This window comes from Gossypium hirsutum, chromosome D09 (genome assembly GCF_007990345.1).
Source record: "Gossypium hirsutum isolate 1008001.06 chromosome D09, Gossypium_hirsutum_v2.1, whole genome shotgun sequence".
Lineage (NCBI taxonomy): Eukaryota > Viridiplantae > Streptophyta > Magnoliopsida > Malvales > Malvaceae > Gossypium > Gossypium hirsutum.
Window position 1 is genome coordinate 39,987,400 of NC_053445.1, and position 72,089 is coordinate 40,059,488.

At 33.7% G+C, this 72,089-nt stretch overlaps 5 protein-coding genes and 1 long non-coding RNA gene across 12 annotated transcripts; 3 read left to right on the forward strand and 3 right to left on the reverse strand.

Moving 5' to 3' along the window:
* Positions 1-26,169: 26,169 nt before the first annotated feature.
* On the forward strand, positions 26,170-31,141 carry LOC107891432 (BTB/POZ domain-containing protein At1g30440-like). Its single transcript, XM_041100634.1, is given in 6 exon segments — positions 26,170-26,666; positions 26,804-26,947; positions 28,320-28,389; positions 28,660-29,889; positions 30,410-30,912; positions 30,914-31,141. Coding segments are annotated over 5 exon segments (1,899 nt in total). The 5' UTR covers positions 26,170-26,666; positions 26,804-26,888; the 3' UTR covers positions 30,951-31,141.
* A 230-nt stretch (positions 31,142-31,371) lies between these two features.
* Positions 31,372-35,890, reverse strand: LOC107891433 (THUMP domain-containing protein 1). The gene is made up of 7 exons (XM_016816237.2): positions 35,683-35,890; positions 35,456-35,575; positions 33,893-34,348; positions 33,180-33,319; positions 32,954-33,074; positions 31,857-31,997; positions 31,372-31,727 (listed from the first exon to the last, which is right to left on the reverse strand). The coding sequence occupies exons 1-7, from the start codon at positions 35,758-35,760 to the stop codon at positions 31,644-31,646; spliced, it is 1,140 nt and encodes a 379-aa protein (XP_016671726.1). The 5' UTR covers positions 35,761-35,890; the 3' UTR covers positions 31,372-31,643.
* Positions 35,891-37,276: 1,386 nt separating this feature from the next.
* Positions 37,277-42,552, reverse strand: LOC107891431 (uncharacterized). 4 transcript variants are annotated; one of them, XR_001682218.2, is made up of 5 exons: positions 42,339-42,552; positions 41,711-42,089; positions 41,270-41,628; positions 41,054-41,166; positions 37,277-37,542 (listed from the first exon to the last, which is right to left on the reverse strand). It is a non-coding gene; the product is annotated as an uncharacterized lncRNA (long non-coding RNA). The 4 variants fall into 4 exon arrangements; XR_001682219.2 differs by having other exon boundaries at positions 41,044-41,166; XR_001682220.2 differs by lacking the exon at positions 37,277-37,542 and adding an exon at positions 38,936-39,147.
* Positions 42,553-43,544: 992 nt separating this feature from the next.
* LOC107892552 (putative F-box protein At1g67623) lies at positions 43,545-44,249 on the forward strand. The gene has a single exon (XM_016817622.1). It carries the CDS (start codon positions 43,545-43,547, stop codon positions 44,247-44,249), a length of 705 nt encoding a protein of 234 aa, XP_016673111.1.
* Positions 44,250-46,983: 2,734 nt separating this feature from the next.
* On the forward strand, positions 46,984-47,688 carry LOC107892551 (putative F-box protein At1g67623). Its single transcript, XM_016817621.2, has one exon. It carries the CDS (start codon positions 46,984-46,986, stop codon positions 47,686-47,688), a length of 705 nt encoding a protein of 234 aa, XP_016673110.2.
* Positions 47,689-50,228: 2,540 nt separating this feature from the next.
* On the reverse strand, positions 50,229-56,379 carry LOC107891430 (zinc finger CCCH domain-containing protein 55). 4 transcript variants are annotated; one of them, XM_041100636.1, is made up of 10 exons: positions 55,146-56,356; positions 54,484-54,660; positions 52,727-52,906; positions 52,541-52,638; positions 52,183-52,398; positions 51,835-51,961; positions 51,441-51,662; positions 51,310-51,349; positions 51,004-51,217; positions 50,229-50,568 (listed from the first exon to the last, which is right to left on the reverse strand). In XM_041100636.1, exons 1-7 carry the CDS (start codon positions 56,039-56,041, stop codon positions 51,464-51,466), a joined length of 1,893 nt encoding a protein of 630 aa, XP_040956570.1. In that variant the 5' UTR covers positions 56,042-56,356; the 3' UTR covers positions 50,229-50,568; positions 51,004-51,217; positions 51,310-51,349; positions 51,441-51,463. The 4 variants fall into 4 exon arrangements, with proteins under 4 accessions (XP_040956570.1, XP_040956569.1, XP_016671722.1 ...); XM_041100635.1 differs by having other exon boundaries at positions 50,229-50,690; XM_016816233.2 differs by having other exon boundaries at positions 50,347-51,217; positions 55,146-56,379.
* Positions 56,380-72,089: the final 15,710 nt, after the last annotated feature.

A 72,089-nucleotide genomic window follows, 5' to 3' on the forward strand; every position in this document is an offset into this window, starting at 1 on the left:
TAAAATACTATTATTATATAAAAACAACTTTTTTAAACTTAAATAATGTATAGAAAGTTATATAGGGTAATTAGATTTGTTACGTGAATGGGACTTTGGACATTGAAATTTAGATTTCAAAGGACACCAACATGAGTATGGTTGGGTCAACAATTTGAATGACGAGAAAAGCACATCTGGAGGTTGTTTTTGTCTTGGAACAAATTTGGTGTTTTGGTAGAATAAAAAGCAATCTTTAATCTAATTGTCAGTAGAGTTGCTGGAAACTGTTGTGCATAGAAATTTTGGATGAAATAAATTCTTGAAGACTTTAGAGTTGCATTGTCGATTAGAAAATTCTATTGTGAAAAATTCAGTTCAATCAATGATCGTCACTAGACGTGTGGATGTCTAGACTAAAAATACTGTAGCAAAAATATATAAAATCAAGTAGTGTCTGTAAGTATACGAGTCAATTTGTAATATAGTAAAGTGTTACAACGAAACATTCTGGGAAGTATTCCGAGGATCGTTTCCTACACTAACAAGATTAAATAATAATAATCTAAAATTATATTACGAGAAACCAAAATAAAAGTAATTAATCAAAATAACATAAATGAACAAAAAATTAAAGACAACCAATTAACAATCAAAATTAATCCAATAAACTAGGCAGAAGATTAACTCACTTCAATGTTCCTAATTAACTTTAGAACTCGAGTTTTATCAAGTTAGCTATTATTTAACCAGTTATTATCTTTCGGCCTTTAACTAATTAACTAATCGACCAATACACGCTTATCTTTCGACCTCACTTTTTTGACCGGGATAAATTACGATTTACTTAAATTACGATTTATCCTAAATTACTTCTTAAGGTCGTCAATCCTAGAGTTTAATCGCAAATAATTAAGCTAACTAACTCAGACTCAAACCCTAATTCTTTCGTTAATTATTCCTACATCCGCTCGTTAATCTCCCTAAGGAAACTAATCACTTGTGGATCTAGATGCAATTATCCCTAATTTCATATTTAACATGCAAAGCATAAAATTAAATGAAAAAGGGAATGAGAGAATGAATCTGTTTCAATGTTGATTTGTGCGTGAAAGCCAGATTTCCTTTGACAGTCGCGAAGATAATCCCGATTGCAATTGAATACCAAAAAGAAATAAATAAAAAAAACTACTTAATTAAAGACTTGGATCGAAATCAAGTCCAAGTTAAACAAAGAACAAAATTCTGTAACATCCCAAATCTAGCCTAGACGTCATAGCCAGATGCTGAAGGTTACATTGGTTACCGAAATGGCAAAGTGAAATATTTAGATTCTTTTAAAACTCCAATTCTAAATAATATTAGAAAAACTTGTGCATTTTACTTAGTTTAAATAAAAACATCTTATCAAGTAGGCCAAGGATTATTAGACGACAAAGAACAAAATTCTGTAACACGCCAAACCTGGCCTAGACGTTATAGCCAAATGCTGAAGGTTACATTGGTCACTGAAATGGCAAAGTGAAACGTCCAAATTCTTTTAAAACTCCTATTCTAACTAATTTTAGAAAAACTTGTGCATTTTCCTTAGTTTAAATAAAACATCTTATCAAGTCGGCCAATAATTATTACGCAACGTGATATTTTTTAAAACTCAATTGATTTTTTTCTATTTTGTTGATTTATTTTTCAAAAACTCTTTCTTTATTACACAGTGGAAAAATCGTGAAATCTGTAATTTATATTTCAAATCCATATTTCTTATGAATTAAAATCAGTTTATATGTTTGATCGATTTTCAGTATAAATACCATGCATGTAAATAAAATCCCAAATAATGCAACCCAAAATCCAAAACCAAACACATGCCATAGTTAAAAAAAAAACATTACAGTCCCAAAAATAATATGATAATAACATTTTAAAAGAAATATTTTATTTATAAATGTCTGAGACGAGCCTTCCGAATGTCGTGTCCGATCCTAATCTTGAGGATTACCTGAAAAGAAAAAATTAGTGGGTGAGCTTTAAGAAGCTCAGTGTGAGTTTATGAGTAACAATTCAGACATAAAGATATTCTCAGAGAAACAATAAGCCATCCATGTAAAGCTAACAATGGAACATAGCAAATCATCAATCAGTGACATCAAAACAAAATTCTTAATAAGCATGGCTATTATCAACCAGTGCATGAGCATGAGTATGATAAACCGATGCAATGCAAAATTTCAACATAACAGATCCTACCCCCATTCGCTACATATCATCTCCGTCCACCCAACACATCAATTAGGGTAATTAGAAACCCTCCCCACCTAACACACCAAAATCGTGGTCTTTAGCCACCATAAATTATGCAGACAAGCTACCACATTTATTGCAGAAATACCGCCAGAAACAGATAATATAGTTTAACTACTAAATCAGAATTTGCGGGTAAACCACCAGAATCACAGATCGTAGTCTACCAGAACTTCCACCAAATCATACATAATCATATCCCACCCTAATGCATATACAACGTCATATTTATCGGAGTAATAGAATCAATCATGGAAAAAATAGATATAGTATGGTATAGTGGCATGTCATCACATGCAATCAACAGATACAAAACAATGGCATAATACAATTATGCCTACGGTAAATATAAAAATCAACAGCACGCTTAACATGCAATTCATAAATCAATATCGATTTGCATATTGAACATTCAAAGTATATCATATCGTGCATTCAATCAACCCATATCAGACATACAATCAGTCCACACATACATATCCAATAAACAAACCTTAGGTCTTTTAACATACAACCATGTCCTTTTAATACTTACTCAGCTCGACAATCCCTTAACATTACTAGGCCATTCGGCCAAATCCCCAAAAACTAGCAACTAACAAGCTGTATTAATAAATTATATTAACAGAATACTTTTAAACACACAACAGAATGACCCACACCTGATCTATGTAGAGGATGGGCTAGGAGTTTCAAATAAAGGTTGTTAATTGTTGAGGGAATCAGCTACGAGTCACTAAAGGGTTGCTGAAAAGTGCTACTGTTGCCATCGATTGGTGGCGCACAAGGAGTGGCAGATTGTGATGGTTGTCGATTGCATGCGATAGGATGCAATGGCTGTCGATACAGAAGATAAGACAACAAATGAAAAGAACAACGAAGTATTAATTGCGAGCTTATGGAAACGAAAGAAAAAAAGGGAAAGAAAGAATAGATGCGAAGGTGCAGAAAACAAAGAAAATTCAGCAGAAGAGAGTTACAACAATAAAAGAAAATAATGTGCAAAAAAAAATAGAGAATAAGGGGTAAGAGAGAGGGACGACACTTGAGAAATTTTAAGGGATAATCTTATTTTTTAAAAAATACTAACTAAATCCCACCACATCCTATTTTGTTGTTATCCTTATTAGATTGCTTAGAATTGAAGTTGACTCACTTTCTGACAACATGAGTGACACAACAAGAAATAAGTAAAAAAAAAAAATTCCAGTTTTGCACAGAACATGATTTGAACTTGGGACCAAAAGGAATAGGGGAATGCTGAATCATTGAACCAGCAAGCTCATTCTTATCAACAAGCGTACAAAAATTAAAGATAAGCTAGACATGTCAAGCTAGATATTGAGACAAAATTAATAAAAGTTTTCAAGGAAATGAATCAAACACAGGACCTCAAGCATCACAATTAGATCACTTAACCACTAAACCAGATCAATTAACTTGACATAATTTAGCACTTAAAATTTAAAACTTGGGATGAACAAGAGAATGAGTGACGTGTTAACCATTAAGCCAAGGCTCATTTCTTCTAACCTGAATTTTGGAATGTGACAAATTCTGTTTATAACATAAAAAAGACTAAATTGAAATAAAATAAAAATTGAAAATAAAAACCCTAAACTAAACTAAGTGGCTCACTTGACCAAGCCCCCTAAAGTGAGGCTAAACACACCTATTTATACCCAAAATTGTATGACTTAATTTGGTTAATTACAACCCTAAAAACTGATAAATGTTTATTGTATGGACTAAAACACCATTGACTTAATTATTTTTGTTCGTCGCTTGGTGTCGCGATGCTGTCGTCATCCTTCGCGTTCTCAATTCAAAATCGATGTCCTGCATTAGGTTATCACATGGCTAAAAATTGCGTAAAAATGTTTATTTTGTGAAAACTAAACATAAATTGAAAACGTAATAAAACATATAAAAGAGCTAGAAAACAAGCTCGTCAAGTGCTGAAAAGACTCTAATTTGCCACAACAAATTGTAGCAGACCAATAAACATCACAAAGCACCTTGGGCTTTACTCAATAACCAAATACATTAAAATCATACATCACTTCATCAGAGATTTAGTCGAAACTAACACGATTAAAATAAAGCATGGTGTCTATTGAAAGCCAGTTGGTTGATTTATTTACCAAGAATTTAGAAGTAACCAAGTTTGTAAAATAAGGAATGAGGTTGAAGTATATCGAGTTTAACTTGATACCATTTAAGGTACAACACAAACTCAGTCCTTTAGTTCCATTTTGTGATGTTTGTTTTTCTTTTTTTTAATTAAAATTTTGTGTCCTTATGTGTTTTTTGGGGAGAGTTAATTCGCTTCAAAATTACTTTCTTTATTTTTGGATAGAAAATTCTAAAAATATTTTTGGGTGATTAAGTTGTAAAATTGAGGTTTAATGAGAATTGAACTCTTCTCAACCAAATTTATAGTCTTAAAGAAATTAAATTATCTTTGATTCATTTAATCAAGATTCAACATTCAAGAAAACTTTACACCTAAGAAAACCTCTCTTAACTTAATTCAAGAAGTCCATTCAATATCTTGTGTAAAGCAAACTAAACCTTTCAATCATTCTACCTTTAAGAAATCCTCATCGAGGTCTCTTTCATTTGAGTCGTTAATTTGACGAAGGTCCAAGGAGAGTGGCGAAGGAACTTCTTTAGATCTACCTCAAGTTGAGAACCAAGAGCAACTTGTTCAAGAACCACTGTCAGATGTACCACTAATTGCAACTAAACAAGGCAATGAACAAAAAGCTAATCATTCTATTCCCCTAAGAACTCACCGTTGATGATTTTTTGGATCTTACTGTTATTTTTCTTTTGAGAATACTATTGCGATTAAGTACATTGAGAATGTTTAGAATGCTCAAGAAGGTGTAGAGGTTGTGTCAATTGAGAAGACAAGCTAAAGGAGTTATATTATTTACTTGAAGAGCCACCACATCTTGACCAATATAAAATTCTTGATCAATTAATTGATGCCATAATTGAGTCTCAACCATTTTAAGTTAACCTTAAGGTTAGATAGCTTGTTGATAAAATTATTGCAATGAAAGAACAAGGTAAGCCAATTATTGATGTTTATACTAAGAATGCAAAGCATGAGGTAGTTTGTACCTTAGTTGCAATTTGACCTATATCTGAAAGGTGAACTATGGTTTCTGTTACTAAGGAAATTTAGTTTGAGCATACCAAGTTTAAAACAGCTAAAAAGCAAAGAAAAATTTTATTCTTGAAGTTCCAAAGAAGAAGTGAGTAGAAACAAAGAGAAAAACCGTAGGTACAAATGATTCTGTTGATGAAATCAATGTTACATTGTCTAATTTGGCACTTTTAATTGCAAAGCACCATTCTAAAATACAAATTTTCCCTCTTCAACTAAGAAAAGAAACAAGAAGTTGGAAGCTACTGTTGTATGAGATATTCTAAAAGAAGTTATTGAGGCTTTTAAACCTGTTCCTGAACAAAGAAAGCTTTGATTTCTCACTCCGACATGTGCAGAAGGATGAAGATCATGGTAGAGAAAGGATTTATCAATGAAAGAAATGTCCAAGAAGTTAGGTTCATAGAGAATGGTATTGACATTTTTCTAGAACAAAATGATCTCATGCTCTTTATATCTTATGTTAAACCTTATTTGAAGAACCTGATGTTGTAATTCCATGTCAATCTTTAAAAATCTATGATAGACAGGGACACTGAACTCTATATGCGAACCTATGTGAAATGACATTTCTTTACCTTTAGTCTTGGAGTGATAAGTTCTTGCATCACTTAGGTGAATATGATAATAACTATGTCGTGGATTATGATGACTTGGCCTCTCAACTCATAAACAAAGTTTGATTACCTTGGCCTGAAGGACAATATTTCAAAACTTTAGAACTTAATACTACATATGTTGCTTTATAAGCCATGGCTACCAAACACACAAAATATGGTTGTTAACAAAAGAATGATAATTTTTTTTATATAAGGTAGTTTCATTTGTTCTTGTTGGTATTGGTTTGTTAATTTTCAATAAGATTATGAAACACATAGAGACTAAGAACACGGAGCACATGCTACTTTTTTCTTCACTTATCTACTAGTGTCACAGGCCGCAGTAAAGTCCTTGACCATCGCACCAAATGCATCCAATGGAGGCTTATTGCTCAGATGGAGATTATTTGGCCCACGAGAACTGGCCCGATTCAAAGAGCTATTAGAGAAGCCTGTCAGATTGAAGCATGGTTGGCCCGATAATGAAAACATGGCAACTCATGCTGATATGGTAATTAATCTTAGAAGATAGAGGGAATCATATCTTGTAAAGATTAGATTAGATTTGATATGGCATATCTTGTAAATCCCTACAATAAAGGGATATGGCTAATCTCGTCTGTCGATGTAAATGTATCTTAACTGTCAGTTTTGGGAGAGCTCAACTATAAATAGAGAGCCTCCCCCTCAGTTGTACTCACTCCATTCATTGTTTCATTATTCTTTGTGAATAAGAGAATTGAGGGCATTTACTCAAACACTTTGTGAGCGTTCTTTCTATTGTTCTTTGGTTTAGCTTCTTTCAGTATAAATCGCTTCCGCTCTTCAATTTGGTGCATTGGAGGAGTTCTTTAAGAATCCTCACTTGAGTGAAGGCTGACTTAGGCGAGTTTGGACGAACGGATCACCTAAGGCCGCACAGATCGCAAGAGAAAACTCTAGCCCCGTGACAAGTGGTATCTGAGCTGTTGGTTCGAACCAAGTGATATCTGAGTTATTGGTTCGAAGGCACCGTTGGAATGTCGAAAGAAGAGTTCGAACAAAGGTGGGCGAGGAAGTCTTTGAGGGAAACATTATAGGCAGTAAAGGAACGTGTGGGTAAACTCGAGGGATCCATGGAGGATGTGAATGAGGCACTCGATGGGGTCGAGAATCGCATAGCAAATTGGAAGGAGCAATCCAGAGACTATGTAAAGATGTCTCTCGATTCCACCACAGATAAGGTAAACGAGTTGTTTAATTCACACAGGGATAAGCTGTTGGAAAGGAATGATGCTCTCGAGGCCATGATGATGGCTTTGAAGGAGGAAACAATGGCCACGACGAGGGCTTTGAGCACAAGAATATAAGAGCTCGAGGGAGAGCTGGCCTTGTGCCGAGCAACCGTGGGGAAAGGAGTGGCAAATATAGCATTCAATAACGAGGATGTCCCGAAGCCAAAAGAGTTTGTGGGGATAAGGTCTGCATATGATGTGGACAATTTCTTGTGGAGGATAGAAAACTAATTCCGTGCCAAAGGCATCGTGGATGATGCGATTAAGGTAAACACTGCTTTAATGTTTCTTATTGACATTGCGCTTTTATGGTGGCGAGGCAGGACCACAGATAAAAGACAAGGTGAGATTAGGACGTGGCAAGAGTTCCAATGCGAATTGAAGGGATAGTTTTACCCAGAGTTTATCGAGGAAGAAGCTCAGACAGTTGCAAGGGATAACGCAGCAGGGCACAGTGGGGGAGTATGTTCGAGAGTTCAAGGAACTCATGCTCCAAGTTTCAGAGGTGACCGAGGAAGAAGCATTGCTTGCTTTTTAGAATGGTTTGAAGTCGTGGGTCAGACATGAGGTGGAACAAAGAGGTGTCCAAAAGCTGTCGGAAGCCATGACTGTAACACCCCTTACCCGAGACCGTTGCCGGAGTCGAGCACGAGGTATTACTTAACTTATCTTACTAATTCGAAGCATAAAAATTTACTTTTGAAAATTATTTTCACTATTTACAGCAAAGCTGTCCAATTGCGCAGCAGTCACTAAATTAATTATAACTTGAGCTAAGGAACTCAAAATTTAACTCTGTAAATTTTCCTTGAAACTAGACTCATATATATTCCTACCATAAAATTTTTAGAATTTTTGGTTCAGCCAATTAGTACAGTTTCTTAGTTAAAGTCTCCCCTGTTTCACCATTCAACTATTCTGACCTCTTGTTACTAAAAATAACTTTTCTTATTATAGGATTTTCATATGCTATTCCCACTTATTCCTACAGAAAATAGACTCATTAAGGAATCTAAGCATGTAAATTTCAACTCATAAAAGTTTTTTTACAATTTTTAATTATTTTATAAACTCAGAACAGGGGACTCCAAAAACAGTTCTGACCCTATCTTACTAAAATTCACATATCTTAAAATATAAATTTCCTTTTGCTACACTGTTATTTTTCCATGAAAACAGACTCAACAAGCCTTAATTACATATATCATTCATCCTCTAATTCATTTTATACCATCCTAGGTGATTTTTCAAAGTCACATCACTGTGCTGCCTGAATTCTGTTTCTTTGCAAAATTTTACCCCTTTCATGATTTACATGCATAGTTTATCACCTAAACTTTTATAACAACAAACACTTCCATACTTAACCATTTTAGCAACCATTCATCATCAAATACTTACACATCATTCTTTAGCAAGATCATAAATACAAACATTTAGAATAACTAAATCCCTATACATGCCATAACTCAAATGTGTTTCGACATAAAATACCGAGCAGTTGTGGTTGATAGTGTGGACGATCTCCGACTTCTTTAGGATCCTTGAAGTAGCCTTGTAATACTATAAGAGAAAGAGAAATAAAAGACGTAAGCATAAAGCTTAGTAAGTTTACTAGCAAATAAATAACAATATTTAACTTAAATAATTAAACTCAATGTCTATATCTCTAGTTTACTCTTTAGTTAATCTCATACTAGTTCTCTTACTTGTTTACTTAGAATACTTGTGTGCATAACTTACTCAACTCTTGCTGCATCGTTGAACATCAATTGATAGTATAATAAGTTCTTAAGTCTTACAACTTACCTGAGCTTGCCATTTATGCTTTAAACTGAACTTTCATGAACATGATTCGTTTACAAGCCCGTTGAGTTACATTGGAATAATAAGGATACTCGGGTCTCTTCTGATAATAACATGCCAAAGCCATGTCCCAGACATGGTCTTACATGGGATGTTCTCATGTCAGTGCCCATGCCATGTCCCAGACATGGTCTTCTAGGGGACCTCTCATCTCGGTGCCAACGCCATGTCCCAGACATGGTCTTACATGGGACCTCTCGTCTCGGTGCCCATGCCATGTCCCAGACATGGTCTTACAGGGGACCTCTCATGATCTTAAGGATGCCAATGCCATGTCCCAGACATGGTCTTACATGGGATCTCTTTACCCAAATGTCATGACATTCGTATCCAGTACCATCCTTATGTATCAACGGGACTTTTAAATTTTAATTCTCTATCATTTCATGCTTGGATCATCATCAAATAAATTCATAAAATAAATTCATAATTGCTGGAAATTAACAGCATTAATAATAAATATTGAAATATTACATTTATTTACCGTAAACTTACCTCGGTACCAATATAGCCCAATTCACCAACTTAGTCTTCAACTTTATTCTTTCCTTTGTCTAACCTCGAGTTTCGTTCTTCTTGATCTAAAATAGCAAATTTAACTCATTTAATACTCACATTTATCAAAACAGCCCTCGACTCTAACTTTTTCAAATTTACGATTTTGCCCCTAAACTTTTGCATAATTACATTTTTGCCCCAATACTCGGAAATTAAACTTCATCCCTTATTCTTATGTTTTATGACATGCTGAACATTTTTCCCTTCTATGGCAACATCAAATTCCCACTCTAACATGTACTTAAGAACATTAGGTATTTTTACCGATTATGTCGTTTTACTCGTTTTCACTTAAAATCGCTTAGCAAAAGTTGTTTAACATAATTTCTAGCTTCATATTCTATCATAAAACATCAAAATAAACACTTTTCACCTATGGGTATTTTTCCAAATATAAACTCTAGGTTAAATTATTGCTAGAATAAGCTAAATTAAGCTACCGGGATCTCAAAAACGTAAAGAACATTAAAAACGGGGCTTGAGATCACTTACTATGGAGCTTGGAAGCTTGAAAACCCTAACTATGTCTTCCCCCCTTGCTGATTTCGTTCATATGAAGAAGATGAGCATAATTTGCCATCTTTTTCCCTTTTAATTCATTTTAATTACTAGATTACCAAATTGCCCCTAACTTAAAAATTTTCTATTTCACTTATCTCATGTCCATTTTTGTCTACCAAGTTACCAATGGTATAATTACCATATAAGGACCTCCAATTTAAAGTTTCATAACAATTGGACACCTCTAACATGTACAACTCAACTTTTACACTTTTTACAATTTAGTCCTTTTGACTAAATTGAGTGCCCAAACGTCGAAATTTTCGAACGAAATTTTCACGAAATCATTTTGGGAAATTATAGACCATAAAAATATAAGAAAAATAAAAATTTTCTCATCGGATTTGTGGTCCCGAAACCACTGTTCCGATAATCTTAAATTTGGGCCATTACAACTCTCCCCCCTTTTTAGGATTTTCGTCCTCGAAAATCTTACCAGTAAAGAGATTCGGGTATTGCTTCCTCATTGTCTCTTCCGGTTCCCATGTTGCTTCCTCAATCCCGTGCTTTTGCCATAGCACTTTCACCAGATTTACTTTTTTTGTTTCTAAGCTCCTTTGTTTCTCGTGCTAATGCTTTAACCGGTTCTTCATTATAAGTCATATCCGGCTGAATTTCTACTTCTGTTGGAGTAATAACATGTGAAAGATCTGATCGATACCGTCATAGCATAGATACATGAAATACATTATGAAATTTGTCGAGTTCCGGTGGTAAAGCCAATCGATAAGCAACTGGTCCAATTCTTTCTATAATCTCATATGGTCCAATAAATCTTGGACTCAATTTACCCTTTCGGCGAACCGGAGAACTTTCTTCCAAGGAGACACTTTTAAGAATACTTTATCACCCACCTGAAATTCAATCTCCCTTCGTTTAAGATCGGTGTATGACTTTTGACGATCGGAAGCTGCTTTTAGACTATCTCGAATCAGCCTTACTTTTTCTTTTGTTTCCTGGATCAAATCAACCTCGTGTATCTTCTTTTCACTAAGCTCTGTCCAATATAATGGTGTTCTACATTTTCTACCATACAAAGCTTCATACGGAGCCATTTTAATACTGGACTGATAACTATTATTATAAGCAAATTCAACCAAAGGTAGATACATTTCCCAATTACCTTGAAACTCTAATACACAACATCGGAGCATATCTTCCAATACCTGAATTACACGCTCAGATTGGCCATCTGTCTGAGGATGAAATGCAGTACTGAAATACAACTGAGTACCCAAAGCTTCTTGCAATTTGTTCCAGAAACGAGACGTAAATCGGGGATCTCTGTCTGATATAATGGAAACAGGCACTCCATGTAGTCTAACAATCTCAGATATATACAATTCAGCCAATTTATCTAAAGAATAATCCATACATACTGGGATAAAGTGCGCGGACTTTGTCAATCGGTCGACAATTACCCAAATGGCATCTTTCTTCCTCGGAGATAACGGTAACCCAGATACAAAATCCATAGTGATTCTTTCCCATTTCCATTCCGGTATAGTGATTGGCTGAAGCAACCCCGAAGGTACCTGATGTTCAGCTTTAACCTGCTGACATACTAAACATCTTGATACAAACTCAGAGATATCACGTTTCATACCTGGCCACCAATACATCTTTTTCAAGTCATTATACATTTTATTACTCCCCGGATGTACAGACATAGTACCGTTATGGGCCTCGTGTAGAATCTTCTGTATAAGCTCGGAATTCTTCGGTACACATACTCTACCTCTGAATAATAAACAACTATCAGTCCCAGTCTGAAATTCTGAATCATTACCAGACTCATAATGTGCCCGTTTAGCCTGTAACTTTTCATCATTTTTCTGAGCCTCACATATTTGTTGACGAAACATCGATTTAGCCTTCATTTCAGCTATGATTGAACCATCATCAGTCAGTGACAATCGGGTATTCATAGCTCGTAAAGCAAATAGAGATTTCCGGCTCAAAGCATTAGCTACCACATTAGCCTTACCCGGATGGTAATCAATAACCAAATCATAATCCTTTATCAGTTCAAGCCACCTGCGTTGTCTCAGATTCAATTCCTTCTGAGTCATCAAATACTTCAAACTTTTATGATCAGTATAAATATGACATTTCTCACCATATCAATAATGCCGCCATATTTTCAATGTAAATACAATAGCAGCTAATTTGAGATCATGTACCGGGTAGTTTCTTTCATGTGGCTTAAGTTGTCTTGAAGCATAGGCTATTACTTTATCTTCTTGCATCAAGACACAACCCAAACCATTTAATGATACATCACTATAAATAATAAATTCCTTACCCGATTCAGGCTGTACCAACACAGGTGCTTCCGTCAACAATTTCTTCAATCGGTCAAAACTTTGCTGGCATTTTTCTGTCCATTCAAATTTAACATCTTTCTGTAATAAACGGGTCATTGGAGAAGCTATCATAGAAAACCCCTGTACAAATCTCCGATAATAACCAGCTAAACCCAAGAAACTTCTAACTTCAGATACATTCTTCGGTGGACTCCAATTGACAATAGCTGAAATTTTACTCGGATCTACCCTGATGCCTCCTACGGATACAATATGTCCGAGAAAACCTACCTCTCGAAGCCAAAATTCACATTTACTGAATTTAGCATAAAGTTTCTTTTCACGCAGAATTTGCAACACTATTCTCAAATGTTCTGCATGCTCAGTTTCATCCCAAGAATAGACTAAAATGTCATCAATGAAAACTACTACAAACCTATCTAGATACGGTCTGAATATCCGGTTCATCAAATCCATGAATACTGCAGGTGCATTAGTCAACCCAAACGGCATAACTAGAAACTCATAATGCCCATACCTGGTTCTGAAAGCTGTCTTTGGCACATCTGGCTCTTTTACCCGTAACTGGTAATAACTCGATCGGAGATCAATCTTAGAAAATACTGTGGCACCTTTCAGCTGATCAAATAAGTCATCAATTCGAGGCAACGAGTACTTATTCTTTATAGTTACCTTATTAAGCTGCCGATAGTCAATACACAATCTCAAAGACCCGTCTTTCTTTTTCACAAACAGAACCGGAGCACCCCAAGGTGAATGACTCGAACGAACAAAACCTCTGTCAACAAGTTCCTGTAACTGTGCCTTTAACTCTTTTAATTCTGTAGGAGCCATACGATACGGAGCTATGGAAATTGGGGTAGTTCCCGGAATCAGATCTATAGAAAATTCCACTTCTCTTTCTGGTGGCAACCCCGATAATTCCTCTGGAAACACATCAGAAAATTCACATACAACTGGCACTGCCTGTATCTTTGACTCAGATACTTTAGTATCCAACACATACGCCAAATAAACATCATACCCTTTTCTGACACACCTCTGAGCTGACATCACTAAAATTACATCAGATAATTCATCTGTCTGATCAGATTTAACCCGAAGTAATTCTCCATTCTGGCACTTCAGTACAACATATTTCTGTCTACAGTTTACTACTGCGTCATGCTGAGTTAACCAATCCATGCCCAATATCACATCAAACTCATCAAAAGGCAATAACACCAAGTCGACCGGGAAACAAATACCTTTTATCATCAGTGGACAATTTTTACAAACTTTATCCACCATCACAAACTGGCCCAGGGGGTTCGAGACTTTAACCACAAATTCAGTAGGTTCAACAGACAAATTTTTAACAAATACTAATTTCGTGCATATATATGAATGTGTAGAGCCAGGATCAATTAATGCAATAACATTAGTGTCATAAAGAGAAAATGTACCCGTAATTATATCAGGAAAGGACGCCTCTTCACGAGCACGAATAGCATATGTTCTCGCGGGTGCTCTAACATCTGATCTCGCTGCTGAATCTCTGGATGCACTCCTATTACTCGCTCCCACTCCTGGGTTTCTCTGCGGTCTACCTCTGGTAGGAGCATTTCCTGATCTCACACTCATTATCTCTTCTCTTTTAGCTGTTTCAGGACAATCCCGAATAAAGTGATCGGACACTCCACATCTGAAACAAACATTTTCACCTGCTCTACACTCTCCGGGGTGGCGTCTCCCACATTGAGGACATTCCGGCCTAGGAGGTCGAGTACTGCCAGTACTTGCAACTGTAGTGATTTGAGTTCTAGAACCCTCAAATCTTCTGCCCCTGCTTCGGCCAGGATATCTAGCTGGAAAATATGATCCGCTAGAGAGATCCCTAGGCCTCTTAGACATAGACTGAAATGATTTACTCATCTGCCTCTTCTTTGTATCCTGTGCTTCAGCTCCAGCTTTGCCTTTCTCTTTTTCTTTTAACAAGTCTTCTACTTTACAGGCTCTTTCTACCAGAACAACAAACTCTCTAATTTCCAATACACCCACTGATAGTCGGATGTCATCATTAAGCCCATCTTCAAATCTCTTGCACATGTTGGCTTCGGTGGATACAAATTCCCGTGCATACTTACTAAGTGTAACAGCCCGATTCTGGGCCTAGTCGGAATAGTGGTTTCGGGACCACAAATCCGACGAGGGAAAATATGGTTATTATTATATTTTTATGGTCTACAATTTCACGGAAAATTTTCGTAAAAATTTCGTTCGAAAATTTCGATGTTTGGGCACTCAATTTAGTCAAAAGGACTAAATTGTAAATAGTGCAAAAGTTGAGTTCTACATCTTAGAGGTGTCTAATTGTTATGAGATTTTAAATTGGAGGTCTTTATGTGGTAATTAGACCATTAGTTAGTTGATGGACAAAAATAGACATAAGAAATGGGTGAAATAGATTTTTTTTAAATGGGGGCATTTTAGTCATTTGGTTATTAAATAGAATTAAATGGGAAAAAGATGGCAAAATATGCTCATCTTCTTCATGGTGAACGAAATCAGCAAGGGGGAAGCCATATTTAGGGTTTTTACGCTTTCAAGCTCCATAGTAAGTGATTCCAAGCCCCGTTTTTAATGTTCTTCGTATTTTTGTAGTCCCGGTAACTTGGTTTAGCTTATTCTACCATTAATTCGTGTTAGGGTTCATATTTGGAAAAATACCCATAGGTGAAATGTGTTTATTTTGCTGTTTTATGGTGGAATATGAAGCTAGAGATTATGTTAAACAACTTTTGCTAAGGAATTTTAAGCAAAAACGGGTAAATAGACATAATCGGTAAAAATAATTAATATTCAAAAGTATGTGTTGGAGTGGGAATTTGATGTTTCCATAGAAGGGAAAAATGTTCAGCATGTTATAAAACTTAAGAATAAGTGATGAAGTTTAATTTCCGAGCTTGGGGACAAAAGTGTAATTATGCAAAAGTTTGGGGGCAAAATTGTAATTTTTCAAAAAGTTGGGTGGTGGATTATTTTAATAAATGTGAATATTAAACGAGTTAAATTTGCTATTATAGATCAAGAAAGACGTGAAGAGTATATCAAACGGGGAAAAGAAAAGATAGTGGAGTAAAGTGCAAAATTACGATATTTTGCACCGAGGTAAGTAAACACGTGACTTAATGTATTATCTTGATATTATTTGATATATGTTGAGATTTATTTGGAATTTAAAATAAATGTTTGGCAATATCCTAAAAATGTTGTTAAATCGGGAAAGGTGATAAAGGGTTGCAATATATGGTTTATGGGTTGAACACTCGGAATAAGCCAGAGTATGTTGTATATAAAAGGGGTTGTTGTGTGCTGATTCCCCGATTCATTGGTGGTGCTATGTGCGTGATCCACCATATCTTTGAAATGTGAAAGGGGGTTGCTATGTGCTGATTCCCCCGAGGGGTTGCTAAGTGCTGATTCCCCGATTTCATTGGTGGTGCTAAGTGCGATATCCACCGTATCTTTGAAATGAAAAGAGGGTTGCTATGTGCTGATTCCCCCGAGGGGTTGCTAAGTGCTGATTCCCCAATTCAGTGGTGGTGCTAAGTGCGAGATCCACCAATAACGGTTAACATTCCGAGTGTTCAACGAAAAAGCGTGGAAGGTGAATATTGCCATATGGTGGAAAATTTTATGGGGTAAATATTGAGTTGGATACTAAATTGATCCATGTATGAGATGGGAGAAAATATCAAAAACGAAAAAGGAACGATTTAATTATAAACTGTGTTGAACAACAGCAGTTGGGTAACTTTGAAAAATCACCATAAATGGTGGAAAATGAATGGGAAGCTGAATAATATATGAAATTGAAGCTGAATGTGTTTATTCTCATATGAAAGAAATAGAATAAGCAAAAGAGTTGTATTTTTGGAGATATCTGAATTTTACTGAAACAGAGCTGGATTGATTTCGAGATCCCCTGTTCTAACTTTGGAAAATTACAAAAAATTGTACAAAAATAATTATGGCATTAAATTTATATCCCTGGAATCCTTATTGAGTCTATTTTTATTAGAAACAAGCGAAACCATCTTTCAAATTTTGTACAGAGATTTAAGTGAATTTTAGTGAGGAAGGGTCAGAACCGTTGGGCAGTGAAACAGGGGAAGGTTTAATGAATAAACTGTACTAATTGGCTGGGTAAAAATTTCTGAAATTTTTATGGTGAAATAGTATATGAGTCTAGTTTCAGGAAAAATTTACGTAACTCAATTTGGATCCCTGTAGCTCCAGATAAAAATAAATTAGCGACTATGACGCAGAAAAACAGCTTGCTGGAAATTGCCTAAACAATAAAGTTATTCATGAATAAGTTTATATTTTGGTGTAGTTATGGGAGTAATTACTTATTTATCATGTGTTTACTTACTAAGCTATATGCTTACTCGATTTTATTTTTCTCTTGATTATAGTGACTTCCAACAACTCGGAAATTGGAACGAAGTCAGACAATCATCTACACTATCCTTCACATTTGGGGTATTTTACTATTAATGTTCCGAAATTTTATGGCATGTATAGACGACTTATGTAATGTGGGATCATCATGTAAATATATGTTATGGTTCCCTTTTAAATGTAGTGTTTATTAATAGTTAAACTGTATGTGTGTTTATACAAATGAAATTGGTTGGTATATTGGAATGTGTTGTAAATTTGCAGGAGGTTTAAGCAAAAATAAGTAGGAATGCTGTCGAAATTTTTTAAAAATTTAGTAATACCTCATACTCTGTTCCGGTAAGGAATACGGGTAAGGGGTGTTACATTTTAGTGGTATCAGAGCTACGGTTTAGTCGGTTCTCGGACCAATAAAATACGTGTGGAAGTTAGTCTATACATGCCATAAAATTATTGTGATAGTGTGATGATTTCTGACAATTTAAAATTTTGTTTTATATAGTAAATAGATCCTGATCGAAGTGCGGCAGATGATGTTGAAAGTAACGCGCCGGCTCCCGCGCAAGGGACCGCGCAGGAAGAGAGTAGACATGAGACACATGGACAGGATGAGGCTCGGGAAGCCTTCCTCCGGATGATGAGTGATTGGTATACAGAATATGTCCGTGTAAATCCGAATGTTCCTCCTCCACCCCCTCCTATTCCTCAACCGGTCCCCGTAGCTCCACGGAGTGCCGAATTGGTGAGATCAAGTAAGCCACCTGTTGATAGAATTTGAAAGCATGGGGCTGAAGATTTCAGGGCCAATGTTGATGATGATTCGGAAAAAGCCGAGTTTTGGCTTGAAAATACTATTCGGGTATTTGATGAATTATCTTGCACCCCTGAAGAATGTTTGAAATGTGCTGTGTCTTTATTGAAGGATTCGGCATACTGTTGGTGGAAAACATTGATATCGGTGGTTCCAAAAGAAAGAGTTACTTGGGACTTCTTTCAGGAAGAATTTAGAAAGAAATATGTAAGCCAACGATTTATTAATCAGAAGCGCAAAGAGTTTCTCGGGTTGAAACAGTTCTGACCCTATCTTACTAAAATTCACATATCTTAAAATATAAATTTCTTTTTGCTACACTGTTATTTTTCCATGAAAATAGACTCAACAAGCCTTAATTACATATATCATTCATCCTCTAATTCATTTTATACCATCCTAGGTGATTTTTCAAAGTCACGTCACTGTGCTGCCTGAATTCTGTTTCTTTGCAAAATTTTACCCCTTTCATGATTTACATGCATAGTTTATCACCTAAACTTTTATAACAACAAACACTTCCATACTTAACCATTTTAGCAACCATTCATCATCAAATACTTACACATCATTCTTTAGCAAGATCATAAATACAAACATTTAGAATAACTAAATCCCTATACATGCCATAACTCAAACGTGTTTCGACATAAAATACCGAGCAGTTGTGGTTGATAGTGTGGACGATCTCCGACTTCTTTAGGATCCTTGAAGTAGCCTTGTAATACTATAAGAGAAAGAGAAATAAAAGACGTAAGCATAAAGCTTAGTAAGTTTACTAGCAAATAAATAACAATATTTAACTTAAATAATTAAACTCAATGTCTATATCTCTAGTTTACTCTTTAGTTAATCTCATGCTAGTTCTCTTACTTGTTTACTTAGAATACTTGTGTGCATAACTTACTCAACTCTTGCTGCATCGTTGAACATCAATTGATAGTATAATAAGTTCTTAAGTCTTACAACTTACCTGAGCTTGCCATTTATGCTTTAAACTGAACTTTCATGAACATGATTCGTTTACACCCGTTGAGCTACATTGGAATAATAAGGATACTCGGGTCTCTTCTGATAATAACATGCCAAAGCCATGTCCCTGACATGGTCTTACATGGGATGTTCTCATGTCGGTGCCCATGCCATGTCCCAGACATGGTCTTATAGGGGACCTCTCATCTCGGTGCCAACGCTATGTCCCAGACATGGTCTTACATGGGACCTCTCGTCTCGGTGCCCATGCCATGTCCCAGACATGGTCTTACAGGGGACCTCTCATGATCTTAAGGATGCCAATGCCATGTCCCAGACATGGTCTTACATGGGATCTCTTTACCCAAATGTCATGACATTCGTATCCAGTACCATCCTTATGTATCAACGGGACTTTTAAATTTTAATTCTCTATCATTTCATGCTTGGAACATCATCAAATAAATTCATAAAATAAATTCATAATTGCTGGAAATTAACAGCATTAATAATAAATATTGAAATATTGCATTTATTTACCGTAAACTTACCTCGGTACCAATATAGCCCAATTCACCAACTTAGTCTTCAACTTTATTCTTTCCTTTGTCTAACCTCGAGTTTCGTTCTTCTTGATCTAAAATAGCAAATTTAACTCATTTAATACTCACATTTATCAAAACAGCCCTCGACTCTAACTTTTTCAAATTTACGATTTTGCCCCTAAACTTTTGCATAATTACATTTTTGCCCCAAGACTCGGAAATTAAACTTCATCCCTTATTCTTATGTTTTATGACATGCTGAACATTTTTCCCTTCTATGGCAACATCAAATTCCCACTCTAACATGTACTTAAGAACATTAGGTATTTTTACCGATTATGTCGTTTTACTCGTTTTCACTTAAAATCGCTTAGCAAAAGTTGTTTAACATAATTTCTAGCTTCATATTATATCATAAAACATCAAAATAAACACTTTTCACCTATGGGTATTTTTCCAAATATAAACACTAGGTTAAATTATTGCTAGAATAAGCTAAATTAAGCTACCGGGATCTCAAAAACGTAAAGAACATTAAAAACGGGGCTTGGGATCACTTACTATGGAGCTTGGAAGCTTGAAAACCCTAACTATGGCTTCCCCCCTTGCTGATTTCGTTCATATGAAGAAGATGAGCATAATTTGCCATCTTTTTCCCTTTTAATTCATTTTAATTACTAGATTACCAAATTGCCCCTAACTTAAAAATTTTCTATTTCACTTATCTCATGTCCATTTTTGTCTACCAAGTTACCAATGGTATAATTACCATATAAGGACCTCCAATTTAAAGTTTCATAACAATTGGACACCTCTAACATGTACAACTCAACTTTTGTACTTTTTACAATTTAGTCCTTTTGACTAAATTGAGTGCCCAAACGTCAAAATTTTCGAACGAAATTTTCACGAAATCATTTTGTGAAATTATAGACCATAAAAATATAAGAAAAATAAATTTTTTCTCATCGAATTTGTGGTCCCGAAACCACTGTTCCGATAATCTTAAATTTGGGCCATTACAATGACGGTAGTTGAGTCCGTGGTTAAGCTTGGTCTAGGGAAAGACAAGCTTGGGTCTTTCAAGTCCGAGGAAAGAGGCGTATGTGAAATGGATCACAAGGAAGATATTGTTGATGGCAATGGCAACGGTGACAATGGTGGTAATGAGAAACCACGAGTTTGGAAGAAGAAATCCAAGAGGAAAAGGGACAAGCTGAAATGCTTTCTCTGCGACGATCCACACATGTTGAAGAAATGTCCAAAGAAATTCTCGCTTAAGGAGAAGCAGGTGGATAAGGCCTTGGTACTTGGTTCGAGCGCAAGGGTGTCGAAGCCAATGAGGCCGAAAGCGAGAAGAAGCCAGTGGAGTGCTTCTTGTGTCATGGTCCGCATAGGTTGCGGAAGTGTCCGAGGAAGTCTGTCATCAAGGGGAACAATGGAGCAAACAAGGAGCCCAAGAAGCTTGGTTCAAGCAAGGGAAAAGCCGAAGCCAAGAGGGCAAAGAGGAGTAAAAAGAAGCGAGTAAAGTGCTTATTGTGCCGTGGTCCGCATGAGTTGCGAAATTGTCCAAAACAAGCCGGAGTCAAAAGAAAGGCAACATCTGAGCTTGGTGAGTCATCGGAGGGGCTTCCACCCAAGGAATAGGTGAGTTTGTCATCAGACTTAGAGGAAAAAGTTGCGATGAAAACAGTGAAGCTAGGACCAATAAGGCTCAAGTTGAGTGAAGCGTCGGAGTTGGCCGAGTTATCGATAAAGCTTCCACCTATGGAAGAGGTGGGTAGTGCATCGGACTTTAAGGAAAAAGAAGTGATGCATGAGGGACAGATGACCTGAGTAAATGCAAAGGTACATTCCGAACACTTTGATAGTGGATTGCATTCTAACTTGTTGACTTGGCGAGAACGTAGGGGCCCTTTTGAAGTTCTTGAGCAAAGAGGCCGAGACACTGTAGGCAAAGCGAAGCCAAGTGTGGTGAATCAAGAGGATTCTGTTCGAGTCAAGTTAGAATGTGGACAAGAGAGTGACATAACTTCTTGTCATCGAGATGTACAAACAAGTAGGACAGTTCAAGTGAAGAAGCAACGTAAGCCGAAGCAAAAGTCCCGAAGGAAGGGAAAAGCTAAAGCGTCGAAACGAGACAGAGGCGAATCAAGTCAATGCCATTCGGAAGTCGCAACGAGGACGTTGCGAGAATGGGTGGGGGAGAATGTCACGGGCCACAGTTCAAAGCCCGTGACCATCGCACCAAATGCATCCAATGAAGGTCTATTACTTAGATGGAGATCATTTGGCCACGAGAACTGGCCCGATTCAAAGAGCTATTAGAGAAGCCTATCAGATTGAAGCTTGGTTGGCCCGATAATGAAGACATGGCAACTTACGCTGATATGTAACTAATCTTAGAAGATAGAGGGAATCATATCTTGTAAAGATTAAATTAGATTTGATATGGCATATCTTGTAAATCCCTAAAATAAAGGGATATGGCTAATCTTGTCCGTCGATGTAAATGTATCTTGACCGTCGATTTTGAGAGAGCTCAACTATAAATAGAGAGCCTCCCCCTCAGTTTTACTCACTCCATTCATTGTTTCATTATTCTTTGTGAATAAGAGAATTGAGAGCATTTACTCAAACACTTTGCGACCGCTCTTTCTGTTGTTCTTTGGTTTAGCTTCTTTTGGCACAAATCGCTTTCGCTATTCAATTTGGTGCCTTGGAGGAGTTCTTTAAGAATCCTCACTTGAGTGAAGGCTGACTTAGGCGAGTTTGGACGAACGAATCGCCTAAGGCCGCACGGATCGCAAGAGAAAACTCTAGCCCCGTGACACTAGATCTTACTACGACTGAAGAATGATATAGCTTCAGAAGATAAAGTCACTAAGCCTCTAATGCCAAAACTAAGTATTCTTAAAAATAGAAGAGGGGGAAACATATAGTTGCAAATATTAATGTTGCAGTTGATTTTGAGGATGATGAGAATCATGTGCCAGTTGTTGCCTTAGTTATAACTGGATTTGTAAGCCATCCAATGCAAATATGACAAGATTGGTTGAGCACCCGGATAAACATGTAACTTACATTGATAAACAACTACAACATTTAGAAAGTCAGACCAAGATCCTAAGTAGATATGAGACATAAGTTCTCATTTATAAGGTTAATATACTTTCTCGTGAACTTTGATGCATCATTTGCATTTTTAATCAAAAGAATGGGGGAATGGAAGCCTGGAGTTAGGGGAGAGATTATGAGGGATTGGAATGAATTTTTTTAGGTGGTGATACTTTTGTTTTAATGGTTTAGTATACTAGTAATTTCTTTTCTAGGACGTGCTTAAAGTATGAATGTTGGGACGACTTGCTATGCTATGTTACTATGTTTTCCTTGTATTAAAGTTGATAGATTTCATAGATTTTTTCATAGTTGATAGATTGGATTAAGGGGCAGTGCTGTGTTGAATATCACATTTACCTTGCTTGAGATTGTAGTTATCTTTTTGGCCAAAAATGTCAAAGGAAGAGATTTTTAATGCTAGTTGCATGCCCTAGATGCAACTCGCTTTGCAATTAGATTGCTATGAACTTACCATCTTTGTTTGCATCATTTTGACAAAAAAGTCTTGGAATTTTTTTCATACATATCTTGGGAGATTTTTTGTAGCAATTTATTGGATTGGACCATTCTGAATTTAAGTCAAACAATGACTCTTTTGAAGACTTTTGACGTGATTGAGTTTCCTTAATTACAGAGATATTGTTTCAAAGATAGGTTCATTCCTAAAAGATATTTGTTATTTGATCCTATATTGAAGATCTACCTAAGCTAAATTCAAGGAGATTAAAGTTCATGATTGAAGATTTGGCAAGCCAATATATTGTACTGCAAATTGATATTATATTATCTTTTAGGTAAAACCTATCTACCAGTTGCAACCAAGAAGCACATCCAAGCAACTTTTAAATAGCACAAATCTTATTATTTTTTAATTCTTCCATATAACAATAAGTACCACCTAATTCCTCTAAGTAAACAATACATTTATGCATACCTTTTGTGCATTTATAAAGTTTAATGACGACCGTTATAATAAATGTAGATAATAGTGGTAGAACAATTGCAAAGTAATAAGAAAAGAAAAAAGAAATTCACTAATGTTGAAAAACGAATGAAACAAGAAGAGTTTCGACTATATCTATTTAAGGGTTGGAAAACCCTGTTCTAATCAAAGCCAAATAGAAGAAGAATAGTTCTATAAAGATTCAACTCGTGCTGTTTGGCCCATACCTATAACAACCCCAATCCAAATTTGTGCTTAATAGAGATTTGTGGCGGGCTATAGCCTCGGTCCTTTGTCCCCACAGATTCCTTTATTTTACCAATGTATTTTTTTCTTCAATAAGTGACTGGATTGGGTCACACAATCTCTAACAAACGACATTTTGAGAATTCTTGTTCGTGAAATCATCCATGGATAGTTAAAAAGAAAAACAATTAATTTATTATTCCTGGACTCGCAAAATCTTTTGTTTGATTTATATTGTATTTGAATTATTGAAAATGTCATAGATAATAAGTTGATATTAAATAAATTCAAATGTTTTTATGTATCATATTCATATTATTTTTTATATCAATTTACAACTACGTTTTTATATAAATAATGCCGTGTCTAAATTAGGACGTTGCAATCACAACCAAATTATATTGTAATGTAGCATTTTCTTCTTCTTTTTTTCAGGAATAAAAAGATTCTCAAAATTATTATCCATTTTTTATTTTAATTATCTTGAAAAAAATCACTTCTAAATTATGTGTGTTGACTGAATTAATAAGTGGAGTTTGCAAATAACGTTACGTTAATGTAAAAGACAAGTAAGGGATCCACATGGCCTAGCTGGACAAATCCCTAAAACAATATATTTAAACAAAAAAGTCATCATCAAAACTCACAAACTAACTTAATCTATTTTTCGATATAAAATTAAAAATTAATCTCTTATTTTTTCATATAAATTCTAGCCTGTTAGTATTTTTTTGGGGTCAAAATTTACGTAGTATCAAATATGGTCATTGAGTTATAATGATTTTCCCTTTTTAATTTGGTATGATTTTATAAATGTATTAATAATAAATTTTAACGAAATTAATGAAATAAAATAATAATAATTCAGATTAAATCTCGAGATAAAATCATGAATTTTGTTCAGGGGATTTTAAATTTTTAAAAATTAAAACTAAAACCCTTGTTTTAAAAAGGCTAAAAACATTCAAGTACATATCAAAGTTATTTTTCATTTAAAATAAATAAAATGTTAGAAATTAAAAGTATTTTTTATACAACTCACGTACCATTGATAGGAGTAAAATACTTCCACACCTAAGCAAGTAATTCTTGCAACTGAAGTCCATGTCGTGAGTATGGATGAACACCCAAACACTTGGGCTCAATTAAAAATAATTTTAATAAATATTTTTGGTAAAAAAGTTCTTTGTTCCTTGTTAATTTTAATATTGAGTAAATTGGTCCTCTCAAGAAAATCAAAGTAATTTAATTTTTTTTTAATTTTAAAAATAAACAACTCGTTATAATTAATCATAACGTTAATATTTCTCATCGATTGTAAACATTTTTCATTAGTGTAATACCAAATTTAACTTATAAATTTACATAGAATATATAAACATTAATGGTTAGATTTATTATTATACCAATAAAAAATATATATAATAAATGAAAAATATTAACGCGAAATAAACAGATATTACTCTCATTATTTTTAAAATTAATATCAAACCGAAACGATGGGACCAATATTTTAGATTGGCTCAGAGATAGAGAAAAAGAAAGAGAAAGGCAAAGGACCCACGTGGATGCATGCGGGCGTGAGCGGCCATTAATGCCCTCATATGTCGTTTTGTATGCAGACCCCCCTTGACTTTTTCACTGCGCAGTACCGTTTTTTCCAAGCTTTATTTATTTAATACTTCCTTTATAAATACTGGAACCATGGAGATTAGATTTAACAATAATCATTTCAACAATTTCATTTTAAACTCATACAATAAATTTATGTTATATATAAAATTGAAAATGTCTATTTATTATTTTTTATGGTTTGATTGCTTTTTTACGAATATATTCAATTATACATTTATAATATGAATGAATTTCTTGAATTTAAATAAATATATATAATTAAATGAATGAACATAGAAGTAAATCTAAAATTCATAGCAAAAATGAAAATATTAAGTAAAAGCAAATACTTTTCATTTTTATTAAAATTATTGATATACTCTTACAAATAATTTTAATTTTTCAACTTGAGACATTTTTTTTACTAATAAATTTATTTTCGAATTTTTTTGTAATTTATACACAAATGATGTAATTAAAAAACTACATATAGTGACTTTCTTGAAATCTAAATATAAATTTTATACAATGTAAATAATAAATTTCTTCCTAACTAATGTAACAAAATAAAAGATATCATAAATTCAGTCATTACTTTTTAACCACTAAAATTTTTATTTTAGTTTTTAAAAAGCAAAAAAAAAAAACATAAATGCTTATATATTACACAAGGATTTAAACATGGTTTTCACCTATTAAAACAAAGTGAAAATATTTACATCCACATTGATAAATTAAATGATAAAGAAAGAGTAATGTTGGGTATTCGTGTGGGATCCTCGTTACGTCCCCGTATATAGTAACATAATCATCATTATGGCTTTGAAAAGCATCAAAGGCAATGAATTATTATCATTTTCTTGGGGTATAACCGATAAAAAGAAGACACTCAAAAAACAGTAACTCACAGAGGTCCTCTTTTCTGCTTTAATGTATTCTAAAGGGCATTGAGTGATTTTTTTTTTTGTTCCTTTGTTTTCAAACTTTGGAATTTTCTTGGTGAGTGTTTTCAGGGGATTCTATTATTCATTTTGGGCTGGTGGGTTTTTGTTTCTTTTGGGAGGAGTTGACCTAAAAGGCTAACATCAAATTGGTGTCTGATTAGGGGATTCTCTGGTCTTAGGCAGGGATTTGAAGGTGTTTTTGAAGTGGGTTTGGTGGCTTTTTTTCTTCTTCTTCTCAAATGGGGTACATGTAATGAATCTGGTGATGGATTTCAAGCAATTTCTTTTTTCTGTGATTTACATGTTAAAGAAGAAGCTACATTTGGGTTAATTTTCAAGGTCTGTCCTTGTGAGAAAGAGCTGGGTTGAGCACTTCAGCTTGGTGCGTGTTTTTTGTGCAAGGGTTAAAGTAAAACAGGGGTTTTCGTTTTAGATTTAGAAAGAACCTTTGTTTTTAGGCCACTTCTGGTATATTGCCATAGACTAAGGGGTTCCCTTGAGTTTCCCATTTTGATGCAGGGTTAAAGTTTTTGTCTTTTGGATTCTGGAGTAGCCGTGTTTGGAATTCTGCTGCTGAAGCTGTTTCCATTTCCACTGCGAGAAAATGGCTTGCATGAAACTTGGATCCAAAACCGATGCGTTTCAAAGGCAAGGACAGGCTTGGTATGCACCTCATCTCTACAATTATATTACATCTCCATCTCCTTCTGCCTACATTTGTTCTGTCATTAACTATTGTAAGATGTTGCTTTGCTTTGCTTCATTTATTCTTGTGATATGTGTCAATTGTGTTTTTTTCTGTCATTTTAGCTTTTGGTTTTGGTTCAAGTTTTTGGGGATGCTTTAATGTTTGAATTTGAATGTATATGGATCAAGAGACATACAAATATGGCATGTTTTGGTTGTGGATTTGAGCGACCAAACTAGTTTTGCTTGATAAGGAAAGCTCACCCTTACTTATGTTGCTTTTGTTCCTCCGTTTTGTGTTTCATATTCCTAGTCTGAAACTCAAGTTTTCATACTACAATCAGTTAATTTCTTTGTAATTCATTCGGTTGCTGTAAAACTGTTAAAACGTTGTATACTCAGAATAAACTTTGTGAAACTAGTATTAGGTAAATAGACTTGTGTTATGTCATTGTTCTTTTCTGTTTTTTGGTTGACGTTGGAAGTAACTGCAATGATTAATGCTTCAATTTCCAGAAGGTGAGTAGCTTATTTGTCATCTACATACATGTAACCCATGAACAATATCTTTTCGACTCTTTTACATATATAACCTAGTTGACCAGTCTTGTCTTTTTTATACACTCTTTGGAAGAAAGCTAGCTACGCTTTGAATCTTAAGCACTTTAACGTATAGAAGCTATGATTGAGGTTGTGATGTGAAAGTACTAGTTAAACAATCAACAGAAAGGGAGATGCCCATGTGATAGGAGATTTTGATACCTACATTAAACCTTTATCTTATCCTTTTTGTTTATATTTCTTATGCTTACTTGTAGAATGTTACATTATGCATTTTGCGAACTATGATAGAATAAGTGACTGCCGACTGGGGATGACTACTTGGTTAGGCGATTTTAATATCATGTTTAGGTTAATAGTACTAAGGTAAAATAACATAATTCACTTTCTTTTTCCTTCATAAAAACCCAGTTTAATATCATGTCTGTTTTCAATATCTTAATTCCTTTTTCCTTCATGAAAGCTCATTGAGAATGCGATATTCTTTCTTATCTTCGGGTTTGCATATGCAGTATCCTAATATTTGGATGAGAAAGATATGGCTTGAAAGTTGATGCAGCAGTGCCCATTAAGATTGGTTATTAGTGTCTCGTGTATAATAGATGGAACCATTTTGTATTATTATATGATTTTATTTAGGATGTATGACAACTTTTTTATAACAAAAATATTTTATATTATGTAACCGAGTTTCTTTAGTTTGATCCTAAGCATCCTCCATCTCTCTGAGCATGTATTATTATATTTCTCTCTGCATTGAGCTTAGCGTGCATGTTATATCGTGTAGGTTCTGCACAACTGGACTTCCCAGTGATGTTGTTGTTGAAGTTGGAGAAATGTCCTTTCATCTTCACAAGGTATTTTTTCTTCATCTTATATAGAATTCATTCTGATTAGCCCCTTGTTGAAATTCACTGAATTTATATGTTTATACCGGTTTCTGCAAAGTGCTACTTTCCCATGCCTCATACATCTTTCTAAGACCTCTATTGGTTTTCATGAGATGAGCAGCAATGTCCCTTGCATGAAATTGTACCTATTGTGCATGCTTGGTAAAATGAAGTGTCTATTAGCAAATAACTGTACATCGTTAAGTTCTTACTCTTCTTAATCATCATTTGGTGCAGTTCCCTTTACTCTCTAGAAGTGGGGTTATGGAAAGACTAATCGCAGAAGCATCTGACGAAGAAGAAAAATGTTCCATATGCCTCCCTGACATTCCTGGAGGGGCCAAAACTTTTGAACTTGTCGCAAAGTTCTGCTATGGAGTGAAACTTGAACTCACTGCCTCAAATGTTGTGTACCTTCGATGTGCTGCTGAGCATCTAGAAATGACTGAGGAATATGGGGAAAGCAATCTTATTGTGCAGACTGAAACCTTTCTTAATCAAGTAGTCCTCCGGAATTGGAAAGACTCTCTAAGAGCACTTCAAACCTGCGATGATATTATCTCTTATGCTGATGAACTGAATATTACAAAAAGGTGCATCGAATCATTAGCCATGAAGGCGTCTACTGACCCCAACCTATTTGGATGGCCCATGATGGAACATGGTGGTCCTATGCAGAGTCCTGGTGGAAGTGTGTTGTGGAATGGAATAAGTACAGGGGCTAAACCGAAAAATACTAGTTCAGATTGGTGGTATGAGGATGCATCGAATTTAAGTTTACCTCTCTATAAGAGATTGATTTCAGTAATGGAGTCTCGTGGTATCAGACAGGAGATAATTGCTGGCTCGCTTACCTTTTATGCAAAAAGGTACCTACCTGGTTTGTACCGTCGTCAGGGTGCCAATGATTCTAACTCTAGTACCTGTCTTGCACCTGTGGCCTCAGGGGCTCCTCTATCTGAAGAAGATCAGAAGATTTTGCTAGAGGAGATTGATAGGTTGCTTCCTATTCAGAAAGGTCTTGTCCCAACCAAGTTTTTGTTTGGACTGCTTCGAACAGCCATGATTCTTCGAGCAAGCCCCTCTTGTATATCAAACTTTGAGAAAAGGATTGGGTTGCAGCTTGATAAAGCAACTCTGGAAGATCTACTGATGCCTAATTTCTCTTATTCCATGGAAACACTTTACAATGTCGACTGTGTGCAGCGAATTCTTGAGCATTTTCTTGCCATGGACCAGATCACAGGTGGAGCCTCTCCATGTTCGGCTGATGATGGTCAGATCATTGGGTCACCTTCATTAACGCCAATCACGATGGTAGCCAAGCTAATTGATGGGTACCTTGCGGAGGTTGCCCCTGATGTTAATTTGAAGCTCCCCAAGTTTCAGGCTCTTGCTGCTTCAGTTCCTGACTATGCCCGGCCATTGGATGATGGTCTATATCGTGCAATAGACATTTATCTCAAGGTACCATCCTTACTGCATGTAATTGCCACTTAATGTTTTCTTCAGTTTGATATGCTACAAACATTACTCCAACTAGTTTACTAATCCAAGAACTCGGCAGTTATGCCCAATTGTGATGGTCATACGTTCTAACCTTGTCCAAGTTAACCTTAGAGTCTCTTCTAAGATGTTTTGAGAATGATTGGATAGCTTTAAATTGGGTTAGGATAGGATTTGGGATTCCCCCATTAATTCAAGAAGATATAAAGCTCTCGGTGCAAGTTGTTTTTGTTCTAAGTTGCTTCTTTATCTGCTTGAAACAAAGTTAATGGGCCAAAAAGCCAAATCTTATATGCATTGATTATTAGAGAGCTTGAAATTATTTTGTTCTTAACTTTCGACTGTTGCATCTTAGAGAAGGTAATTTGAGAAGCAAAGAAAAGAAAAGATAATGATACAAGAAATCTTGGAACTCTTCAATCTTGATTGCTACAATTTTTGTTCAAACTTGTTAATTTTCCTATGCTTATCAAACTTGCAGTCACATCCATGGCTGTCAGAATCCGACAGAGAACAACTATGCCGGCTAATGGACTGCCAGAAGCTCTCCTTGGAAGCCTGTACCCATGCTGCACAAAATGAGAGACTGCCACTAAGAATAGTTGTCCAAGTCCTGTTCTTCGAGCAGCTTCAGCTTAGGACCTCAATTGCTGGTTGCTTTTTGGTTTCTGATAATCTTGATGGATCACGACAGTTACGAAGTGGGTTCACAGGGTCTACCGAAGGAGGGTGGGCCTCAGCTGTGAGAGAAAATCAGGTTTTGAAGGTGGGCATGGATAATATGAGAATGCGGGTTTCCGAGCTTGAGAAAGAATGCTCAAACATGAGGCAAGAAATCGAGAAGCTAGGCCGGGTAAAGGGTTCTAGCACTTGGGGAAACGTATCGAAGAAATTTGGATTCAAGTTGAAGTCTCAAATGTGCAGTGCGCAGGAGGATTCTGTAAGCAACCAGAAGAATGGAAGTGGAAAGATTGAGAAACTGAAAGGGAAAGCACAAGAAAAACACAAGTCCTGATGAATAATACAAATCTCAGAACCCCTTTTTTTTTTTTCTTGTTTTTTAAATCATCTTTCTTATCTTTGTCTCATTGTTGTTGTTTAGTTTGTACGTTTAACTTTATAATAAACTATAGCTTCCCACCTTCGATCCCACTGTACCCGTGTACCATATCTCTTTATTCTCTTTATTAAAAAAAGAAATATTTGATCCCCAGATCCTGACTTATGTTTATGTAATGGATGTAGATGATGGAACAAAATGTGATTTAATGAAACCTTTGCTTCATTCATGTACTGTCTTCCTCTATAACGCATCCATCATGTCAGATTAGTAAGCAATGTGCCATAATCCTCTACCAACAGTATGCAATCATATCATGATATAATTAAAATGAAAATTATAAGACAGCAAGGCTAACTTAGACATAGATGATAATTATCATGGAATAACAATCGTACATGTATAATAAATCATAATAAAAGGACTTGTCAAATACATACACCAGGGAATTGAAATGAAAGATATCCAAACCCCACTTATTTGGAAAAATAAAAATAAAAATGTCTTAAAAAAAAAAACTCTCTAACTAATAAAACCTAGATTCCTTACCTGATGAATTCTCTTTTCAAAATTTCATAAAAGAAGAAAAGCCATCCAACAAGTGTTTTTTAAGTGCTGCTGGAAGCTCCATCAATGGAACCAGCATCTCTTTTCCCTATTGCTTAGGTGATGTAAGTTGCCTCAGGTTATATTTTGCCAACTCCTTGTACTTCTCAACAACCCCAATCAAGCAGATTGTCTGAATCAGAAAATAAATGATAAAAAAATTAGTGAAACGGAATACTGAATTAATGATCTTACAATTAGCAAATTTTCCCCCCAAAGAAGTTCCACATTCTAGTCTATAAACAAAAGTTAATGCACTCACCTTCACTATTTCAACTACAATTGTCATATCAGGATTGCTAAGATCAACTTTGTGTGGTGCAGGTACAGACTTTGCAACTGAGTTTATAATTTTCATCCTTTCAATACCAGAATTTGCACGCGCCTCGTACAGTACAGCAAACTGCACAGAATAAAAGTTAACAATCCCAGCACATGTTAATACATTTCAATTTTATTAAACCAAAAGGATGCTATCATTTATTCATGTAGGGTCCTTGACAAAACAAAACTAACCCCTATATGATATAAATGTATGTTTTCCCATAGTACATTATTTGACCACCTAAAAACCAAATTAACAGATCCACTGCGAACAAATCATCAAAAGATTGGTTCAAGTTAGCAATCTTGCAAACCAAACGAAGGCATTTCAAATATTTAGAAAGTTTCACATATATTGAAGTGGATAATGAGTCGAATGGCTTGTCAGGAATAAATTGACAGCTCCTTTTATAGATAACTTGAGGCCTAATCTTATACAGAACTTCCAACAAGCAAATAGTACAAGACATGGAGTCCAAGAACACTAATGGATCAAATACTGATTTATAGCCATGGTTGTCAATCTAACAATTTTGAAGACCATTTTAATTTCCTGTCAAATCCACACAGGTGAAAACTCATTTGGAAGCTACTACTTGCATTCAAAAGGTTTAACAGGTCCAAAGTGTTAATTCCCTCACAAAATTAAAAATATGTCCCATCTGTCATTTTGGAAAGCAGCCACATTGAGCTAAAACAGAAGTTGAGGCTTTAAATCATGTAGCTTGTGTATGAATCATGCATTTGGATTGTGTCAAGTGTAAGTTTGATTCATGTATGTCTTAATGGGATCAAGCAAAGACAAACAATAGAGATGCTTAAAGAACATTTAAAACATAATCTTTTGTACAAATACAACCATGTTTTATAGAAAGCAAGTTCAAACTTGATGCACCTTGTCCCATTCTATGAATTCAACCAACTTAATTTGAATATAGGTTCTTGTATTTTTATGGGAAACTAACAAAGCACGTAATTAAATATTTTACCACAAGCAAATCAAAATAAAAAGAATGGGATTCATCTATTTCATACCTTCCTAGGATTCTGTGTCTCCACTGGAAAATACTGCTCAATGAGAGGCTTCATTGCTCTTGTAATTTCCTCTTCTGAAGAATAGCATGCTACTTCAACAGGTAAGACTCTTAAAATGAACCTAAATAACAGAAACAGTAAGAATTTAGCTTGCTACTACCAAGATGCCATTTCCTATGTGCATGTGCTTTGTATATTTAACATAACATGCAAGTGAATAATGAACCTTGACATGTGCTTCCTTGTGGATGCAGCTGAAGTCATCATATGCTGCACGATATCTTTGGGGCTAGGAACTCCATCTCTCTTCCGCATTTGCACAAAGACAACACCATTACAGCCTGAATCAAGGTTGAAGAACAGCCTCTGTTTGAACAGGATGCAAAGGGGGGAAAAGGGTTCAAGTAAAAGAAATAACGGAAAGAAAAAGGAAAATGCAATAATGCCTTGCATCACCTATTTGTTCACAAGAGATGACAAGAGCTAATTGCATGAAAAAAGTTAGACAAATTCAGCACTAAAAATGGAAACTGAACATGGAAAAGTAAGTAATAATTCATTTCTAAACAAATAAAAGAACCAGATGAACCATGCACAAGGTTGATAGACAAAATGCAACAAGCTAGTAGGTCTTGGTTTTTATTAGCAAAATTGAATCTAAACCACAGAAGGAACAACCTCATTTGTATTACTTCCATCTTGCATCATAAGGAAATACATGAAAAATAAAACTTACAAGAAAAATACCTTATAAGCATTTTTTAGTTTACTTCTTTTTCTTTTCAACAAGTATATAATTGCCTTAGTTCTTCCACTTTCATGATGTCACCATCCAAATAAAACGCTTTTCTTTCTAAATGTATTTCTCCTCCTTCTGGCATCCATTAATGATTAAACTGCATAATCAATTACAAACTTTAGCAGTCGTAGCTTACTAACCTTACTCTTGTCTCCAAGCTCATTGAGCTCAGCTTCAATAAGCTTATCAATAGATTTCTCTTTTTCATTGGTTGCACTCTTTGATGTATCTGTTTCAAGGCATTGTTTCTTTGCTGGTGGCTCCTCCGAGTTATCTGCTTGGTTTTCAATATTTGCCCCATCCTTCTGATTATCACTGTTCTCTTCAGTTACCTTTCCATGGCACACATCATCTGAATTCGGATGATCCAAATCTTTATTTGTTAAACTCTCTTGACTAGCATCAATTTCTTTACTAGCATTTGATTTAATAACTTCCTCTTGTCCTTCCTCCTCTCCTTCACCATCACCCTTGTCGTCGTCATCATCACCCTCATCATCACTATATGAGAAAGTAATCTTTTTATTTAGAGGCTTGTTTGGTAACACTGCAGGTTCCTCTCCGAAATCCTTTCCATTAACTAGCTCTTCAAAAAACTGTGCGAAAGTAAAATAACCAGAAGTTTAATGGAAACACACAAAAGAATAGCATGGGTTGTATTAGCAATTGCCTTAACTCAAAAATAGGAACAAACACTGTTTACATGGAGATGGCATTTCAAGGCACTGTACTCATGTTGACACAGCATTGCAGAGATATTGGTTTAAAATACAATACAACTCCAATTCTGTATTTAGATTAAGAACTCAGCTACTTCACATGAGCCAATTCAAAGATGAAAGAGAAAATACGTAAAAGATCAGAGATGACGACAGGGTATTGCTGGCCAAAGGGAGAATGTTATAAAACCAAGAATCTTTGGATCTAAGAAATCCTAACTATGAATTAAGCATAAACTTACACTCAATATAATTAAGAAAGAGAAGGCAAGGAAGAATTGAATGACCATAGGATGAAGTAGAGAGACAATGTGCGAAAAGAGGAATAAATGGGTTCCAAAGCAAGCAATAAATGGGTTCTCCTATCCACTATCACCCTCTGCTATTTTGATGTACTTATTTTGTGTATAATTTGATAGAATGGAACTCCCAGAGCATTATTTCAGGTGTAAACAAGCAAATCTAAAAGCCTGGTTATAGTTACAATAGCATACACCTAACATCTATAATGGTAAGAATAATTTAGTAAACCAACAATGAAGATCAGCTTTGATTCATAGTCTTAAATAATAATTCATGAACAAAAAGTCACAACTTTTATCACATATCAATTCTGTAATAAATATATATATTAACAGAAGCTTATGTGATTCTAAGATTCAACTTCACATTAATAATTCAAAAATCAAATCTTTAATGATTTTTTTCTGACATAAAAAATTAAAAATGCCCATCAAATATACAGTTTGCATATAGAGAAAGAATAAGCAAGACCACAACTTTGGAACATTAATTAGAAACCCAGAAAATAAACCCAGCAACCATTTAGTATATAGAAAAAGGTAAAACTTAACCAAGGAAATTGAATTACAAACGAATACCCAGATGGAAAACCATCAATTTAATAATCAGAAATTAAGTTTAATAAAAAAAGGGGTTCAATAATAAGCTTAAAAATATGAAATATGAAGAGAAAATGCATACAGAATCAATAACATCGAGAGCTTCATGAGCAGCTTGACGTTCTCTGCCACCATCACAAGTGATAAAGAAACCTTGAACTCCAGGCCTTAATGGGTATGCGCCTTTCTTTTTAACTGCTTTCTGTTCCCAAAAAAGAAGAAAAAAAAAGAGTTACAAGAAACACGAAGAAAAAATGAAAACATAAGGTGCAGAGTAAAAGAGAGAGACTGGGTGTGGTGGAAGACAACATTGTGGGGAAGATACTGCTTCCTCTTCTTGCCTTTGTTGGTGACAGTGCTGGGCTTTGCTTTGTTTTCAGTAGCCATTGGAGAGTTCGGTTGTAGTCAAATTGCTTCTCTTCTACTTCTAAACACCAGTTCGACGGGCGCACGATTTTATACAAGGTACGAGGGTTTTGATAAAATATTAAAATTTTGAAAATTTATTTCAAGTTCTGTCTCTAAATAAATTAGGGAAAGTTGGATTTTAAGATAGTGCACTTGAAAAAAAATATAATTTTTTAAACGATGATGTGACATAATATTAGAATGTAGTGTCATGACATGAATTAAAATTAAGAATAATTATTAATTTTCAGAATATTGTGAGAAAAATATTAAGTTTAAAGATTAATTTAGATTAAAAAAATTTAAAAACTACATTAATAAAAATTATTGATTAAATATTATTTTATTCCTTTTTGTTATGGTTACTCTTATTTTGAGATTTTAATATTTAGGCTCAAAAGTAGTTAATGTATTTTAGCATTTAGGTTATATTGGAGTTTAATTGGAATGCTTTTGTGCAGGAAAATAATTGTCCTAATAAGCTTAAGATGGTGGTTCACGTTGCAACTTCTCTAAGGCTAAGTCGCAACATGGCTGGAGACGATGAGCTAAGAAGTGGTAACTCATCAGCAGAAGTTGTAACGTTGTGATGGGTGTAGCCAAGGATGAGCAACTTAAGAGCCAACATTGCGATGTTCGTTTGATGTTGTGATGTGTTGAAGTTAACTACTTAATCCTGATGGTTACTCAAGGTTAAAAGAGGAAATTACAAGCCAAGGCTTGACTTCATGATGATGAAGTTGCAACATTGTGAGCATATGAGCATTTTAATAAAGACACTTCAATTTTTCCACGCATTCAAACTCCAAGCTATAAATACCTACATTTTGCATAATTAGGGGAGATTAGACTTTTTAGAATAGTTTGCTTATGCTGGATTTAAATTTGGATTTGGATAAATTAGTTGGAATTCAATGTAATATATTATAAAATATGGATTTATCAAATCTAAAATAAGAATTTCAAACTCATTACTAAATAGCAAGTAGGTATCTTAACAAATTCATAGATTTGAGTTAAATTGATAAGCTTACATGTTTTAGCTTCACAATCTAAAGCATGCATTTAGGCTAGAAAAATTGGAGATCGACCTTAGAAGGGATTAAACCAATTTAATGTTACTGAGTCGATTGAGTTGAGAGACTTAACATATGTCGAATTTATAGGTGGGAGACATGATTTAATGACAAACCTTAAGATCTAAGGTGAGTTAAAGGTCAAGAGGACCTAGGGTCAGTAATTATTCATCAAATCAATTTAGCACTCCGTTTCATAATCATTAGATTGATTAATTGAGCATCATCGAAGCTTGTTAGGGAAAGTTTAATTAGCGTTAAAGTTGTCTAAATGTCTCGTTTAGCCATTAATGAAAATATTTTGCAATCCTGTCAACAATTTTAAACTCGATTAGATTGTTGTTTACTTTGTTTGTGCTAGAGTCTTCAAATTAGTAAAGATTTTACCATCACCCTCCCTTAAGGTATAATCCTCAATATTTTCAAAGAGTATTTTATTGTAACAAAAATTACATTGTTACTTGACTTCGTATACTTGGGAATATGTCATAATTTTAAATTTTTATATATTTCTGACAAACAAAAAGGATGAATCATTTATTAAGATAAATAATTACCAAAATAAAAAAAAGTGAAACTTTGAATAGTCTGCTACCCTAGCACGCTTGTGTCTGCCGCCTCTAGCAAGTTTTTAGGTTTTCTTGTTTCGTCTGTCTTTTCTTCTCGATTTCTTGCGTTTTTGCCCCTGGAAAAAGTATGGAGAATGAATTAGCCCAATTAACAATTAATGAAGAGGAGGATGATGTTATTCAAATTCAAGAAAATCTTGGAACTGAAAGAAGATAGCAGTTTCTTCAATTGGTGGGGTGTTTTCTTACAGCAAGTATAACTCATTTTCCAGCCATGAAAAGTACTATGGAAAATCTGTGGCATCCCGTTCGAGGAGTTCGAATTCGAGATCTGGTGGAAAAAAGGTTTTTATTTCAATTCTTTCATCATATGGATATGGAGAGGGTTTTGAAAGGTTCCCCATGGACATTCAATAATCACTTGTTGATACTTTATAAATTGAGGTGGAAGGAGGATCCTATGCAGGTCCCTTTAGTGTTATCCCCTTTCTGAGTTCAGATTCATGACGTTTCTATTGGTTTGTTTTCTGAAAACTTAGCAGTTAATCTAGAGAATTTTTTGGGGAATTTTATGGAATATGATATGTCAAATTTAGGGAAAGAAAACAGGAATTTTTTGAGGATTAGGGTCCAAGTTGATATCAGACGTCTTTTGAAAAGAAAGAAGTTAATCGAATTTCGGGGGAAAAAGTCATATGTTCGTTTTAAATATGAAACATTGACACTTTTTTGTTTCTTTTGTGGAAAACTGGGTCACAATGATTCTTTTTGTGAGGCAAAAATGTTGATTGGAATGGAAATTATAGAAATATCAATAAGAGCACAATCCCGAAGAGCCCTGACTATGAATAGTGTCTGACTACGTGAAGATGGGGAGGGGTTATAGATGGAATTCATGAGGGAAATAGGGGATTTGCAAGTGGACCACAGAGAATGGAGCATAAGAAGAGTTATGGGAAAACAGTTGATGAGACAAGGAAACTTGGTAGAATGGCATAGAGGTGGTTTCGTTTTAAATACGAAACTTGGTAGAATTCAAATGGAAAGAGTTCGATGGAGATGTGGTTTTGTGAATGGCATAGAGGTGGATCCAGAGGGAACTAGAGGAGGGCTATGTTTGGCTTGGAGGAATGACGTCAATATTTCTTTGAAAAGATTCTCTAAAAGACATATTGATGTGATAGTGCATGATAATGAGAGGGAGGTTATGTGGCGACTTACAGGCTTTTATGGGACTCCGTACGTACGAGACAAGGAAGATTCATGGGCTGTCTTGTAAAATACCTATAATGGAGAGAATATCCCATGATTTGTTTGTGGAGATTTTAATGAAATCATGTATGGCTTTGAGAAAAAAGGAGGTATGCCCCGTGATGAGAGAATGATGGAAATGTTTCGAAAAACTTTGGAATTATGTCAATTGAACGATATGGGATTCGCGGATAGATGGTTCACATGAGAGCGAGGCAATCTCCCAAAAACAAATATACAAGAACGTTTGGACAGAGGTTGCAAATAAGGAGTGGATTTCTTTGTTCGCTGAAGTAAAAGTTCAGCATTTGGTGCATTCTTTTTCTGATCATTGTCCTCTTCTAATTGATACAAAGAAGGAAATAAGACAGCAGAATGAAAATAGTTTCAAAATTGAAAACTGGTGGTTTTCGGAGGATTCCTTTGTTGCTGAAGCTGAACACTTATGCATGATGTCAACAGGTAATTTCCTGCATAATATGGAATTATTAAAAAAGGGGCTAGAAAATTGGGCAGGAAAAATTCTAAAGAATAAAAAAGGGAAAAAGAAATATTTAACAGCAAAGTTATCCGAGTTGCTTGAAGCTGAAAGGGATGATAGTATCATGGCGGAGATGATAGATACGAGGATTCAGCTAAACTTGGAGATTGAGAAGGATGAAAGATATTGGGAGCATAGGGCTAGACTGAACTGGCTCAAACTAGGGGATAAAAATACAGCTTTTTTCCATAGTTAAGCAACTCAGACGCGAAGGAAAAACACGATCAAGAGTTTACAAAACGGACAAGGTGGGGATACGAAAAATCTACAGGAAATGAGAGAACTAGCAATGTCCTACTTTCAGAATTTATTTGCATCAGAGAATCAAGAAAATTTCGACTACTTGCTCTCGGGTATTAATCGATGTATTCATGAAGAGGATAATAAAAGGCTTACTGCATATTATACAGGAGAAGAAATTCGTGAGGCTTTATTTGAAATGGGACCCACTAAGGCGCCAGGTGAAGATGGATTCCCAGCTATCTTTTATCAGTAGTGCTGGCATTTTATTGGAGAGGAAATAGTTTCATTTTGTCTACAACTCTTTAACAGAGATATAGAGGTCAGTTCAATTAATACAACTCATTGTACTCATTCCAAAAATTAATAACCCAACAAATATGTCACAGTTTAGGCCCATTAGTTTATGCAATGTTATTTATAAAGTAATGGTGAAAGCTATAGCGAACAGATTTAGAGGGGTGATAGATAAATGCATTGATAGTGCTCAAAGTGCCTTTGTGCCAGGAATATTAATTTCAGATAATGTTTTGCTAGCTTACGAGATATTGCATTCTTTAAAGAAAAAAAGAAAGAAGAAAAAGGGTTATATGGCAGTAAAACTGGACATGAGTAAGGCTTATGATAGGATTGAATGGGTTTTTATCAAAGAGTTAATGTCTCGAATGGGATTCGCTCAAAGATGGATTGATAATATTATGAAATGCATGACTATTGTTTCATACAAGGTTGTGATTAATGGAAATGTTGGGTTGACATTCTCTCCATCAAGGGGACTTCGATAGGGGTACCCTTTGAGTCCGTTTATTTTCCTAATATGTGGAGAAGGCCTTTCCAGTCTCATGAGACAAGCAACATATGAAGGACTATTGAAGGGTGTCAAAATAAGTAGAAGAGACCAGATAACGCACTTATTGTTTGCAGACGACTGCATACTTTTTGAAGAGGCAACATGCAGAGGGGCTAATGCACTCAAGGCAATATTAAGCGAGTATAGAAGATTCTCGGGGCAATGTGTGAACTTTGAGAAATCAACCATCTTTTTCAGCAAAAACACAATTGAGGAAGAGAGACAACGGATTGTCAAACTTGCTTGGAGTTCGAAGCTCAATGGAACCAGAACGTTACCTTGGCTTGCAGAACATGGTGGGACGGAAGAAGGTTTCCTTTCAGGCTTTGAAAGACAGACTAAAACAGCATATTGACAACTGGAGTACGAGTTTTTTATCACAGGGTAAAAAAGAAGTTTTTATCAAGGCTGTTTTGCAAGCAATTCCGACTTATTCAATGGCTTGCTTCTTACTCCCGAAACCCTTATGTGACGAAATGGAAGCAATTATTGTGAAATTTTGGTAGGGAAAGGGTCATGGAAAAAGGGGAATTCATTGGAGCTCTTGGAAAAATATTTGCAGTTTAAAAGAAAATGGAGGTTTAGGTTTTCATAATCTTAGCCAGTTTAATATTGCATTGCTTGCCAAGCAGGGGTGGCGTCTTTTTAATTATCCGAATTCACTTTTAGCCAGGGTTGTTAAAGCAAAGTATTATCCACAAACTGATTTTTTAAGTGCAGAGTTGGGGAATTTACCTACTCTTACCTGGAAGAGTATCTGGGCTGCAAAGGGACTTCTCATTCAAGGGATATGTTGAAGAGTTGAGAAAGGTAACAACATATCTATTTGGACTGATTGGTGGATTCCAAGGATCGAACCTAGCACATGGCAGAGCAGTTATCAAAATGGAGAGCTGGAAACTGTATTCGATCTAATTGATGGAATAAATAAGACGTGAAAAATGGAGGTCGTTATTCGTACCTTTCAAATGGACATTGCGCAAAAAATTTTACAGATCCCACTTGCCAAAACAGACAGTGAAGACATGCTCGTTTGGAAGGGATAACCGTCCGGAGAATTCTCAGTAAGGAGCACTTATAAACTATTACAATAAGCTAATTCGGATCCTAGTAATTTATTACAGACAGATTTCAAAGATTTCTACAGAAAATTATGGAGCTTACAAATACCATCAAAAATTCTAATTTTGGCCTGGAGAATATCCTGAAACTATATTCCTACACTAGTCAATCTTCGATGCAAACTATTAACCACAAATGTGAGATGCCCTCGTTGTGGCTCCGGGGAAGAGAACAGTCTCCATGTCTTCCAGCAATACCCTATAAGTAATGAAGTTTGGCAGAATATTAATATGTCTTGGGTTACATCATATCAAGATCAAAATACAATGACATGGCTTACTTGGGTCTTCGAAAAAGGAACCAAGGAACAATGTCAGGTGTTTTGCTGTGCCTTATGGGTGATGTGGAACTCGCGAAATCAAATGGTGCATGAAAGAAAGTTTGTATCAGAAAGGGATCTAGTACAGAAAATACAGACTTATTTAGCTGAACTTAAAGAAGTGGGAAAGGAAAAACATACCTGGAAGACTGTCAAAATACAGAGACAAATGAATGAGAGAATGCAGGACATAATACTTTTTGATGCATCTTTTGATGCAAACAGGTACAAATCGGCATCGAAAATTATTGTACGAGACCGGAGGGGAGAGATAAGAGCCTTAAAAATAACCCTTCATTCCAACATATCATCTTCGTTTCTTGTAGAAGCTTCAGCATGCCTACAGGCAATCAAGTTAGGCATAGCTATGGGTCTCCGATCAGTTACAGTCATGGGAGATTCAAAGACAGTCATCAAAAAATGTCAAGCGACAGATATGGATAAGTCGATTATTAGAGCGGTTATCAGAGATATTCAGAGTCATATTTCTCGATTTCAAGAAATTATTTTCCAGTTTATTCAAAAATCAGAAAATTATCAAGCCCATAAACTAGCGAAAGAAGCATTAACAAAAGGGGAAGAGAGGAACCTGGTTGGAAATGAGTTGATCTGCAATGAAGGATGTCTGCAGGAGGAATGGGCAAAGAACCCGGACTAAAGAGTTTTCCAAAAGAAAGAGATTTGAAAATGATAACAGACTGAAGAAAAATCTTTTTGATAACTGTTATCCTCTAAACAGCTGTGACAATTCAGCATGAAAAGATGGGGTTTTAATTGCGTCTAGCTGTTAGATTTGACTGGGTATTAATTACTGTTCTTGATTTTTCATCTTCCGATTTGCTTTTTAGGGTCAGTTTCCATGGGGCAAACTTTGTAGCCCATTTTTTGTTTTGTTTTTGTTTTATGTTTGTTGACAGTTAGAACTAAGCCCAAACTTCTTAGGCATTTTATTGGTTTGACTCTTTATTTATAATAGCCCAGTCATATTATTCAAAAAAAAAAAAAGATGAATCATTTACCATTCCAACTTCTTTTATAAATATAATATTATTTATTTTTAATATATTTTATTAATTGATATATATATAATTTATATAATATTTTAATAGAAATATAAGAACTTTTAACTATATTTAACTTTATATAATTTTAATTTATATTTGCATGATTTTAATATATTTTATTGTATATATATTTATTGTTCTTATTCTTTTTTTATTATCACCACTACTATTTGAATCTAAACATATTTCTCACAATTAATATTAATTAATATCACCACTACAATATTTAATCTTACTACTATAATAATTAAGCACTGCTATTTTTATTTTCATTAAAATTAATTTCATTATCCATTCAAATAGAGGCTAACTATCTGAAGCATTCCAATTAAAATCTAAATTAAATAGCTAAACTGATCAACTTAAACTAAGCATCTTCTTATAAGTTTGATAAAGTGATGTTGAAAGTAAAAATCGCAAATTTGTAGAGTAAAGACTAAAGGTAAGTTTCTTCAAAAAAGAATAAAGGTAAGTAGGCACTCCACACCAAAGAAAAGGTAAACAAGGTTACCACGCTACTTTCAGATTTTAGAATCTTTATTATTGAGTATAACAGTCGCCAATATTAACCAAGAAACTAAAATTTGTATGAAATCCTACCGATTCTAGGATTTTGTTTTCCTAACTTTACACGGTCTCTAATTCCCTTCTTATATAGCTTTTCCTTTTATTCCCTTATCCTTGTATTGCAGGCTTTGATTTGAGACCAGCTTCTTAATAATCTCAAAACTATGACGACAAACATCACGAGCGACATTGTGACATCTCTTCCAGAACACATGCTGTCCGAAATTCTCAAGCATGCGGCGTCCAATTCCATCGCTGATTTCATCAACGTCAAGTTATGTTGTAAAGCTTTTGAACGGGCATCAAACTACGAAAACGTTTCATTGGATAGAGTTAGCTTAGTTCCGTGGCGTAAATGCGAGAAAGGCTTTCAAAAAAGATGTAAAGCTGCCAACAATGCTGAAGCTTTATACAGGAAAGGAATGATCAATTGTTTTAGTCGAAGGAAATCGGAGTCCGGCCTTCGTTATTTGAAGAAAGCAACCGAGAAAGGTCATGTGGAAGCCGTATATACTTACGGCATTATCTTGATTTGTTTGGATGGTGAGCTAAGGAAACAAGGACTTCGAGTTCTATCATCCCTTCATCTTCCCAAACCTAACGAAGGTAGTTCCAGGATGATTGCGAGCTGTCGTTCAAAAACGGAGAAGTTTTTGAGGTGCATGTGGGTGCATGTTGCATTGACAGGACCCAAAGGGATTTGCTGCAATTGTGATTGTGACATTGAGGAAAAACCCAACCATTCAACTTCTAAGGAATGCCAAACTTGGGACGCAAGCAACGACGTCGGCCATTGTTGTGATTATTGCTTTTGGGACCGTGAAGCAAATGTGTTTTGTAGTTTGCTTAGGAAATATTTAGTTAATTGAAGTCTAGTCCCCGGTTGGCCTAGTGCATGTAATCTAAGCTCTTTCTCAATATATTCTTTTAACACACCATGAAAATTCAACCAATCAAACTATACATGATGACATGTCATCAATTTTTTTCTTTTTATTGCATATTGTGGATTTGGAAGATGAAAATTCAAGTAGATATGCTTAAAAGTAAGCTTAAAAATATGAAATATGAAAAGAAAAAGCATACAGAATCAATAACATCGACAGCTTCATGAGCAGCTTGACGTTCTCTGCCACCATCACAAGTGATAAAGAAACCTTGAGCTCCAGGCCTTAATGGGTATGCGCCTTTCTTTTTAACTGCTTTCTGTGCCCAAAAAAGAAAAAAAAGAAGAGTTACAAGAAATACAAAGAAAAAATGAAAACATAAGGTGCAGAGTAAAAGAGAGAGACTGGGTGTGGTGGAAGCCAACACTGTGGAAGATACTGCTTCCTCTTCTTGCCGTTGTTGGTGACAGTGCTGGGCTTTGCTTTGTTTTCAGTAGCCATTGGAGAGTTCGGTTGTAGTCAAATTGCTTCTCTTCTACTTCTAAACACCAGTTCGACGGTCGCACGATTTTAAACAAGGTACGAGGGTTTTGATAAATTATTAAAATTTTGAAAATTTATTTCAACTTCTCTCTCTAAAGAAATTAGGGAAAGTTGGATTTGGAAGATATAAATTTTTATACTATGATATGGCACAATATTAAAGTATGGTGTCATTACATGAATTAAAATTAAGAAAAATTGTTAATTTTTAGGATTAATGTGAGAAAAGTTGTTAAGTTTAAAGATTAATGTAGATTAAAAAAATTCAAAAACTATGTTGAGAAAAATTATCAGGTTTAGGGACTAAATATCATTTTATCCCTTTTTATTATGGTCAGCTCAAAAGCAGTTAATGTAACTATTTTGTTTTAATTTATAGTATTTTAGCATTTAGGTTATAATGGAGTTTAATTGGAATGTTTTTGTGCAGAAAAATAATTGTCCTAAAAAGCTTAAGATGGTGGTTCACTTTGCAACTTCTCTAAGGCTAAGTTGCAAAGCGGCTGGAAGAGATAAACTAAGAAGTGGTGACTCAGCAGCAGAAGTTGTGACGTCGTGATGGGTGTAGCCAAGGATGAACAACTCAAGAGCCAACGTTGCAATGGGGCACGTTTGAAGTTGTGATGTGTTGAAGTTAATTGCTCGATCTCTAATGGTTACTTGAGGTTAAAAGACGAAATTACAAGCCAAGTCGTGACGGTGAAGTTGTAATATTGCGAGCATCTGAGCATTTTAATAAAGACACTTTAATCTTTTTACGCATTCAAGCTCCAAGCTATAAATACCTACATTTTACATAATTAGAGGAGATTAGATTTTTTTAGTATAGTTTGCTTATGTTAGATTTAAATTTGGATTTGGATAAATTAATTGGGATTGAATGTAATATATTATAAAATATGAATTTGTCAAATTTAAAAATATTTTAAGAATTTCAAATTCATTACTAAATGGTAAATAGGCAACTAACAAATTTGTGGATTTGAGAAATCATCATGAATGTTATTTCTAACTATTTTACTATTTAAGTGTTATTTGATAAACTAAAAAATAGAGTGTTACAAAAATTAAGCATTGAAAAAATAAGTACTAAATTCAAGTTATAAAATCTATTCGATATACTTTTTTAAAATTAAGTATGAAACATGATTAGACTTTTTGATAAATATTACTTTTTTAAAAAATTTTAAAGGTAAAACATTTAAAAGATTATGTGAAAAGAAATAAAATAAAAAAAATTGAAAAAAAAATCTACATTAAGTGATAATTAGCTCCTTGTCCATTTATTACTTTTCACACTTGTCATTAAAAAGATTCTATCATTTTCTTTTTATTATGGATTATCAAACATAATTAAAAATTAAATTGTTGAAAACAATAATTTTCAGTATTTTGTGTTAAAGCAAGATTTAAGTTAAGAAAATTAGAGATTGAATGTTATTGAGTCGATTGAGTTGAGAGAGTTGTCATATGTTAAATATATAGGTGAGAGATACGATTTAACAGATCTAATGTGAGTTGAAGGCCAAGAGAATCTAAAGTCAACAGCTGTCTATCAAATCAATCTAACACTCCATTTCATGATCATTAGATGGATTGATTGAGCATTATTAAAGGTTGTTGGGAAAAGTTAAACTAAAAGAGTGTTTTGTTAAGGTTAAAGTTGCCTAAGAGCCTAGTTTAGCATTAAAATGTTTTTCATAATTCTATACTCGATCAAAATTATATGACTCTGTATATTTACAAATATGACAAACAAAAAGGAAGAATTATTTACCCTTCCTAACTTTTTTATTTATTTTTTAATATATTTTATTAATCAATATGTATAATATTTTAATACAAATATAATTTTAAGAACTTTTAACACTTGATATAATTTTAGAATATTGATGATAGAATATATATAGCAGTCAGAATTTTGGGAATGTCCGAAATAGTAAGTGGGCCAATAATAATTAATAAATGAATTATAGGATATCGTTTTCCACCGCCAATATTAACCAAGAAATTAAAATTTGTATGAAATCCTACCGATTCTAAGATTTTGTTTTCCTAATTCTACACGGTCTCTAATTCCCTTCTTATTTAGCTTTTCCTTTATTCCCTTATCAATTATACCCTTGTATTGCAGCCTTTGATTTGAGACCAGCTTCTTAATCATCTCAAAACCATGACGACAAACTTCACAAGCGACATTGTGACATCTCTTCCAGAACACATGTTGTCCGAAATTCTCAAGCATGCGGCGTCCAATTCCATCGCTGATTTCATCAACGTCAAGTTGTGTTGTAAAGCTTTTGATCGGGCATCAAACTACGAAAACGTTTCAATGGAGAAAGTTAGCTTAGTTCCGTGGCATAAATGCGAGAAAGGCTTTCAAAAAAGATGTAAAGCTGCCAACAATGCTGAAGCTTTATACAGGAAAGGAATGATCAATTGTTTTAGTCGAAGGAAATCGGAGTCCGGCCTCCGTTGTTTGAAGAAAGCAACCGAGAAAGGTCATGTGGAAGCCGTGTATACTTACGGCATTATCTTGATTTGTTTGGATGGGGAGCTAAGGAAACAAGGACTTCGAGTTCTATCATCCCTTCATCTTCCAAAGCCTAACCAAGGCAATTCAAGGATGATTGCGAGCTGTCGTTCAAAAACGGAGAAGTTTTTGAGCTGCATGTGGGTGCATGTTGCATTGACAGGACCCAAAGGGATTTGCTGCAATTGTGATTGTGACATTGAGGAAAAACCCAACCATTCAACTCCTTCGGAATGCCAAGCTTGGGACGCAAGCAACGACGTCAGCCATTGTTGTGATTATTGCTTTTGGGACCGTGAAGCAAATTTGTTTTGTAGTTTGCTTAGGAAATATTTAATTAATTAAAGTCAAGTCCCCGGTTGGCCTAGTGCATGTAATCTAAGCTCTTTCTCAATATATTCTTTTAACACACCATGAAAATTCAACCAACCAAACGATAGATGATGACATGTCAATCAATTTTTATCTTTTTTCTATTTGCATATTGTGGATTTGGAAGATGAAAATTCAAGTCGATATGCCCTAATTCAGGATCCCTTGAAGTTGTTTCTGCAGTATTTCCAACTCTGATGCTGGTTTGCCTAAAGCTTGTTGAACAACGTTAATAATATGCATGATTTTGCGGACAAAAGAGACAAGGGCGGCCGGGAAGTGCTTTGAATATGTAGCAGATAAGCTTCCATCAACTTGATGAGTCTGGATTTTGTGCAAACTCTGAATTTATAGTTTGATATATGTCTGTAAATGTGTGTGTGTGTGGGGGGGGGGGTTAATAATTAAAAAGTGGTAAGATTTTAGTACCTGCTGGAAGATTATAATGAATATATATTGTTAATTAGTAGATATCGTGAAGAATAGGATAATCAACCTGTTTTTCACTTGCATATCCTCCATGCAAATATCTCATTATTCAGTTTGATGACATTGATTTAAACCTATCATTTCATAGTTGAGTGACAAGGAAAAAAAAAGAATTTAACTAAAGTTGGGTGACTGTTTTTGTAAATTACGCAATCTTTTAATTTCTTTGTTGGTGGCCAAAAAGCAGTTGGTGTAAGTAACAAAGGAAGAACTTAAACAACATTCATAGACAAAGATGAAAGTATGAGATTTATCATCCAAAATCAGAAGCGAGCCCTTTGTTTGTGGAAGTCACTGTATCTGCTCCTCACATGCACTTCCTCAACCACTTTTCAAAATCAATCAGGTCCATGTTCCCAAAAACAAAACCAAGCTGATGACGACTTCATGCAAACAAGGAGCAATGAGTATCCTTTTCTTCTTCAACTTAGACATATGCTTTTGAGCTCAGTAATTGGAAATCGATCATGGCTTTATGGTATCGGCATTTTTTGGCATATATTGTACGTCTTCAAAGTAATATAAATTTTGTATATGTGTTACACATTAATATTTCTTTTTCACATAACGCATGTTATGCTAATGTTGCTTTACATGTCTGGTTTTGTGTATGTTCTTTTTCTTTTTGCTGAAAACATAGAGTTGATTCGTTCTTCAAAACTTACACAACCCCGTGGGCTGGAGCGATAGAGACAAAAAGAAAAGAAAGAACAGCCAACAAGACAATAATAAACTTGTAGAAAGCACGAAAAGAGGACACCAACCATTGCTGGAAGAGACTCCACAATACAAGAATCACACTGACCAGAGAAGATTCGCCACACTTATGGTGTAATTTGTAATTGAATTGATATATGTTTTTGATGATTTGTTTATTTTTAATTCTGTTTATTTAAAATTAAAAAATAAATAAATTTAGTCATCAACATTAACAAACGTGTTGATATATAATAAACAAATATATATATATATTTTTAGACAAAATAATTAAATATAATACATATTGCCAATGAATAAAATAAAGAACCAACCTATAATATTATTAATTATATATAAACATTATTTAAATGATATATTAAATAAGTTTTTTTAACGAATATAAACAAACTTATTTATAAACATAAACAAGATTTATTTGTATTTAATTTGTTTAATAAATAAACCTCAAAATTTTGTTCATATGTTTTAATAATTCATTATAAACTTTGTTCATTTAGAACCTCATGTGATGGCCTGATGATCAAAGGTGTTCACCGCCCCAGATGCGGCCTGAGTTTGAGTCACGCTGGTTGTTCAGACTATGCCCTGTTATTGTAATTCATAAAAAAAAATGACAAGCCACCCAAAAATTAGAGCACACGAAATGTTTTAATTTTTCTCTTCTTTTACATAATTTGTCATAAACTCTTACTAATCAATTTGACATTTAATTCATTTCTTACAAATTGAGCTTTGCCCTGATGGTCAAGGGTATTTACTGCCCCAGGTATACTGCCCTGATGGTCAAATCTCACTAGTCACATTAGTTGTTCGAGCTTTGCCCTATTATTGTAATTCACAAAACACAAAATGTTTTATTTTTTCTCTTCTTTTACATAATTTGTCATAAACTCTTACTAATCAATTTAACCTTTAATTTATTTACTTACAAAATAATTTTACCCTAGTAGTCAAACGTATTCACTGCTCCAAGTGTAGCTTGGGTTCAAGTCACACTAGTCTTGATTGTTCAAACTTTGCCCTGTTATTATAATTCACAAAACACGAAATGTTTTAATTTTTCTCTTCTTTTACATAATTTGTCATAAACTCTTACAAATCAAATTATAACATTTACCTAATTAATATATATAAAATTTAAACTTTTTTGAATAATAATTTTTAAAATTCTAATCTTTCTTTATAGAATGTACTGAAATGGATAAACAAAACAATTCAAATTCGATTACATTGTGTTTTCTTAGTACACAGTGATTTATATTTAATAACCCATGAAAATGGATGAGGAATATTATGGAGTCCCCTTTTAACCAATTGAATCTTTAACTGGACAATATTACTATTACAATAACCAAAAGAATGTAAGCTCCAATACACTAACATATACTTTTTCAGAATTAAAGGTTTGAAAAAAAATGGAGTAAAAAAAAAACCCCTTCAAAATAGAGTTTTATACATATTGTTTCATTACATTAAATTGATTTTTCTTAAATAGAAACTGGCTTAAAGCTATTGAGTATTAACTCATTAAATTAAAGCCCTTTTCTTTTAATTTCTCTCATCATAATGTCAGTTCCCATGTGATAAGAGCAAGAAGATGCCCTAAGCCTTCAAAATCTTCTTATCTTTCATGTTCATGTGGACCTAAGAGACATATGGACACACATCATAAAACTCAGACAAAGTGGCATTAGCAAAAAGAAGCCTTTTTACCAGCTTTCCTATGGCTATACCAAACATTCTTCACTTTAATGGCAGCCAGGAACCTGAAAATATATGATGTTACTTATAATTATACCAACCACCAAACCCCATCATCTCCAGAACATCTGATCTTTTCAATGCATTTCCCTATTGAAGTTCCAAAATTAATGCCAAGACATTTCACTAACTTCCAAAACAAGTGCTACTTTAAATTAAATGTTACACATTTAAGGCATCAATGTCTCTGCTCATATGCTTCAGCTTTAGATAATGTTTTTTTTAAATCAGATAAGGTGAAAGAAGATGGCATAGAGTGATAATACAGTAAGTTAACTACCTTTGGTTTTTTCTGATTTTGTCTGTTGGAATACATACCTAGAAAAGATTATCGAAAGGAGAAAAGAGAAAAGCCCTACGCTCGAAACTCAGTTCTTCTGCCATTAGGCGTCCAATATGCATTCACTGTTAGTGGTATTGTATTGAAGAAGATGATGATATTGTGGAGATATTCTCTAGGATCTACTCTTCAGTATACGAATCTGACTATACACATCTAAGGGATTCTTCTAGTATATGCTTCTCTACTTTTCTGCATTAGTAAGAATGCCATTTGATTCAAATTCAAGAAACATTAGCTCACAAGTTAATAGATATTCCTTTACGAGTTCTGACCGTGCTTACCTTTATTTCCTACATTTGCTTTCAATGCCCATGATAAAACCTGAGAAAAGGTTAAGTAATTCTCAATTACGAAAAAAATACTGAAACCAGAAGACTTCAAGTTACAAAATGTGCAAACAGTGTGATAGTACCTTGGCATTACAAAGAGGATATATTAAACAGAGGCCATTTTGCTAGTGGAAGTGATGGGCGGTAATGGATCATTTTCAGAGGATGAAGCAGCAGCACATAAAGCAGAACTTTCATTTGATTCCACCAAAGCTGGACGCTCAGGGAGGTTATTTTCAGTAGGTTTCTTAGGGGAAGCAAAAGGGCTATCAGGAAGTGCATGCTCTACACTGCTCTCATGACATCTACAAGAAACGGAGATGAAAAATATGAGAACTAGAAGACAATGAAATTTAGGAAAGCCCGGAAGACAGCAGTAAACAATAAGATTCCATTAAAAGATCCAAAATACAGCATCTTTCCTTGTTGGAAATTCTATCGATATTTCAGAATTAAGTTCCATGTTGGACATCATACCCTTTGGGGCTGGAAGACTCTTGGCTCTTTCCAACCCTGGCTTTCTGAACACATGCTGACTTTACTTCTTCCAGCTCAGCAGCATTCATGATCAACGGAACAGCAACAGCTGTATTATCACCACCGACTGCCACAATGAATAATATTAAACTTCACTAGCGCAAAGTCTTCTCAACCATTCCTTGATTTGTCAAACTCGGTATTGAACAACTCATTTGACTTTATTTCCTTCTTTTTAACAAGAGAGAAACTTATCCACACAATTTACCAACACAATCACTACAGTGGGATTCCCAAATCCAACAAAAAGATAATAATCTGATATAGACCTGAGGCTGATTAACAAACCTTCCGAGACTTCTTGTTTCATGCTGTCGGATGAGGGAACAGAAGCACCGACTGACAGGCTGCAGTGGTGATGATGAATACCATCATTCTTAAAGTCTGGAAGTTGCAAGTTCATGAATCTTCTCCTTTGCAATTCAATGGCTTGCTGGAGATCAGCTTGCTCTTCCAGTTCTCTTCTCAACATCATCTCCTGTGCATTGTAGAACATCTTTGTCCCTATATGTAAACAGAAATTAAGGGCCCCAAAATCTAAAGTAAGAACAACATAAAACAGGAAAAGCCATTGTAGGCATTTTATTTCTCCTATCATTTGTTGCCAAAAAACCCCACAAACACCCATGCTTGTTTGTTTTCTTACCAACATGAAGGTCATATGACTCTCTAGAATCAAGCCCTGAAGGGCTTGAACATGGAGAGAAGTTACCCCTCTCAAATTGCTGTTGCAGATGTTGCCTCCTGCAATTGTTCCATTAACAGTTACAAAATCAACACACAATGAGGACAAGTTGCAAGATAAAAAAGCAAACAAGAGAAGATGCCATACTTATCAGAAACTTTTCCTTTTTCCTTGTAGGGCTTAACAAGCACACGCGAATCACAAATGAAATGGGGATTTCCTCTGGACAAAATGAGTTTCACAGTCTCCGGATGGACAAAAGTAACAAAACCAAACATTCGCTTCTGCTGGTATGGGATCCTCACATCTTGCACTGGTCCAAACATGCTTTAAAAGATACAGGAGCACTATGTAAATTGACAAACTTAAAATTTAAGAAATTCACAAAGCTTAGTTCATAAAAAAGGAAACACTTTGGTAAGTCCTTTCTAGAATTTTGCATGCAACCAAATCAAGTAAAAGACACAACATGCATTTAATGGAAGCCTCAGCTAAAGAAAGGGGGATATATAAGGAGGGTTCCTTTTGCTCAAAACTGTATTCTCTTGTAATAAACACAATATTCTCAATGCCCTAGGAGTGTCAATCATGTATTTATGGTATAGCAATAAAACCTTTGTATTCAAATTACAGCAATTGGACTCTCATATAAACTGTCAACTCAGCTTCTTCTGCAAACATGCATATCCAGCAATAATCCATCTCCAGTCCACGAAAAAATCAATTTTGCCCATTCAACATCATCGGGCTTATCATACAATATACTTGCAGGTTTCACGTAGTCCACAAACAACCCAGAAGCGCTTTCCTGGGATATTGACAAAGGTAATATTTGCAAGCTGCTCCTTTACTCATTATTTAAAATTAACTTTGCTGAATAATCAATCACTCCCTGAAGTAAGAGGACAGATTCTCCATGAATAAAAAACCCTGAAACCCATCTTTCAGCTCTCAATTAAAAATGACAAAACTACTCAAGTCTCTATTTCCCATATATCCTCAAGCACTAAATGAAAACAAAGCCAATTAAATACTGCCTAAACTAAAATGAGTGGTTTTAAGTGGTCTCCTGATGAAGATTTGTTATCTACCAGTAAATATTAAAATAGGAACATGTATAGAATAAAAAAAGTGAATCCCATTGAAATATGCCTCCAGTCATTTGTAAAGTCCTTTTACCGTTACAAGCACTATCGACAATTTGTCCTTTATATGATCATTTGCTTCTAGATGGATCATATTTAATTGATTATCCCCTCCTCACCTGAAGAGTTCAACAGCAATCAAATTGCATTTAGGATAGTTGTCCTAATGTATTTCAAATATTATACACTGTTTGACGGGATAAACACTTAACTAGAGATGAACAATCGTTGGCAAATTATGTATAATACGATGCAGATCTATAGAAAACAGTGTATTGCAAAACAGATTGTACGCTTTTGGAAGATAAAACAGATATATATAGGAAACATAGCTCATTGCAAATAGATTTTTGAAAGATGAAACAGATGACTCAATCAAAGTCAATGCTACAGCTGGACAAGGTAGCAGGATTCAAGGCTAGATGTAACAAAACATGGATTTTCATACATAGAAATCATAGATTGTTGAAATGAATGATGAAAACTACCATAACAGTAGATTCTACCACAAACAGAAATCATGGCTCCAATAAACACCAGGGAATCATAACAGTATGTCAAACTACATTCTACCATAAGCAGTACCATATCATGGTTATAACCTAAATTGCAACACCAAAACTAATTATATGCCAGGCAAGCAAATAATTCAAAATGCAGCTCCCCACTCAACAATATGGATAGAAATAATGATAAAACATAAACTGCATATATAATCAGAGGAAAAAATGCCAGACCATTCAGAAGTGCAATAGATACCTGAAGTAGTTTGAAACATCTTCATCCTTAAAGGTACTATCAGCTGGAAAAGTAAGGTAAATCTGTTTAGAAGCTGAGTTAGCCTTCTCTTCCAATCCCATTGCGAAATAATCATTCCTCTCAGCTCGGCCCTGGGAAAACTTGCAAGTTTCTTCACCATACATCAATGCAGCAGCTCTGCAACATCAAAATGTGCCAAATTGAAATAAATATATACATAGTTAATAGACAGTATTCCAATGCCATGCTATGGTCTTTTTAATTAACCAATACTCCCCACCAAAATAAGACAAACAATTATCTTATAAAAGAAACCCCACTGTGAGCTAAACTCTAGTTAATGAACTTTGTGAATTACAGCATCAGAAGCGAAGACCACTTTTCAACCAGTAAATGTGTAAACCATAAAGAATAAAGAAAAACGGACTAAAAGAAACAACCCATTGCATCAAAACTACGAAAGAAAGGCCAAATATAATATCTAATTTATTTCTGGGTAAATTAATCTAAACCAAAACAAATCCTAATGTGGATTCCGTAACCACCTGATAAGCCCGATATGAGGACAAAATTTAAACTTTAAGAGCCTTACAGATAAAGTAGCCCAGAAAACTAGCAAACGATTGGAAACAAAAAAAAAAGAGAGGAAATATTCAACATGCCTCTGAGCATCAGTTTGGTGTTGCAGAAGAACATTCATGTTTTTTTCATAAGGCAAGGGAGAAGAAGCACCACCCATCAACTGAGCAGCAGCCAGTCTTTGATGAGCAGCAGCAGCCCTCATTCTCATAATTTCCTCATGTTGATGATAAAGGAAGTCCATTTTACTAGGTGAACCAACAACAGCACCATTAACGTCAACATTATCAGTTAAACCACCAAGACCATGTGAAAACTTACAATTATCACCATTCTTACAAAACCCTCTAGCAAAATAAAGACAAGGCTTATAACCACCCATAAAACCACCAAATCCACCAGCTTCTTCAGCAGTCCCAAAACATGCATCACTTGCAGAAAAGCTCCTTCTATGACCAACAAAGTCCTCGTTCTTAGAAGAGGAAGAATCGTTCAAGAAAGAAAAGTAATCACTCATTTGAGTCTCGTCAATAAAATCAGTGTTGCTATCCCCAGACCTTTGAGGAACTGAGAGAGATCCTGAGCGGATACTTTCATAAGAAAGAAAAGGACTTGACTTGGGGCTGCTAGCAGGACACCAAGAAGGTGCTTTCTTTGAAAATTCTAAGAAGCCATTTCGGGGAATGAGGGTAGGAGATGATGGAGGAAGTGGGTTTTGAGAATTGTTGGAGTTGGAGCTGTTGGGTCTGGAGATCGGGTTCAGAGAAGGAGCAGAGAAAGTGTTTGAGGAAAGACCTAAGTAAGCTTTAGCCTTGAGCACAAGGGAGTGAAGAAGGGAGTCAGGGCCATAGGCTAAACGCAACAAATCCCTGTCAGCCAAGTCCTGGATAAGGATGTAACCCATGACTTTAGAAGCATTTTCAGGGTCTAAAACTTTGATTTTGGTGAACAAAACGTTGGTCGTGTCGTAAAGATCCATGGAGGTTTTTCAGGTTTTGCGTTACTTAGTGTTAGAGAGACACTGTGGAGTTTGGGTGTGTGTGTTTTGGTTTTAAATTGATGTGGTTGGGTTCAGTGGGAGAGGAGACAGCAGGAAAAGGAAGAAAGAGAGTGAAAAGGAAGTGGCGTTTAGAGGTGGGGGAGAGAGGAGAGGGGGAGGGGTTGGCTTTTCGATGTTTGTTTTTTTCTTTTCCAAAAAGATAAATAAAAATGAAAATCAGAGAGAGAGAGAGAGAGAGAGAGAGAGATTGGGAGTGGGATACGGGAAACTAAAAATTGGCTGTTTAGGGTTTTCAAAGAGCGGGCTTCTTCTCTCCTCCCCCTATTTCTCCCTCTCTTTTCCTTTATTTATTTTGGTATGAAGTCTTTTCACATCCTATAATCCTCTTACATCTCCATTCTATTTTTATACTAATAGTACATAAAGGCATCATCCATTCATATTTACATTAACACAATTTGAAATATAGTCAATAAATATTTGATAAAAATTTTAACCATCACCCATGCAAATCAATATTTTTACTTTACTTTCTTATAACTTGCCTTTCTAAATCTCATATCAATGTTGCTCTCTTTGATTGATTTGTTGTCTATATTATGTAATATTTAGTTTTCAAGGTAAACTTCACTCATAATTACTCAGTTATTAGTAAGTTTATAGTTTGGCTACCTAATTATGAAAAGTTATAATTTGATCACTCAGTTATTCGGAATTGATTATTTAAATCATCCCTCCATTAACTTGTTAAAAGATGTCAACATGGGCCGTTAAGTTACTATTCCTTAAATACATTGTTAGTCGCCCAATTATTAATAAGTTTTTATTTTAAGCATCCAACCATGAAAAGTTACAAAATAATTACTAATGTTATCGATTTGTAATGTTTCAGTCACTCGCCTATTAACTCAATATTGGACCAATGACATGACACATTAACCCCTAAGCTTAATATTTAATTTGGTCCATGAATTATAATTAAATAACAATTTGATACTTTTAATTTTTTTTAAAACGGTAAATTTAAATCAAAAATTTAAAAATATCAAAAAAAAATTTAACTTTTTTGAAAATTCATAATCTATTCTCTAAAATTATATAGATATTTTTTTTGAAATTTGTAATAATATGAAAAATACTTGAAATTTTAAAATATTCATATTTTTTAAAAAGTTAACATTGCCTAAAATTCAAAAAATATATAATTAATTATTTTTTTATTAACTACAACAAGTTACTCCACAAATTTATCTGCATTTGAGAATTGTTTGCAAATATCATTTCACAATTTAACCATTGGGGTCATTGTTTCCCTTTCAATGCGCTTTGCATTGTTAATTTGTGAAGACATTTATTTGATGCTTTACTGTAGTAAATGAATAATATGAAATCAGTTCAGCAAAAACATTTTTTTTTAAATCATTAGAAATATAAATTGTTTTTTTTTCCTGGGCAAATAATTTCTTTAGCAAAATGTTAAAATGTTTTGAATTGTGCTTCTTTAGTATGACACTAATAATAACATATGAAAAAACTATAAAAATATATGACATATATTTATGTTATTATCATGTTGACTATTTTCAACTTACTATAAGGACCATAAAGAAAAGCAAAAAAAGACAATAGAATTACTTTGTTCATCATCAAGTGAAGAGAAAGAAATGAACATAGAATGGAAAGTCACAATGGGATTTTAAGCTTTTTTTTTTTTAAGATAAAGAAGTTTTTAGAGTTTTATGAATTTTATGATTTTTTTAAATTTTACTAATATGTGTAATTAATTTTGAAATGAATATTTTTATAATTTCAAAAAATATACATGAAGTTTCAAAAAAATTTAGAATTTTCTAATAATTTTAGATTTTCTTGAACTCGCCATTAAAATATTCTAATAATTAATGTATTAATGTATCATGCCATCAATACGTTAGTGATTATTTTGTATCTTTTCGTAGTTAAGTAATCAAAACGAAAATTTATTAATAATTGGATGACTAATGATATAACTTACCCAAATATATTTGATGAATAGTGACTTAACAACCCATGTTGACGTTCGTTAGCAAGTTAATAGAAGGGTGACTTAAATGGTCAATTTCAAATAATTGGATGATTAAATTGTTATTTTTCATAATAAATTTATCAAAATATAAACTTGCTTATAATTGAGTGACTATAGATATAGCTTATCATTATTTTTATAAAATTTATATAAAAATATTAAAAGAAATGTTCATGTATTTTTTTAAAATAATAAAATTGTTTAATTATTTCTTAACATAATTAATATTTAATTAACTAATAACATTACATTTATTTAAAACTTAAGTTTTTTCTTTTCTTAGGCAAAATAATCGTAGAATGAAAGTCACCCTTAAGAAACTCCCTTAAAGAGGGTGGAAACTCCTTAAATATATGAATCTCATCATAATTCCCTTTGTCAACATTGGCCATCCAATCAACTGCTTTATTGTGATCTCTGGGGATTTATTAAAACTAAACTGATCAATCGCAAAATATGAGTTATTTGATCAAACGTAACTCAAATAACATAGTAGATCTCACACCCTAAGCTAAAATGGTTTCAATTGCTAAAGCATTATCACATTCCAAGATTAGTTTAGTATATAGACAAACTATGATCATAATATTAGGATGAACTGTAATTCAAAACACATCTGAAATACTAATAAAACTTTGACTCAATGATTATTAAAATTTATTTTATTGTTTGTAAATGTGTAAAATCTTACCCAAAATTTTTAATAGCTAGTTATTAGTGGTAACTTAAAAAAAACACATATCGAATTATTACTTTTTTTTCTTAAAATACTGCATTAAACTATTCCTAAAAATATAAAATAGTAATTTTCAGACTAGATTACCAAAATCTTCTTGTCTTGTATTATTTTTACTTGGTTACAGTCTCATGGTTTTTCTTTCTTCCTTTTTGAGATGATGTTGAAATGACAAGATATTTAATGGAGCTTTACCATTGTCAATGGTAATATTTCTCTATCTAGGATTTAGGGTTAGGTTAATTGTATGACTTAAACTTTCGTTAGAATATTTTAGAAAAAAATAAGTATAAAATATGGAAAATCAGATTATAAGAAACTTTGCATTAATTTTGGAGATTTTTTTATGAAATTAGATGTTTTACTCATAATATATTTAAAAAATTATATACAAATATTTACAAGTATTCTTTAGTATCATTTAATCAAATAAATAACAAAAAAATATTTCATCGATTTTATTATAAGGGTAAAACTACACCACATTCAGTCAATTATTAATGAGTTTTAGAGTATATTTGTTTTAAATAATAATAATTTATGACAAATATTTTTTTATATTTTTCTATATTTGTTTTGTTGAAAATAATTTAGTAACAAAAAGCAACGGATAAAAGAATTTTGGTTTAGGTCCAGTGATGCAAACACGAAGTATTTTCACCAGTCCATGAGTAAAATGGGTTGGTTAATAACGATTGGATGTTGGTTGATTTGTTGAAATTCATTGTAGAAATTAAACCATTTTCCGTACTTAAGGAGCTCGTATAAAAATAATATAGCTATGTTTTTACTTAGTTTTCATTTTTAGTTTATAAATAATAAAAAGTATAATTTGAGTTATTTATACGATCTTTGGGGCCAAAGTAGGCCTAAAGGAAAGTTAACGTATTCGGTGAGTGTGCAGGACATTATTCGGAGGCATAGGAATACGAGACTGATCGCAAATTGCAACACGGAGTGTCGATGTCGCAACATAGTGAACAAAGCACTCAAACGCAGCAGGCTGCCTTTAATTTCGCGACATAGCCAGAGGGTGTTGCGACATAGCCTTGTAATCAAGCCTTAGCTTGTAAACTACCATCAGTGTCTCGACATAGGCAAGAGGATATTGTGACACCGACTTGACAAGAAGAATTAATGAACCAATGGCGTTTTTGTTCGCACAACAAACTTTAATGCAAAACATCAGTCGAATTAGGTCAATGGACGATGGCCAACCCTAAGCCTATAAATGAACTCCTCTGAACACTTTATAAATTATTTTTTTCACGTTTTAGTTTATAGCTTTCATTTAGTTTTATTTTCAGTTTCTCTTTAATTTATTTTGTACTTAGGTTTCGTTTCTTATTCTAATTCTACTTTCGTTTTTATTTCGTTCTTTGTGGAATCTGATTTGTGGAACAATCGACCCTTCATGGATTATCGTTCGTGCAATTATTAATATAACAAGATTCTTCTTAAACTCCAAGAAAATAAAGACATTTATGTGACTGATTGGACTGATAGTACATCGAATAAGACCCAAGCAAAATAGGTCTTGAATTCGTTTATGGATTTATTCACTTGAGACGTCCATAGTGTGACATACCTAAATCCTGAGTGGATGGCGAACTATGTATGTGTGACTCATACACTTTGATGTAAGTAAAAGCTTGAGTTCAAATAGATAAGGAATTGAAAACTAGTACATTGGATGTACAAATTCTACAATGTGTAGTGTCATTCATAACAGTGGAATTCATAGCCCGAGACATGGGTAAATGATATTTTCTCATTGGCATTACATGGTTGATAAAAAGTAAACATGATCATGGGTCTTTTGTCTTTGTGATGAATGACTTAATTACTATTCGATAGTAATTGACTTTTCATTAAGGCAGATGTAGTTACCACGAGATAAAATAGGATCATATTGGGAGAACGAATATTATCCCAAAGAAATCAATGATATCCTATGAGGGTAACACACTTATGAAAAAGTCATTAGACGAGTACTAAGTAGTTGCTTTCGTAATGGTATGTCGTTGGGGAGAGCTCAATCACGATACTATAGTAGAACGATTTTGTGACTAAATGAGTTTATAATTAATAGGCTAAAAGCCAAAACTTAATTATAAACCATTTGAGCCTTAACTATATATGTCCAATCGGTCCCTCTGTTAGCTTGTTGAAACTAGAAATGAATTGCATGTTTGAATAGAAATGAACGGAATGAATAGAAAATGAGAAACATTCATGAATGATTATGATTTTCTTCAAAATGGAGAAATGGAATCATTTGGAAATGAATATAGGTTCCCAAAAATGAAAATGGAAATGATCTATTTGCAATTCTATATGGATTACTTAAAAATAATCAAAAGAATGAGTTTGTGTTTTTTAGCTCTTTTGAAGCCCGAAAATGAAAACAAATCATTCAATCACAGTGAACATGTTAATATGTGAAATATTGAACGAATTTTCTCGAATGAGAAAATTATTTAATATATATTGAAGTTTATTTTGGGAAATAGGAAAACAGAATCAGGTTGGATCAAATTACAAAGTATTGAGTCAAAAAATCTGGAAGTACTAATAATTGGGCCCGATGAGAGAGAGGCCCAAAAAGCCTACCATTTAACAAGGTGGGACAACAAATCCCTAGTATTATTAACTAGGGTTGCCGCCCTACATCCTAGTTCAACTAGGATATCATTTTTTTCTAATAAAAACAAACTTTTACAACTCTACAATGGTTTTACCTTCTCTTCCTATAAATAGATAGCACTGGTAGAGCTATGGACAGATTTTTGAGAGATTGTTATTCTATCGAAAATAGAGAGAATTTATTCTCAACTGTTACATATATTTTTTCAAAATATCAACTCTACCAGTTTCTATTAAGAAAAAAGAATTTTCGTTTTCACCACCAAAAATGAGAGAAAAATTTTCTAGTTCTTTATTTCGATTCAATTAGCTCGACCCACACTCGAAGCAGTTCGTGGTACGAGAATAACAGGGAAGATAATTTGATTAAAAGTCGAGAACAACGAATGTCTGCTAAGCTGAAAACACATGTATGAATTTGGTTAGGGTTTATTGTTATAAATATCACAAACCGGGTCAATTTTCAAAATTTTAATTTTTTGCTGTGCAAGAAAACTGTTTTCAAACCGAATATTTTCCAACAACCCGGCCTAAATGTTAAGCTCGAATTTAGAAGATTACATTAGCCATTGAAATGGTTTAGTAGATTATCGGAGTTTATAAAACAATCATATTAAAACATTTATTTGTTTTAGTAGAAAACTTAGTTTATTTTTAGAAAAACTTACGAGTTATCAAAATCGGCTTAGATTAGCTAACCTATGTAACGGTGACTCCTTTCTGAAACTTAATTAATTACCAAGTTATTTACTCAAAATTTTAATTATAATTTAGTAGTGGAAAAGTGACATTTGTTTACATTTTTAATAAAAATTGAAGTTCATGCATAACTAGGACACTTAACCACTGAACCGAATATTGAGACAAAAGTAATAAAAAATTCTAAGGGAAGGGAATCAAACACAGAACCTCAAGCACATCAATAGGACACTTAACCACTAAACCAAACTAATTTACTTGACACAATTTAGGACTAAAAATTTTAAAAAACTTGGGGCGTTACAAATATGTAACTGGACCGACTCTCTTAAGGATTTTATAAGGTTTGATGAACCTAGGACTTAACTTGCCATTTCATTTGAACTTTAGCACCTTTCACATTGTGACACTTTCAAGAAGACTTAATTTCCAACACTGTACTCAATTTCTTCTCTCTTTCAGTCCGCATATAACTTTTGCCTATCCGAAGCCATTTTTAGTGTCTCCTAAATCAATTTTATTTTTCCCTCAAATTCTTATACCACTTTTTGAGCCAAAATTTTCTTTCTCCCAATTTAGTCCAACACAGTGGTGTTCGACACTTACGCCCATACAAGAATTCATAAGGTGCCATTTGTATACTCAATTGGAAGTTGTTGTTGTAGGCAAATTTTGCTAGAGGCAAATGTTCTTCCCAAGTACCTCAGAACTCGATGATGCAACCTCTTAGCATATCTTCCAATATTTGAATGACTTGTTCAAATTTTCTGTCAGTTTGTGGATGGAAGACAGTACTAAAACCCAAATGAGTACCCGGTGCCTCATGTAGCTTTTTCCAAAATCAAGATGTAAAATAGGAATCTCGATCTGAAAGGATTGATACGAGTACCCCATGCAACCTTACAATCTCCGATATATATAACTTAGCCAGCTTTTGTAAGGAATAATCTATGCGGATAGGTAAGAAATGGGCTGACTTAGTTAATCGCTCTACTATTACTCAAATTGAATATTTCTTAGTGGGTGTTAAGGGGAACCTATTAACAAAGTCCATCATTTTTCGCTCTCACTTCCACTATAGTATTTTGATAAGTTGTAATAATCCAGAAGGGAAATGATGTTCGGCTTTTACTTGCTGACATGTTAGACACTTAGCTATGAATTCTATCACGTCTAAATTCAGTCTAAGCTACTAGTACTGTTCCTGTACATCCTAATTGTAACAACCTAAAAGTTAATAGTGTCGAAAATGGTGGTTTCAAAATTCTATTTTTCGATGATAGAGTCAGTATATATTATTTATTAATATTTAAAAGGGTTTTACAGTATTATACTGAAGTTTGGTATAATAATTTTGGTTATTTGGAAAGTTAGACAAGGTACAAGTGTATCAATTCTAAAGTTAACGGTATTATAAAATGCAGTTTCAGGACCACATTTTTGTAAACCAATACCATAAATATTTAATAAAAATATTTACAGAGTTATGTTATAGGTGAATTGAATTTTTGTTAGGCAATTTTATCAAATTAGTGTTTAATTAAAGTACAGAGACTAAATCATAAAAATATTAAAAGTTCAAATACTAATAAATTTAAAAATTAGTAATGGTTTAGGGCCCAAAATAGCAATTGCACCATTGGTTTATGACAGTGGATGGTTTCATTATTATTTTGTGTGATGTTTTATTATAAAATAATTTATAATTAAATTAAAAAAAGTATATATATTTTAGCTGGAGAGAAAAATAAACAAATTAATTATCTTCATCTTATCCAAGCTAAATCTCCATAACAAGGAGAAGAGAATTTCGACACCCAAGGGTTTGGCTTTAAAGCTCAAATTGGTGAGTTTTATTTAGTTATTTTTTTTGTAATTTTTATGTTTTTGGAACCCCATTAATACGAGTTAACTAACTGATGCGACCCAGCCCACGAACCTAACTAACATCAAATGAGATTCCCTCAAGCTCCCCATTGGACCAATTACTCGAGCTCGAGCTAAACGTTTTAAAAATCTTTATCGGCCTTAGTTGAACGAGCTTAGAAGAAAGCTACAAAAGGGCTGGACGAACCAACAAGATGCATATTCAACTTGCTGGAAGCTGAATTCAAATCAGCTAGCTCACTTAGCTAGCTAGACTTTGGACATCTTAATTATTTCAGCTCATTTAATTATGTTTAAGTTTACTACAACTTAACTACATCTATTCAATGTGTTTTAGTTTATTAAATATTTATTTGTGTGTTTTTGCTTTAAAGTTGATTTTAATATGTCTTAACAGGAATTAAAGCATTCAGCTGGACAAATACATGCACAATGCTAATTCAATGAAGCTCATTCAATGTGACGCGTGTACCTGAAAATGCATGAACGTTGGAGCTGATTATCAGCTGATCATACATGTATCTTCCAGGTTCAGCAAAGTTAGTTAATGTGAAAGCATGTATTCGACTATGCATGTACAGAGGACACTCTTCTTTCAGCTGAATATACATGCATCTAGTCGATACATTGTAGCTCATTAATGAAGAATTCATGCAACCAATTGTGCATGTACCTTGAGCTGCTAGGTGCATTCCCCCAACCAGATCATTCATGTACTATTGCCAAAGATTATGAGCTGATCAGCTACCTTTTCAAATGATCATTTGTTTCTTGCTGTTCACATTTACAAAACCGAGTGTTCACACCTTGAAGACCATTCGGCTGCAAGTAAGCACATCCATTAGCTACTTTTCATTCGGTGCACCTCTTAGACATTACTGCCATTAACAGAATCCAGCTCCATTCAGCTCACTCATCAACACCATGAACCAAGGCTGTTTCGACATCTTACTTAGTTAAATTCATTGGATTATTCTAGCTGGAAATTAAATCACTTTAGCTTCATGTACCTACATTTAAATCATGACCATTTGGCTGGTTGTCTATTAGTTTATAAATAGCCCAATTGTAAACCTTTTGAAGGTTAACTAAGAACTTTTGACATATATGAATTATAACTTTGTGAGTTATTCACTCTCATATTTCTTTAAGATTCAACTTGACTTATCTAGTTAAACTAGTGGCGTCATTCTTGTTTCTTTTCTAAACTTATCACTCGTCCGAGTGTAGTGTTCAAACTTATATCGTTGGTTCCTATATTGCTAGTGGGTCACGATCTTATCCAACTATCCATCTTTTCACATTGAAACTTATAAGATTCGGGTCTTTAATTGCTATTAAGGGTTCTTTATTGTTTTGAGTTCTTTAATCCATCTTTTTCATCAAACTATTTTTGTTTTAATAGCTGCCTATATAAACTATCTTTTTAAAATTATCCTTTTGTTAAACTAAAACGAGAACTACTTAATTTTCGATCGGGCATTCAAACGGCTCAATTACATCCCATAAACGAGTTCGTATCACTAACCCATATAGTATTTTTTGATATTTTTAAATATTTAGGATGTTGCCATTGTTAAATATTTGAATTTTGAGGTGTTATTTTGATATTTTTTAAGTTTAGAATTGTTAAAGGACTAAATTGTAAAGTCAATTCATGATTTTGTGCAATATGGACTAAAATGTAAAAAAATTGACTTTTGTGGTAAAAACGTGATATAGAGAGTTAAATTAGGCTTAAAGTGAAAATGATATAAAAATTTGAGGTTTAATTTGAAAGTTATGTTAGTTCGAATTTTAGGGACTAAATTGATTAATATGCAAAAGTTGTATGATTTAACAATTGAATGTGAATTTGGTTGTGTATTATTAATTTATTATATGTGTTTTAATCCGTAGTTAACATAGACCCGGATTCCTCAAAACAGAAAGGAAAAGATAAAGTGATCGAAAAATAGCTTGGAGTTTACGGTTTGTATTTCTATAACTCAAACTTTTTCAATTGTTGCAGTTACGAACTGCGTTGCATGGTAATAACATAAGGTAAGCTAGAAATGATTGAATAACCTGAATTGAATAGATTTAAAAATATGATAAATTGTTATAATTGTGTAATTGAATTTTAGTTGGTAATGAATTATGTTGGCACACATGTGATTTGATGATTGGTTGATGAAATTATGTTGTGGAATTGTGAAATCGGGTATAAATGAAATTGAAATAAGGGTGGATAATGGATATCAGTTTAAAAGCTCGATTAAGATATGTAAATAGATGGAATAATTAGGTAGTGTATTAGGCCTTGTAGATTGACATGTTAAAATGCATTATAAATCTTGTATTATGTTTTAATGTTTGATTATAGAAATACCACTGAGTTATACTCAACGTACAATTTTGTTTTTCGTGCGCAATTTAGGTACTTTAAGACTCGATCGTCGACTAAGCATCTAACGACAATCTCAAACTCAAGTGTTGGTGATGTTTTTATGTGAAGATTATGTATATATAATGTTTAAGTATCTGATGAGAAAGGTCATGTTGATTATGTCTTGCTAAAGAAATAAAGTTTATGAGATTCATGGTATAAATGTTGATTTAATAATATGTTAGATGATATGGTTAATTGGTATTTAGTTGAATGTGATGAATGGTATGTTATTGGTTATCTTGTATTGAATGGTAAGTTTGGTGTATGATTTGACATTGAAGTTGAGTGGTTCATTAGGTATTAAAAAGGGTATAATAACATATGTTTGGTTGAACTTATTGAGGTGTCTTGAAGGCATATTGGTTAGCTATTAGGTTGATTGTTGAAGTGATAATTTTGGCATGTTGAAAAAGAATGGGTAAGTCTGAAGTTGATTTTTATGTTTGTAATTGTGTTTAGAAGGTACCATTTGAGCTTAGATGATTTTGGCATGAAATGAACATTTTAATATGGAATTTTACCATTTCTAGGCTTAAGTATCAATAATTTGGCATTTGGCATCGATACCAAATGTCAAAATATCGATATTTAACCATATGAATGTTTTTAAGACAAACAAAATGCTAATATGGTATCGATAGTTCTATGAGTATCGGTACTATTTAATAAATATCGATACCAGGATATGAATATCAATACTCTTGTTTTTGTAAACAAACAGATTCACGATTTGATAAACTCAAACCTGCGAGCCTCCACATACCTAATGCCCACATACTTCTTTTGGAATGCCTATTGGAAGTATTCCCAGTTTATGCGTTTAGCCTGTGTACTCTTTACAACAAATTGCCACCAACGATAGGCCTCTTCCCTAAGTAATGACACAATACCCTTCAGCTTTTGTTTCGGAGTATAGTCTAAATCCACCAAAATCCTTTCCGTTTACTCCATCTAATATTTAACCTCAATGAGAGTTATTCTAACAACACCTTTGAAAGTTTTCACCCCATTTGATCGAAGTCTCTCCGCAACAGACCCACGGCTCCCTAACCCAGTTTGGGCTCCAACAACCCTTTGTAAAACCCTTAGCATCGTCTTTGTCATCACGTCGTCATCATTTTTATAGCCTCCACCGCTATTGGCGGTAGAGTTCTCAACATACTCCTCATTAGGGATTAGGTTCTCTCCCTGGCCAGTGAGTGGCTTTACAAGTGCAGCCCTATGCGGCTTATCCCTGCCACGTCTACCTTAAGTATTAATAGTTCTCTTTCGAAGTTTTTAAAATTTAAAATATATCTACAACTTTCAAGAAAAAGTTCAAGCATTAGTGATTTTCCCTAAGTGTTCACATTCTAAAGTTTACAGTTTTTTTTAGTAACAGTAACTAAACTAGGGCCGGCATTGGAGTTCTTAGATTTTAATTTCCTATAGAAAAATTATTTAAAAAAAAAACTTGTGACATGGTTTTTCCCAAAATACCCATTTTATGGTGCATGTAGACTTACTCAAATTTTCATTGTCCGAGTTTAGAGAACATGACTCTGATACCACCAAATGTAACCTCCCCAACTCAACCTAGACATTAAGCCCAAATTTGGAAGATTACATTAGCCATCAAAATGACTTAGTAGAGTTATCAGAATTTATAAAAAAATCATATTACTAAAATATTTGTTTGTTTTAGTAGAAAACTTAGCCTATTTTCAGAAAAAAACTTACGAGTTATCAAAACCAATTTAGGTTAGCTAACCTATGTAACAGTGACTCATTTTTGAAACTTAATTGATTACCAAGTTATTTATAACTCAATTTTTAATTATAAATTAGAAGCGGAAAAGTAACATCTACTTAAGTTTTTATTAAAAACTAGTGTTCACGAATAACTAATTAATATTCATAAATGAATGTCCTAAAATCAAATTAAATTCATGCAAGCTATATAAAATAAAACCCAAGTTTTGTGTCCTATGCCACAGTTTAAAAATAAATAATACAGTCTCTAGATAATTAAAATATAATATAATAAATCTAAAATATTTTAATAAATAAAATTGAGCCGAGACCCTCTAAATATCGTGTCCACATCCTAATCTGGTGGGTTATCTATAGAGACAGAAATAAAAGGGGGAGTAAGTTATGACGCTCAATGTGAGTTTAATCACAAGAAAATTAGTGCAAACGATTAAGCATACGGAAAACATGTCATATAGAATTATTTCACAATGGCAAGTTCAGAATATCGATATTTTAAATCACTCAACAATATACATAAATATATATGTCATATAAGATTTTTAGTTTTTTATGCACATATTTTGTGGATGTCATACAGTTTCGGTTTTAACAAAAAAAGATCCTACCCCCACTGCTACACACCATAGTAAGAGTTTTCCCAGAACTCGTCCATCTCTACACACTGGGTTGTGGGTAAACCATAAAATTTGCAGGTTAATATGCTGCCAGACAATTGTGAGTTCACAACATATTTGCATATAAGAACTGCCAGATAATGGGTGGATGAACCACCAGTGTTGCGGGTTAATACACTGTCGGATGGTTGTGAATACACAATTTGCGAATAAACCACCAGAGTTGCAGATTAATGCGTTGCGCATTTTCTTCTTATTTAAGAGTTGGAAATGGGTTATATGTAAAAGTAAACATTGTATAAAAAGAGTTAATCGCACCCAACATCCCCAAATTGTGATATTTATTTTAAATTAGTCCTCAAACTTTAAAACATTCTAATTACATCCTCAAACTATCAATGTTATATCAACAAGGTCTTTCTGTTACTGAAATCGTTAATTTAATCGTTAAATAAGACGTTAGATCTTATGTAACATGATTTAGAATGAAAAATTTAAAGAAAAATGAATATTGTAAAACCAAATGTTTTAAAAATATTGATTTTTATATTTTTGAAGTTTTTTTTATAGAAAATATAGTTTACTCTCTCTTTTTTCATTTTTACTTTTTTTTAGTTTTAAATTTTAAAAGTTATGCGGTAAATTTTTACTTTTTCTTTAATATTTTTATTTTAAATTATGTCTCATAAAAAAACACATTTCATTTAATGATTAAATTAATGATTTTAATAATGGAAAGACTTGATTGACATATATGGATAGTTAGGGAAGGAATTTAAAATAAGGGAAGGAATTTAAAATAAGGGATATAGTTTGGGGATATGTAGTGGAATTAACTCATAAAAGTTACCACCCAATTGTCATTATATATTGATTACTGAAAAGGGACAGTAAAGAGCAGTAAAAGAAAATGAGTCCACCCAATTGAAAGTGGAAATTACCAAAATTCTGACTCCCAGATTCAGTAATAAATATTTTAAAATCTAAAAGTACTGCAGTAACTGTGTTTATCCTTTTTAATTTTAATTTCAATTTTGTGATGTGCAATAAATAATAGAAAAACAGAGAACACGAACCCTCAATGATTTACTGTGTCAGTCAAAGGACATTTGAATAAGAAATCTTCACCGTTGATTGGGGAAGTTTAGGATCCAGCGGTTGAGTTTTTGCTTTTAAATGTGGGCACAACTTAGAAAGACTGTGTCAGAATTATTTTGAATCACATTCAATTTTGGGTCAAAACGTTTGGAGAAAAAATCTAATTATTTTTTACTTTATGATAATAAACCATGATGTTCATGTTGCTTTTCTATGATTTTAAATATATTTATGTTACTCTAACTCCAATATTATTTCAATTATTACTTTTAAAAATATAATTTTAAATGCCACAGAAATATATATAATATCAATTATTTAATAAATATATGTACCAGATAATAGCCCCATTTAAAATATAAATATATTTATTTTTTTAATTATAGACTTGATATATCATAAAACTTCTATAAAATAATTCAATACTCAACTGAGCCCTTAATTGAAAACAACACTCAATTGAGCTATTAATCGAATATAAGTAATCAATTGGCTTTTGAATCCTGTATATTAGATGCTAGTCATGCATAAATGTATTTTTAAAAAAGGTACATATGGTAATTTTTTCAGGTTGCTTGTGGAAAAAAAAAAGACTGTTAGGGAGTCGACTCGGTGTTGCAACATTCATCCCTTAATATTGTGACTCCCACGATATTAAGCTCCATGTCGATTTTTTTGTTGAAATTTTGCATCCTCAAGGTGAAAGGTCTCGGTGTTGTGACTTCCATAGCATCAGTATCGAGACACACACTCTAAATGATGTTTTCCTTAAGGTTGGGACATTATTGTCCCTCTACATCAATTCAGTCACATTGTTAGGTTCCTCATGACACCATTTGGCCAATTTGGGTTTCAAAAAGGCAAAACTAAGCAATTTTTTTTTATTAAGGCTTGAAACTAAAAACCGAAAAAAACATATAAATCATACTTAAATTGCTTAAGAATAAGCTTCTTGAACGTATTAAAGAGCTTAATTTGACATGTCAAATTACAATAAATCAAATATACAATGGATATTAATGTAATTAATAGTTATTTTATTAAATCAATTTGTTTGAAAAATACAAATACACAACAATGAAAATATTGAACTAAGGTCACTAGATCTAACCTCATTTTCTGTCCTTCCCTTTTCTTTTCTTTTCCTAACATTTTCCTCGTTCTTTTTATGTTTCTCAAGTCTAGTTGCATCTAAATAACGGTGCTCTCTGTGTGGATGAAAGTCTTGCCAGATTTAGTGTGTTTTTTTATCAATTGCCATAGGTTCTAGTCTCTTCTTGGTTGTGTTTTGGCGCTTGCACAACCTTTTAACAAGGTGGTTGAGCAACCGTGATCTATCGAGAACAACTAGTGGAAGGCCTCGTATCGAAGATGGAAGATTATTTTGATGCGGCAAATGATTCAAGGACTGTAACATTCCCATGGGAATCGAGGTTGTTACGTTCCCAAATAAGATTATATAACTTAGATTAAAATTATTCTCATCATAGTATTAGAATTTTAAAAGACATGGAATAATTTCACTACCATATATTTATTAGGTTATCTCATATTCCAATCAAAATTTTAAGTTTTGGACAAATTTACTCATCATTTTTATTATTTTAATAAGAACAAAATCTAGTGAAACAATAAATGCCATACTTTAAAATTATAATTATCATATTTATTCGAAAGATTTTTTATTAGTATATCAATTATAATTTTTAAATTATGATCAATAATACAACCACTTTTCATGAATTATTATATTTATGATTTATAAATTTATTTCAACATCATATATATATTTTATCATCAACATCATAATTTTATTTATTAATATATAAATTGTAATGAAAATAAAAAAAATTATCATCATTTTATGAAAATTAATAATAATAAAAAATCTATAACAAAAATAATTTAGTAAAATGTGCTTCTGAGTATTATTACATTTGTCAACCAAATACCAAAGCCTTACATTTTAGCTAAATGAACTAAACAAAGTAACGTAACATATCAATAATGTGTTAAAAATTTTACATCTCAATAATTCTATTACTAGAAGTAATCTTATATTTTTTAAACTAAACGTAGTTAATGTTGCATTGTTT

Excerpts from the sequence above, each read along its gene's own strand:
- LOC107891433 (XM_016816237.2), bottom strand. The coding sequence starts at position 35,760 with ATGGCTACTGAAAACAAAGCAAAGCCCAGCACTGTCACCAACAAAGGC. Across the intron at positions 33,320-33,892 it reads AGCTTGGAGACAAGAGTAAG|AGGCTGTTCTTCAACCTTGA; the intron begins GTTAGTAAGCTA and ends CTGTTCAAACAG. Across the intron at positions 31,728-31,856 it reads TTGTAGTTGAAATAGTGAAG|ACAATCTGCTTGATTGGGGT; the intron begins GTGAGTGCATTA and ends TTTCTGATTCAG.
- LOC107892552 (XM_016817622.1), top strand. The coding sequence starts at position 43,545 with ATGACGACAAACATCACGAGCGACATTGTGACATCTCTTCCAGAACAC.
- LOC107892551 (XM_016817621.2), top strand. The coding sequence starts at position 46,984 with ATGACGACAAACTTCACAAGCGACATTGTGACATCTCTTCCAGAACAC.
- LOC107891430 (XM_041100636.1), bottom strand. The coding sequence starts at position 56,041 with ATGGATCTTTACGACACGACCAACGTTTTGTTCACCAAAATCAAAGTT. Across the intron at positions 52,907-54,483 it reads GATGTTTCAAACTACTTCAG|CATGTTTGGACCAGTGCAAG; the intron begins GTATCTATTGCA and ends TATCTTTTAAAG. Across the intron at positions 51,663-51,834 it reads GAGTCTTCCAGCCCCAAAGG|ATGTCATGAGAGCAGTGTAG; the intron begins GTATGATGTCCA and ends CGTTTCTTGTAG.